General features: G+C 37.5%; 1 protein-coding gene across 5 annotated transcripts; it reads left to right on the top strand.

Moving 5' to 3' along the window:
• The first annotated feature begins 12,851 nt into the window (after nucleotides 1-12,851).
• Nucleotides 12,852-64,327, top strand: SFSWAP (splicing factor SWAP). 5 transcript variants are annotated; one of them, XM_082325220.1, is made up of 19 exons: nucleotides 12,852-13,393; nucleotides 15,856-16,025; nucleotides 16,552-16,689; nucleotides 19,760-19,845; nucleotides 23,907-24,132; nucleotides 24,594-24,709; nucleotides 25,568-25,703; nucleotides 28,478-28,715; nucleotides 29,042-29,173; nucleotides 29,545-29,638; nucleotides 31,938-32,115; nucleotides 34,691-34,924; nucleotides 36,459-36,649; nucleotides 48,958-49,223; nucleotides 55,407-55,562; nucleotides 56,898-57,023; nucleotides 60,754-60,924; nucleotides 61,515-61,587; nucleotides 63,911-64,327. In XM_082325220.1, the coding sequence occupies exons 1-19, from the start codon at nucleotides 13,134-13,136 to the stop codon at nucleotides 63,974-63,976; spliced, it is 3,057 nt and encodes a 1,018-aa protein (XP_082181346.1). In that variant the 5' UTR covers nucleotides 12,852-13,133; the 3' UTR covers nucleotides 63,977-64,327. The 5 variants fall into 5 exon arrangements, 4 of the variants coding, with proteins under 4 accessions (XP_082181346.1, XP_082181347.1, XP_082181349.1 ...); XM_082325223.1 differs by having other exon boundaries at nucleotides 13,261-13,393; nucleotides 15,341-15,978; XM_082325222.1 differs by having other exon boundaries at nucleotides 13,267-15,477; nucleotides 15,856-15,978.
• The last annotated feature ends 7,762 nt before the right edge of the window (nucleotides 64,328-72,089 follow it).

Raw genomic sequence — 72,089 nt, 5'->3', positions numbered from 1 at the left:
TTTCACATGGGGAATGTAGATAATAAATATGAAAGTTTAAACTTTTTTTTTTTTTTATTAGCTAATTACTGAGCAGTTTCCCAGTGAACTTTAAAAAGGACGAGGCATTGCATTGCGCTAAGTACAGTGAAATTTTAAGAAGCATGTTAAAGATTCAAACTAACAGGCCATTTGCTGAGGAGGCATAAATAAAGTCTCAGGAATATTGCAGCCTGCTGTCCAGACGAGCAGAACTTTCTGGGCACAGCATGTGAAAAACAGCAGAGGAGAACTAAATTATATTTTTGAACACATAGGAAACTATGACAGAGGATAATCCCTTTTCCATAGTCTCAGAATACAGATTTTTCCTTCTACCATTACTGCACTGAACATGAAAGCATCAGTGCCATTGATCTTCTCATTAGCCTGTGCTGTTAGCCCTGAATATCGTCCACCATCAAATTATTTTGTAACAGATCTAAATGTGCAATATATTCCAATTACAGGACTTCACTGAGCTTCAGTCCTTCTGAAATCACTGAGCTCCACTGCCCTTTTCTTAAAGTCAGCCGAAAGGAGCATCATGGGGTTTATTTTCCCTTCAGCCTGGAGCGGGGCATTGGCACATGGTAGAGGCTCACAGGATATTCAGGCAATTTTGCAAACAGGTGCTTCTCAAAAGCTTTTAACAGCAAGAATGGATAACACTCACAGCAAAACATTTTATTATTTTCAAACACCACTGCCAAATTCTAAGTTGTACTTCCTCCAAGACCTAGGGGTATTACTACCCCAAAAAAATTTTAATACAAAATAACATTGCCAAAACACACCCCATGCCCTGATCTAAACCACTTTTCTGGTAACAAAGATTCAGGCTGAAAATTTATGCAGGAGTGGAAAATTTCAGGCACAACACCTGAAGCTTGATAGCGTTACAGTTTTCAAAGCTGAAAATTATTTTTCGGGAGAAATTTTTAGGCAGCCTTAAAAGAGCAGCCACAAAGCCAATTTAACAATTTTTTTATTGTTTGGAATTTTGGCCAGATCTGAAGTTATTTATATTCATATTGTACTCAGGCTTCTCTCAGCAATACCTCAATAACATCAGAGATTTTCGCCTAAGGAAGGAACCAGGTAAAAATGCCAGAATAATTGCATAGAAAATAATTAAACCCCACACTGCAGTCTCACACTAAGTAGTTACACTTTTCTAGTTCAGTACACTGAGTCATCTGGGAATTTTATTTTTATTTATTGTGAGTGGGCTTCGTTATATCTGAGTAAGAAATGCTCTTAGGGGACCAAGTGGGTTGTACTGGATTTATAGTAGAACAACACAAAGACCAGCACAGGAAAGATGCATTTTAAGACTTTTTTTTTTTTTTTTTTTTTTTAATAACCTGCTTATAAATACAGACTAAGATCAGATGCAATGTGGAACTGATGTTGGAAGGGGGATGAAAAGATTATCATTTTCTGTGTCTTGTGAAATGATCAGGTCTCAGAGAAACAATGCACTTACCAGACTTCAAAAAAGTGGTTAGAGCAGATTATCACACATGAGAAAGGCACAGAGTGGAGCAATTTCTGGCATTACATTTCTGGCAGCCTGAATTTTAAGACTCGTAATAGAAAAAAGTCTTCCTATGGGATAACAAAACCTATTTTTTTTGCTGAGCATAAACCTTTGAAAAACACTAATAAATTTAGCAATAAAAACACCAAAGAAGTGAACTTTGTGGAAGTTACATCAAGAACAGGCTGCTGTGGGGAGAAAGGAAAGTGCTTCTTCACCAGCCTGCCATGACAGAAGCATCCCAGGAGAAAGTCAGCCTTAAATAATCCTGCTCAGAGCATGCATTTGGGAAAGGTTTGTGTGGTCAGGTCCTGTCTAATGGCAAAACTCTGTGCAGTGGTTCCTTAGATAAAGTATTTCTGCAGACAGTTGTCTCCATTTGAGAACACAATGGTATTTGCTTCTTGCAGTTCTGAAACACTGTCATAGACATTCTCAAGGTTCTTACTGCAGTAAGAGTGCCCACGGAAGACAACAAGGAAAACAACACTGAAGTGCTCCAAGTGAGTATTTCTGACACGGTTGAAAGTCTGAGTTTCTTTTAATAAGCACTGTTTCTTTTTCCAAACAAACCAGCAGTAACTAGATAGGAACAAGAGAGTCACTTATAGATTTTTTTGTAGTTGTGAGAACTAACACTGCAAACAAAGCACTCCATTCCTAGAACACATTCCAAAACCACAGACATTTTGCAGATACAGTTAGGCCAATAATTAATTAAAGTAGCATGATCCAGAAACAAATCTTATAAAGACATCAGGTTGTCAGGAGTCACCCAGATAATAAACTGAAAAAGCAAGAAGTGTCTGTGCCCTGCTGCAGTACAAAGACGATCCCATTCCGTCTGTTAAATCATGTAGCTTTTTCGAGCACAGTCAATTTGGGTTCCTTCAGCTTTGATAAGAAGATGCTAGGTCTGACAGCATTAAGGTCTTTTTCCAGTGTGGGTTCACTGGTGTCTGAGCTCAAAATGCAGATTTTACCTTTGGAGGAGCTCTAGGATTTCTCTAATCCAGATGTCCTGTTTACACAAATTGAGATAAACTTACATTTGAGACCTCTACTCTGCTGTCAAACTTCTCCCACAAAGGCTTTCAAAGCTTTTTAGTCTGCCTCTGTGTTTTAAAAGAAAATATTTTCTAAGTCTTCAGCTTAATGCTTGCACCTTGCTTAAAGTTTGCATCTAGTAGTTCTGTGCTGTGCCTGATTTGTGCCTCTAATCCTCAGTTCAATGATCAAGACCGTCTGACGTTCATTTAGCTCAAACTCGGTCTGTTCCCTGGTCTCCACACTCAAACAGAAGTTCAGTGTTCAATTTTCACAAGTCAGATGCAGGTGATTATTAATACAGTGTAATCCCTGACAGCCTTCCTCTAGCACTCCTTGTCAAGGCCCTTTAAATCTGCTCTCAGCTTATGAGACAAGACCAGAAATTTAAGTAAGTGCTCTTCATGCTCCTGTCACTAGCAAGGCAGTCACACCCTTGTGTACACGCAGGTACACAGCCATACATGCTATTTAAAATTAAAAGCTTTTCATTGATCCACTTCTTGGCAGAAGAGTACAAATGTGATTCACAGAGCTGTATCATTGTCCGTCTTGCTCAATGAAATACCACTAGTCTGTTGAAGATTGTCATCTCATCTGCTGGCAAGCGTGAGTTCCCAGGAAACGCCACAAGGAAAGAGTTACAAACCGCACTGAAAAGGTGGAAAAAAATGAGGACTCCTCAGCAGCAGCAGCTTCCTGCATGACATATAATTTAAGAAGCCTTGATAATGAAGACCAACACAACCCAAGACAAAATGCTGGAGAACAAGTGGAACAGTGGCTACAGAGGAAAACGTAAAAATGAACAAAATTCACATTTTGGCTTTACAGCAGCATAGTCCCCACTACCTACCCATCACTGCTTGCATCCCTAAAGGAGAGACAGACCCCCTTGGAAGTATTGGGATCATGTATTCCTCACACTGAGTACGTGTCAGTGAAAGAGATGTCTGGATTCACAGGATCATTCAGATTAGAAGGGACCTCAGGAGGTCATCAGTCCAACTCCTGTTCGAAACAGGGTTGCTATGAAGTCAGACTAGGTTACTCAAGGCTTAAGCCAAATCCTTGAGCTGGGTATTGTATGTCTTTCAGATTTTTTTATCTGTTACAATTTTCTGAAGATACTTCCCCTTCCAGAGACTGAATTTATGGAAACTGCATGAAGTGAAGCTTGAAAAAATCAACCTGTGAAGTGCCCTGGAAAATAATAAGTTTGCTATGAAATATCAACCCTGAGCCACAGGGGAGAGTTCATTACTCCAGATTTTAGGCATCATTGTGTGTGTCTGATGCTATTTTTTTCTTGCTTTTATCATTAGGACAAAGATATAAAGTAGTTTCACAATATAGTGTGCTATGTGTGTAATTAACATTCTCATTTCAGTTTGCATGTTATTGTCGTCCACCCTAATGTGAGTTCCCGTCACCAAAATATTGCTGTTTATGCCATAAATTAGATCTCTAAGACATTAATTCTATTTCCCAAGACATATCAAAGACCTATATGATGTTATTGCTTTATTTTCCTTTGAAACATGAACCAGCTGTCTGATCCAATATTTCAAACTCTTAAGTTCTTAAACAGAAGCCACCAAGGTATTGAATGTAAATTACTTCTACTGGAAGGAACTTCAGGAATGACTGACTGCTGAGCAGCATTTATTTCCTTTCCATGTTAACGCATTTAGGTGTGCTCTCCTTCAGTCTGACACCTATTTAACAAGATAAGATATGACCAAGATTGTGCAGATCAGAACAGAAGCAATGTAACGATAATTATTGAGTCTTTCTGCCTCAGGTCCATAGCAGTTTCTACTAAACCCTTGGGACTACTGAAGAAGTTAACACAAAGTGCTCTTTAACACACGTATTCCTTGTAAAGTTTTTGTTTGACCCATCAGATTATTCAAGAACCACAATGCCAGTACAATCGAGTTATTCTGAGACATCATTTAATGTCTTCAGCACGAGTGTACTCCCATACAAAATGTGAATGAATAAAGATTTAGGATTGCAAACAGTAGCAAGTAAAGAAAAAAACGTTGCTAGAAGTCTGATCGTACAACTGGATCAGCACAGGCACACAGACATGCCTGAGCAGCTGTACTGATACGCACATCATTTTGGCTGCGTAGATGCAGATACTAGGCTGAGATCTTTGTCTTTGAAGTTCTCCTATATTATAAAGCCTACAAAAATAGGAAAAACATCACAAGGCTTGGATTGCTTGTATGCTGAGACTTCAGCTTATCATGTTGATCAATATTGTCTCCTTACTATGTGTGCCTTCCTTTTATGTCAAAACTGCACACAGTATGGAGACGGCAAATACACCTTGTCTCTGTGTCTTTACTAATCAGAGCAGATTTTATTAACTTACCCAGCACCATAAAGCATTTGTTTTGGCTTCTCCTGTACAGGCAAGTCGTATTAATGGAGATGTCTTACGCAGTTCAGACTTTCAAGCTAAGAAAACCATAACCATTGCATTAGGCAAAGAGGCACCTCTATGAAGCATCAAGAGATATTTGAGCAATTTGCTTCCTGATTCGGTAGCTCAGGTTCTTCCCCTCAGAGCAATAACGTTCTGAGTGTTGCACACAGAATTATGTATTACAAAAAGCAGCATCAAAAAAGAAAGAAGAATGTGGGAATTGACACCAGTAGAGGAAGACAGCATGACAGGCACAACTTTGGAAAAAAGTCAATGAATTTTAGAATAATAAATTCTAATATAGGATATCTCTTACATCACTTAATTAGCAGTTTCCACTCAGATGTGTCTCAGATTGAAGTATCTGAAATAAATCATTGGATCCAACTACATGCCTTTAAGTAGAGGTATCTTTTCCAACTTCATCCACCTTCAGAAATGGATGTTATCTCAATCATATATAGCAGAGGGTAAGGTATTTAATCACACTTCAATGAACAGTGGCAGTGAGCTTTTTTTTTATTTTGGATTCATCTTAGATATTGCCATTATGGAAACACTAACCATTTATACCCAGCAGATTCACCATGAAGGGACAACAGCTCCACTGGCTTCCCATGTCCCTCACTTGATCCCAGCCGATGTGGGAATGGGAAAGACAAGAGTTTTGCAAGGGATGATGGCAACTTGCACTAAAGAAAAAACGCACGAAGTGGCAAATTAGATATGGCTTTACACTGACTGATTTGAAGGCACAGTGTGTAGCACACTCCGAAAGCACCAGCTGTTGAGTATAAAACACTTGACACTGCTGAGACATTTGGAAGCCAAACATCGAACACCAAAAGAGAAACTTAAGGGGTTTTCATCCAAGAAAATCTGAAGCCTTAGAGGGAAGCATTAACTGGATTTGATTACTCAAACTGGAAATATCAACATGAAGGGACTTCGGCCTTCTTATTTGGCATCTCTGCGAATCATGCAGCCTTACAAAAGACAGTGTTGCTGGAGGTCTTTGTGCAATAGTCACCTTCAAGATGCAGAGAGCCATAAGCAATAGCATGCAGTGCCATCTGGCACTGGGTTAATGTGTCTATCAGTGACTGCTTTCACTCCTGACAAGCTATTACTCAGCTACATAACTGACAGGTCAATTGTAGTCTGCTTTGATTTGTAAGCTCTTTACCCAAAAGTTACCATTTTTTAAAGTTATATTCTGACTCAAAGAAATGTTTATTTCAAGAAGCATTTTTCAAATGTTTTAGACTTACAAATTTTGCTGCAGTAAGATCTAACAAAGAAGCATATATGAAATATTACAGTTACAGCAGTTGTTTGTTAAGGACCTCACACAAACAAACTTTTACTGCTAAGTCCATACGATTACCTCATTTCATGCACACTGTCAAGGGCTTGATAGCAACATTTCTGCCTACAGGCTTGGTAGGCAAATTGTCCATGTACCGGTTGTTCTTGCAGCTCTGGCAGACTCCAGCAGCAATTCTGAATGTAAACCTTTCAGAAGACAACTTCTCTTCACCCACACACAAAGGTGGAGAGATGTTGATTTCTGTTTGACAACAATCAACATTACAGCTCAACCTAGTCAAACTTTAAGTTAATTTTCCATCAAACCTAAGCAAATCACAATTATATTCATGGCTCACATCCTACAATATGGGACTGAATGTTCTGCTTTCCATTATGGATCAACAAAACCTCCAGTGACGTGAATGGCAGTCTAGCAAGCAGATGACTCGCTGCACAGATGGATTAAGAGACTTAAGAAATCGCTATTTGCGAACATTCACAGGAATTAAAAAGTAATTGTAAGGCAAACAACTAAAAAATCAAAACTAAAAGAGAGTAAAGCATACGCCAAACTGTTCACAAACAGTATGCCAACAAAGGGGGAAAAATATTTTTTGGTGGCTTATTTTAGCTTTTTATACATCTCTGTGTCTCTTGTTATGGATTAAAGGAACCAATGAACTAAGTTTATTGACATTCAACTACCAGCATTAAAATCAAAACAAGATCACCACCCAGTAGAGTGCCCGCCACGGGAGGCTTAAGAGCTCCTCTGACGTCTCCTACCTATGAAACTTTTCAACATGTTATCTTGAACAACTGATCTTTGGTAAAACATTCAAAAACTAAGTGCAAATGAAATTAAGATCTTCAAAAAGTACTCTGTAGAACAGAAGATCACAGAACATTAAAGAAGCTAATAAACAATACAAACTGCTGCTGCTCCACCTTTTTCCTCTAGGAATGAGTAGTAGTCTACCCAGCCCAAATCTTTAGTAATTACTTCCACACAGGACTGTAGTATTGATTTCTCTAAAGCACACAGAGGGCCAGGATTGCTTTAGCATCATTTGAGAGAGAAGCCTCAAAAAAGCAGTGGCTGCTGAAGAAAAACATTTACTTCCTTTGCAAAAAATCTGAATTGTCAGAACTATGAAGTTCACAAGTAAGCCTTTCCCTAGCTTCTACATTCATTTTATCATATACAATGACAGCCATTAATAATCTGTATTTCCTTGTTGTTAGTAGTAATAAATATGACCTCACAATCCATCAAAGCTAATGAATCTGTCTTGGATTCTTTAAGCATGCTTGGATGCTTTAAGCATTATACATAAATAACAGTGGCTTTAATACAGGGTTACACAAGGGCAGACTTTGACCCTTTGATATCTCTATATTCCCAATGATGTAAAGTACAAAAAGAAAAAAAAAAGCAGAAAGCATTTATTCCTTTATGTATCAAGTGCTGCTTCAAGAAACAGATCAATGATCATCAAGGTTTAGTTAGAAATGCTATCACACTGTTAGACAAATGATACCACTCATAGGAAAAATAAGTTTATTTTCTGTATGCAGTAAACCTGCTCAGCTATGACCTTCTCTTCTTTTGCAGAGAGGATGCCTCTTAATAGCTAAGAGGAGATTAAATACAATTGGCCAGACTGTAACGTAGGGTTGGCTGCACTGTTGCACAAAGAATTTAGTGTAAAACCTCCCTGCCATAAGGCAGATAAACTATCAACTTTGAAGGTTGCTCTTAAACACATCAGTGCTGTCTACAAAGTAGCAGTTCATTTGGATTACTTTATCTGCAAGACAGAACATTACTTAAAAAACAAAAACAAAACACATCCCATGATATTATGCTTGGCAAACAAGACCACAACACATTCCTTGTGGAACTTATGAACTTGTGTCACAGGTTTCCACAGTAACAACAAATGCAAATCTATGATGAAAGCTGAATGTACAGAATTTGGTTAATTATAAACTGATTATATTTTAAGATTATTTCATTTTCTCTATTAATCTGTTGCACAGTAACAAAAATTGCTTGTTGCACACTTTAACTGAAAATGTCTCATACACAAGCACTTTTTTTGGGAAAAAAGCGTAAGAAAACAAAGCTACTGCTATCAGAGAATTCAAGAGCAAACCCAACATTGATTGTTAGTGCTGTTCATAAGCTTTAATTTACCCTTTTCAAGCACACAGTAATAAAATGCCTTATAAAATACAACAGTGAAGATGGTTTTGAATAAAGAAAAGAGAAAGCAAAGGGAAGGGAAAAGGGACAAGCATTGTGTATTTTTTTCTGTTTATATTTAAGTGCATCTTTGCTTCTTACAACCACCCTCAAGAAAGGAGTCCTCTGGCCTAAACAGAGTAACCAAATAAATTAGTCATAGAAATTGGCAGGCTGTGAAATACACACATACACACAAACCCAAAACAAAACAAAAGGAAAAAAAACCTACCAAAGGATACATGGCATATCTGTGTAACTTGCCAGAATAAGAAAGGTGGTCAATGGATAAAAACACTGTGCTAAAAAGAAGAGAAGGGGGTTTACCTCTTTGTTTTAAGAGAGAGAAGTAAATAGAATCTTTATACAATTCATATAAGAGGTAGGTGACCCTCCGGATATAAAGTGAGCAACTAAGCTATGAATTACAGCAAGCTTATAATTAAAAAGAGCTGGAAATCCTTAACCATTACTCTGTGCCCAGTCATTAACGCAGCCAGTTACATACTGCCATCGTTAACATACCCATAAATTGTTTACCTAGCTACTGTTGTACAGCAATTCTGTATTTAAAATGTGATTCCAATTCATTGGATTGGAATTACTGTATGTTTTATATGTGGATGCTACAGTAATGGCAGAAGTAACAATAAAATGTGCTCAAAAAGTCATGATAATTTAGAGGATAACTTCTTTAAGAGAATGATTATGTACAATTTCAGCGTTCAAGGAAACCTCACAGGTTCTGTGCATCCTTCCCTAAAGAACACAGCAGCTCTTTTGTCACGAGACACCACTGAGATAGAATAAAGTCTGACGGCAGCGCAGGTTCATGCCAAGTCCCATAATGAACAAATAATGACCAAGAAAAAAAACCAAAACACTTAGATCTTAGCTCTAGCCTGACTAAGCAGAGCATTTCCTACAAAAATAACAAACCTACTTCAATAGTTTGAGAGTGCTAATATCAAGATTAATATGGCAATATGCAAGCTTTCTATTTTTACTATAAAAACCATTGCGCTTGTGTTGCTCAACAAAATCCTTTATGGTAGCGCTCTCATATAGAGTTTTGTCCCCATATAACCAATACAGAAGACTACAAGCCTGTTCTTTGAATTTATAGCAAATCGACTCCTAAATTATAGCTTCTTAATTACTGAAAAATTGCATGTGTTTCTGTCCCAAGCTGCTTACCCATCCTGTGCTTTGTTTTCTGCAGGGTCTCTAACTCCAGAGCTTCAGATTTTGTATCTCCCATGTGCTTGGAATAACATTTGATGCGTACTTTTGGTATGCTGAAAATTCCTTTATATCGCTGAAATGTGATATAAATTGTATTTTTCTTTAGAATCGGCACAACACACTTTTCTTTCAAACCTACTTCAGAACTGAAAAATAATGTCTTATTCTACGCTTCTAGCTAAAGGTAAACTGCAAAATAATACTTCCATTCAGATAGAGAAAAAAATACTGCTATCAGCCTAGGAAAGAAAGGCTTGTTTCTACTTGCTCTATTCTTCCTTTCCTACCTATAGCAAAATGAAAACAGAAAAAGTGAGAGGGAGAGAGATTAATTTTGTAAATTTTTCCTGTTACAGCTAGCCACTCCTCATCACAGCCAGGACAGCTGGGACTAATCAAGGGCCTGAATGAAATAACACAGGCATCCTACCATATAAAGACTTTAAAACAGAAGCCTATAGTAATTTCAGAGTATTTTTTTCTTATTATTAGATATTAAAGTTGGATGTATCTTTAAACATGGTAAAAAAACATACCCTATATTATGATTAGCACCAAGTTTCCTTCCTGATGATGATGTACACTAAAAAAAACACAAAACAAAACAAGTTTACTTTTTTTTTTACACATAATGGGAAAAAAAGAATATTAACTGTCCAAAGGGAGGGACAGATGCTTTTTCATTACAATACAAATTTGTAATTAACTATGACATGCTTTCTTAAATACATTAAAGATTCCTGTATGTACTCTGCTCATGTTCCTACTTCTTTTCCTCAGGTACTCAATAATCTGAAAATAACTGTTGCGCTGTAGTCCTGTTCTTCCAGAAACCTCTCTTAATCTCTTTTCTGTTTACAGGCTAATTACATGTGAACAAATAGCCTAGAACATCACGTGCTGTAATGAACAGCAAGATGCTGCCACAAGCCTCAGGTTTCATTTTGTCCCCTTTCTCAAAAATAGACATGTGGTTCCCCTTTTCCATTTATTTACGTTATTTTCAATCCACCAAACTAACACAAATTAGTTTTTAAAGTCTTATCCCCTCCTGTTCTTAATAATTCAGTGGGAACATTATCAACACCTGGTGCTTTATTGTTCCTGGGTGTTCTGGTTGCCTCTTGGTTCTTCTACAAATGGCTCAGCTGGCTGGAAAATTGCTGTTTGTTTGCCTTTACCCATTTCACCATTAGAGAGATCATTAAAATACTCCCTCCATCTTTCTGTAATTGCATTCTTTGTAACAAAGTTTTCCATTTTTGTCCTTTATCTGACTCATGCACAGTTCACATCCTTGTCTCAAATGCTGATATCCCAATAAAATGGTCTGAAGTTATCTTATTACGCTGCCACTTCAACTGCAGAGAGCCATTTTTGTGCCATACTATCGTTTTGCTGAATCATTTGCATTACCAGAAAACTTATGGACATCACAAAATCCTTGCCGCATATCAATGTTCAATTGCTTTCTTATACTCCCCATCAAAAACTCTTTATTTTTTTCTTAGAGTTCTTTCTATTGTTTTCTCCTGCTCTTTTATTTACTCCAAATGTTTTCCAGCTGATATAAAATTGTTGCACAATGTTTCCACCTGTCTCCTTGGTGTTCAGGTCTCCATTTTGTTTCTCAAAGGCAAGTGTTACGCTTAGAACTTCTCTCTTCATTAAAACAACTCAGTCATTATTTTTATAAAACACTAAGATACATCTGGATCATCTACCTTTAGCAGATTTGTTCACCGATAGCTTTGAAGTATCACATAATTCCTGGTAAATTCCACATATTCATTGCAAAGGGTACAGGTGTTAACTTTAGTAGATTTTTAACCAACTTTTCTAGGACGTGGAACAGCACGTGGAACTGTGTATGCATCACAAGTACCTAAAAGTAGCATTATAAAGTTTACTCGGATTTTGCAGTTCACTTTGAAAGATACTGTGGAAACCCCACGGTGCTATTGTTTTCAATTTCATGACTCCAGATGAATAAAGAAGTATCCAAGGAAGTTTCTAGATTCCTCCTTCAGTAAGTTTACATGGTAGCAGGTATTTCTAAATGCTGACACAAGCTATCTATCTCTTTTCCAGTGCTTATGCAGTGCTTTTCTCACACTATTTCATTCCTTTGTGTACAAGGATGCCAGTAAGTTGTTCACACAAGAGAACTCCAGCAGTTCTGCCTATAGTCACGGGCATCCAGAATCTCTCCTAACAAAGGCTATGCATTAACTTCCACTGTGAATTGCAAAACACAACGTACTTCACTACAAAATTTTATTGTAACACATGCAAAGCAATGTGTTTCTTCATACTTCTTGAAGAGTGACAAAAATAAGAATCCTGAGGTAAAATACATTGAAAACTTCACGCCAGATCACACGATGTTAGCAAAAATAGTCTAACTTATCGATTTTTTGGAAAAACCTTCCTCAGCGCCAGAGCGTTTCCCGCTCCCGCTGTGGCTGCCAGGCCCACTCTCCCCTCGGACTTCCCACGCGCGGCCTGAGGCGAAGCCCGCTTTCTGCCAGGCTCTCCCCCACTCTCCCTGCGAGAGCCGCCCACCCCGACACCCGTTTCTGCCGAGCCCCGTAACCCTCAGTCTCTCCGCGTCCTTCGGCTCTCTCACTGCCCATCGCACGACGACTGCCCGCCGCCATTCCCCGGCGGGGCTCCTCAGCGGCGCGGCAGGCAGCGGGAGACGCGGCTCCCTACCCCGCCCACAGCCTCCGCGGCCTCCCTCGTTCTCTTTTTAAACTCTGTGTAGGCATTTCAGCCGAGATGTACCACAAAAGCCTCCGCACCCCCCCACAACAGCCTCAGGCAAGACCCGCGCAGCCCCGCTCCAGCCCGCCGAGCACCTCAGAGGAGGAGAAGGAGGAGGAGCCCGAGCCGCCGCCCCGCCCCGGCGCCGCCGCCGCGCCTCCCCGCCCTTGGTTCCGCACTTTCGTCACGCCCGCGACGTCACGGTCCCCGCCTGGCAACCGGCCGTCGTCGCCGAACGCCGGGCTGCCCCGCCGGTACCGCGGAGCCGCGCCGCCTTTTCCTTCCATTTCACCTTCGGGCTGCCAAAACCGACGGCGAATCTGCCTGCCGCCGGAAGCCAGCCCAGCCTCTGCTCTGCCAGCGGAAGCGGAAGCGTCGCCATTTTGTTTCGGGTGATGGCGACTGTGGTGCTCTGGAGCTGGGGAGTTTAGTGCGGGCCCGGCCTTCTGGGGGACTCGCTTCTCGGACAGTCGTTGTTACTGCGAGTTTCCTCCTCCTCGCTGCATCCCCTGGTGATGTACGGAGGGGTCGGAGGTTCTCGACGGACTGCAGAAGAAGCAGGCCCGCCGCCCCTAATGTTGTTGTCAGGCGGGGGAGCGGTCCCCGGGCCCCCCGGAGGAGGTGGAGGAGGAGGTGGAGGTGGGAATAGCCGTGTGGAGCTGCTGGTGTTCGGCTATGCCTGCAAGCTGTTTCGAGATGATGAGAAGGCTCAGTACCAGGAGCAGGGGCGACACCTTATTCCTTGGATGGGAGACCCCAAGATCATGATCGATAGGTCGGTGTAACACAACCCCCAGACTCTGCTGCGAGATCTCCTGTTATAGCCTCTTTCTGTTCCTCCCCTTATGCTGTGGGCAGGTGAGGGCGGGGGATGAGCAAAGGGCTCACTCTGGCAGACGCGTGGGGATCTTCGTCACTGGCAGAGATGGAGGGCAGCCCCTCCTGGCAGGGTGCTTCGAGTGCTGCTTTTGTAACGCTGCAGGGCCGCCCCCCGGCAGCGGGAACTTGGGGTTCCCCGCTCTGGCAGTGCTGGGAGGTTCCCCTCCTTCTGACAGTCAGTGTGCCTGGGGTCTCTCTGCTCCACTTGTTAGGGTAGGGTTTACAGGGTGGAGTGGAGAGGGGGACTTACCTGTTCCTTTTCAATGCAAACCACAAACATCATCTTTTCTCACTTGGAAACCAAGGGAGCCTTATTGCATGGGAATACTTATTAGGCACTTTACGTGTTGTCTAAGCGAGAAGGGCGCAGTGTGGGGAGCAGAAAGGTGTCTATCCCCCTTAGGGGAAATGTGGTTTTCTTATTTCTCCTACATAATCTGGCTGCAGGCTGTTGATGGGATACCCCAAGAGCAATTCTTGGCCTAATTACTTCTTCCTTGTGCCGTGATTCACTGTATTAGGCAGAATGGCTTTGATTTTGGGTGCTTGCTTTTCAAATTTTGTCAGGGATGGCTTGTTTTGGTTGTTCTGCAGTAGGTACAGGTTCATGGCCAGAGAGAGTAATAGAATCTGCTTTGATGTTTCTTCTGGTCTCTAAGTTGTTTCAGCAGTACAGGCTGGGATTTAGAAATAAATTCATTCAGAATGAATTTTCTGAATATTTTCCTGGAGAGAGGGAAAATGGACGGTGAGGTTGGGTATATTTGAGTGGAGCACTGAAAGTACAATCTAAAAGTTGTGGCTGACCCTGAAAACCTCAGTGGGAAAGATGGAAGGATTTTGGTTTGAAAAGGATCACATGACATACTATAGATATTTGTTCCCTCAATTTCATCATTGCTTTGATGCTATACGTCATGTTTCTTGTTTTGATTTAAAAACTGTATTTGGCTTGGAAAAATATCAGTAAGGGAAGGTCTTTTCATTTCCTTGTATAAGACTGGAGAAAAAAGAAATGCCCTTGCACTATTTTGGGGTTTACACCATTAATGATTTTTATGATTTAAATTAATTTCTTGAATTGGAATGAACACAAAGGTGAAAAAACAACCATAAATGTTTGTAGCTATGCATAATTTCTGACTTACATGAGAAGAGAAGTGTTACACTTCTAATCCAAATCACTTTTGTGACAGATTTCATTAGTAGGTAGAGGCCATTTTTGTGGTCCTGTGCAACAGTAACCCAATTTACAGTCGTTACAGAAATTGTTGGGAGCAAAAACTAAGTATGTGCATGTATGTACATGTGATACCAAAAAATCTAAATAACATACATTTGTAAGTTAAGGGAGCTTGCAATTACTAATCTTATAAACTCCTTTGGAAGCTTAGATTCTTTTTATCTCCAGCAGCAGGAAGTCTTCATTTTCACCATTTTGAGAAAAGCACATTGCTATGAGAAGACATGGGTTGAAGTTTGCCTGTGGACAGAGCTTGATTAACCAGACCTACGTGTTTCATTAACTCTTTGCTATAAGAATATTTACTTTCTTTGTTTTTGGTCTAGCAAGTTGGCACAAGTCAAGAGTTGTGTGTGGGAAGACACCTCAGCGGAGTCGAGTTTACTGTCACTTTTCAATCAGTTTCTCTTACTGATGCATAAACATTATCCCAATGCAGTGCTTTTCCTGCAAATAAAATTGTTTCTGCTTAGTGGAAAGGAACTGTACATCATTGATCTTTGCCGTTTTTACGGTGAACATCCTTAAATTGCATGTATATGTTACTGTTCCTATGTATGTGTGTCTCTCTATCACATAACCCAGAACTTATTTCCTCAGCCAAATGGCTAGGGGCCGAGCCTAGCCATGATTTTACCTCCAATGGACGCAAGTTTCTATGGTGAAGATATCTCCTGAGAGTTCGGGACTAGCAGAAAGAAGCGAGGAAATTTCGACCGTTTGGTTCTTACGGATAGGTATTTATGTATTCGGGTTTGTGTGAATGTAAGCTATTTGACTTTCCAGAAAAACGTATTTTGCAAGTGACATTGATTGGTTGGTTGAAGCACGTACGGTAAGAGCTGTTAAGGAAATGGATCCCACTTAAACTATTAAAGGATACCTTTGCCTTTAATTGTAATAATTTATTAGTTTCTTTGAGAGGAATTTAGACTATTAAACAAATTTTCGATAGATGGTGACAAATGATTAGCAAAATTAAACGTAACTTCTAAAAGGAAATATGCTTTAACGTATAAGTATTTTTTTTTTCATTTTTAATGGGTAAGTATTTAAGTAGTCACATAAACCCAAGCCCTAAGTTTTTTGCATTGACCAGCTGTTTCATCTTGCAGGTACGATGGGCGTGGTCACCTGCATGACCTTTCTGAATATGATGCTGAATATTCCACGTGGAACAGAGATTATCAATTGTCCGAAGAGGAAGCTAGAATAGAAGCCCTCTGTGATGAAGAGAGGTATTTAGCCTTGCATACGGACTTGCTTGAGGAGGAGGCGAGGCAAGGTATTGCTCAAGGAAACTTCCTGAGTTTAGCACATGTTTAAATAAATAATTATGAAATTAAATTTACTCCTAATTTTATACTCTCTTTTTCTGATGTTATCTTGACAGTACCCAGTGGATTCGAAAAACGGGAGTCTTTGCGTATGTGAGAGGACCTCAGGATAGTTTAAATATAGATCCACACAGAAATTGCCCAGATTCTGAGGGCAGACTGGGATTTCAGACCCAAAAAACCCCAAAATAAACACATTCTGCTTCTTTTTTAGTGTTGTATAAATGAAATTCTGTGCTCTGGTATGCATAATTACATTAGAATGTTTTAACCTGCAGCCTTTATCTCTTCAGGAAGAAATAAATGGTCAGCGTATGTACATGCTGTGTTTTTCTATTCAATTTTTAATGACAGTTAAAATGATTAGGTGAAAACTTCTCATTTAAAAACTAAAGTAAGAAATTACTTTTTTTTTTTTAAACAAATTAGCTTCTAAGTATGTTCTAATGATGGGTAATTGCATTTTTGTTCAAGAGGAGGAATATAAAAGACTGAGTGAAGCTTTGGCAGAGGATGGTACCTATAACGCAGTGGGATTCCGTTATGGCAGTGATTATTATGACCCTTCAGAACCCACTGAGGAGGAGGAGCATCAGCCTGCAAAACAAAGAGGTAAGGGGTAAAAATAGCAAGGGTTAATTGAGAGGAAGAACATAGCACCTCTGTGTCTCTCACTTGCAGTTGAAGGTTGAATATATGTGCTTCATTAAAATGCAAGTAAAAAATCTCAAAGAATTTCAGCAAAGTCTTTATGGAACTGTGTTGCTGAGTTTTTGCAGACTTCGCTTCTGATGTGCTTAGATGTTTTCCTGCTACAGCACAGTCATGCTACAGTAGTCAGGATAGGAAATTTGGTTCTGCTGTCTTGCAGATTCTTATTCAGAAGAAACCAGTAATTCATCACGTGGCTGGCTGTTAACGCTATGTTTCTTGGTCAAGAAGGAAAAGATCATTACAAACATAGAATAATAATTAACAAGAATATACCTTTTTTTAAGTTTAGATTTTGTCATCTTAATAATTATAAATGAGTCTGTCTTCAAGACAGTGTGCCTCTCTCCGTGATCTTAACAAATGCAGAATTCAGGTTCTCATGTTCCCATCTTTAATTATGATAACTTTGCATTTTTAATGTGAAGTCTTAAGGAAGCTTTCAAGTGTTACTGAACTATGTCTTAGTAAAGTTAGAATTGTTAATAATTAACAATTGGGTTGCCTAACTACATGTTGGTGGGTTACTGTAGTGTGAGACGTGTTTTTTTTTTAACAAGGTGTGTGCTACAATGCAGGATCATTTTAGGTGTTTTTTGCTGCTGTGTGTGAGAGGTTGTGTCAGGGCAGTGTCCGTGCTGCTTGCATTCTACCAAGGGGGGTTTCTTCTGTGCTCTTCAGTACTGATGCTGAATTGCATTGTCTTTTCTGGAGTTTATTTCATTTGTTTTATTCCCATTTGTCTGGTAGATTCCATGACCAAATAGTTTCTAAGTTCTCCTTACGTACAGGTTTTGAGTGTTTCTTGTCATAGGGGTGTTTTTCATGTTGTGTGGATCTGTGTATATATAGGGATAGGCCTACTGAAAAATTGGAGGTGATAGAGAAGAACATGTTTGTAGTTTGGCTCCCCCATCTTTCTCTACTGCATAGAGATTAAAAAGATGAATGCCCTTTCCCTATTGGTCACTAAAAAGGGAATCTGCTGAACCTTATAGGGCATCTGTATTGTAGGAGGCCTTTGCAAAACTGCGTGAAAATGTGCCGTAATGTGACAGAATCTACCTTTGATCAACTGTATAAGGAATAGATAAAAATTCCAGTTTCATTTGGTAAGAGAGCTGTCATGAGTTCAAGTTGTGTCTGGGTTGCTCCGCATTGTTTTTCTTTCCTAGAATGATGAGATATCTAGAATAATGTATTTCAGCCTTAATCAAGTCGTATTTTTAGGAATAATGCTAAAATGTGACGACTTAGTCATTGGCAAAGAGAGAGATAACTACCCAGTCTTCCAGCAAGTTAATATTTAGTTAATTAATATTTGATGCAGCATGAAGTGTCATGCTAAGCTATTACAAAATCTTGCGGTGTAATGTGAGAATTCTCAGTGCTGCTGACGAGAAGTAGAGATCCTCATAGCAGGTCATTGGAACGTCGTCTCAGTTATGAGCTTTCTTACCAAACTCTTTATCTTCTGGAAGATTTTTAGTGATGATAGATAACAAAGGGGCATTTTCTAGTAACACTTGATAGTACTTGGGGCAAAAGTGAGATAGAATCATGAGTATTATATTTTGCTGTAGTTGAACTGTACAGATTTTTAATAGATTGCTATATGGTAACAATTTCCAATAATACAGGACTATAAATTCTTAACATTCAGTTTTTATAAATCATAGTAGAGTAAAATCCAGTATTGGAGGATGCAGATAACAGTAATGTGAATTACAGGCTGTAATTCTGTGAACACTTCAAGTGTTAGCTAGCTAGAGCTGCTGCCAAAAGCAGCAGTCCTATTCTACTTTGCTGCTTCTTCCTAAATTCCTAAAATTTCTGTGTGCCTTTGTGGAGTTAAACTATTTGAGTTAATTTAAAAAAACCAACCTGCCGGACAGCAACAAAAAAGTTAACTCTCTTTCTTGCATGGGTAAGAGCTTGTATGCAGTAATTGCTGTGGCATCTCATGCATGATTAGGCTGCTCTGCTGTCTGTGACCATAGTTCCCATAGTCGGGTTTTCATGCAGTTTGTGCTATCTAATTTGTTAGGATAAAACTGGAATACATTTTCTCTTAAAGCTAGTAGAATAGATAATACTGAAAGTTACTTTAGAAAATAACATTCCACTTCAATTATAAAAATTTGTAAAGCAAAATATTTTCAGAGGAACGTTTCTGGTATACCAAGTAACAGAATGTAATACAAATTGGCCCTTATGAAAGGATAACTGTTTTAGATAAATAGTTCATGTGATAAATCTGTTAAATATTTGGATATGTTAAACTTGATATAAGAGGAACCATACCAACTTTAGACTGAACTCACAGATGAATGGCAACATTTATTTTAATAAATTATTAAGGCAACTACTGGTTTATCTCTGTAGGTGATGAAAGTGGATTTTAGCCTCCTGTACAACTTTCATTAGGGTTAGGAAGCTGATGAAAGTACTTGGATTTGTTTGCATAGGCTGAAATGATTGATTAACAGGGAACTGAATTCAGACAGACCAGCTGTATGGGTCTTAACAGCTTTAGAGATATTGGATATCTGTCGTATTTTAATCCTTGTTAGGAAGGGATTCACCCAGTGCATAGAAAATGGTTCCCCTTAATTTTGCATGGGTTTTCTTGTAAAAAACAAAAAGTAATGTTAATGGAAGCGAACATTTCCGATTTGATTTGACATGTTCGTCTTCAGCACTGTAGTCAGGGGTAAGGTTTATAGGGTATTATTCTTCCTAATACCTCTATTAAGACATAATTTATGCAATCTTAAATAAACTACATATAACACCAGGGAGAGGATCTGTATTTAAATGTCTCCAGTGCAAATGCTGGTTATAGTTTCATTTGATAAATTCCTTGATTGCACATCCTTTTAGGTCTAATTTATTTTAATAATTTTTTGTTAACATTTGGGTACTTTGACGTGTTTTGTCCTATTGTATTTTATTCTGTCATTTCTTATAGAAGCAGCTCAGACAGAAAATGTAGAAGAAAATGAAGAACCTTTTGTTGCCCCTCCGGGACTGAACGTACCTTCTGATGTGGAACTGGTATGTGTGTACATTTAATGCAACCTACATTTCTGTCAATTTTCAATGAGTTTATGGTGCTTTACTGGTTGTTTTTTTTTTTTTTTTTCCATTAACTTTAGTGTGGTACATTTTGAACTATTCTAAAATAGTAGCTTAATTTCAAACGTTCTTTCTTGAATTCTTGAGTTCTATCAACTCTCTTGAATCTTCTTTTTTACACTGAAATTATTGCAGTGCTTATGCTAAGTGCATTTAGTATCACTTGTGATATTATTTTAGATAATGCAGAAAAAAGGCACTTGTTCTTGGAATGGATACTTACTGAGATGTCAAGGTTGACATTCCAAATGTAAAGGACCATTAAAACAAAAGATAGTTTCTGTTCAAGATTTTTTTCTGGATTCTTTTTAATTGACACCCAATCTGAAGGGGGTAGGAAGTGATCAAATATAAAAGCTGTGTTTAAGACTAGCCTATTCAAGGAGAAAAGCAATAGTTTATTTCTAGCAAATTCTGAAATAACTTGAAAGTGTTAGCATATAGAAGCTCTTTCCTTCATGTGATGTTACCAGAATTTGCTGCATAGTAAACTGTAAACTTAATTGCAATTTGTGTATTTTTCCTGAAGGGAGCTGAACAGTTGTCTGCTTGCGTACAGTTGTAACCATGAGGATTTTCAATTTATTTCAGGCTTCATAAAAGATACTGGGAAGTCAGACAATATTCTTTCTCCTATACCGTGGTCATGAAAGTGTTAATTTATATTTGGGCTGCCTTCTCAGCTTGATAACTTTGGCCAGTAAAGATTCAAAGCACTGTTAGAATAACTAATAGTGAACACAGGGTATTCGTGTAAGAGTGTTTTTCTACTTCATTAGCTTTTAATTGAAAAATTTTATCCCAGTCTGTTTTTTTATATGAAATAAGAGCTATTTAACAAATCTAATGTGCAACTTTACTTGTTCTAATTTTACTACTTTCCTTTACAATCTTATAATACATTTCATTAGTGAAGTACTTACAAACCTACTTCCGAGTTCAGGGAAGATTTTTATACGTTACTGCCTTTAAATTATGAGTTATACTTTAGTCTTAGAATAAGAACATTGAGTTCTCAGTAAGAAGCTGCTTATTTAGCATTTGGATGCTGTTTCCAAAAAGTAACTGCTGGTGAAAGAATGTTTCCTCTTTTAGATAGCTGCTTTGCTTGAATTTTATTCTGAAACTTGAAATATATTTTACATGTAAGTTGCAGAATGCAGTGTGAGGCTTACTGAAGTAATTTCTCAGTCAGCTATTGAACTCTAGTAAAATGAACAGAAAGCAAATGTGGGCATATTTGATTTCGACTTAAAAAAAACAAACCAAAATGTCTAGACAGCAGCTCTGAAAACAATGTATACTTGACCTTGGATTGGGAATTGTGAGAGTATTTTTCGTAAGCCTTGGTTTGTTGTTGTTCTAGTCAAGTCATTCAGTTTTACCATTGAATGTATTTATTCTGTATTTTTTAATTCAGTTGCTGTGAAGGTTAGAAGCCTAGTAAATTATTGGTGGGGTTTTTCAGGCATGTTTAAAAAAATATTTCTCACTCTACCCTGTTCCCCTTTTTAAAAAAAGAGAGAGAGAGAGAGAGAGAGAAATACATAGTAAATTCCATTGCCATTGTGTCGATCCACAAGTGATTGGAAAAGGTGTACAGATACATTGCTGATTTGTGGAAATGACGGAGTGGTGTTAAAAGACATGGCACTTGTTGATGGTCATGGCGGGGGGAGGGCACTTGTAAACTTTGAATCATTTGGGGGAGGAAGCTCTAGTGCTTGGAAATAAAATTTGAGAATCAGCTTGCTAAGTTGGAGACTTTGTTCACAAGCTGCAAGGTGCAGTTCAATAGAGACGGATATAAAATAGTTCCTGTAATACAGAGCAATCCAAAGTGCAAATGTTAAATGAAGACTAAGTAGTTAGGCAGCACTGTTGCAAAAAAGATCCAGAGGCCGTAGCGAACTCTTGAATGTTCAGCGTATGGCAACTCCACCTGCAGCAGTAATGTCATTCTGGAACTTAAAACAGAAGAGTTGTCTCAAGGATGCAGGAGGTCTTCCACTGCATAAAACTGTTGATGTCAGGGTTATGGGCAGAGATGACTGTTCTTGGCCACTGCATTTTAAGAAGTGTGTGGATGCTATGGAAGTGGGCCTTGAGAGGAAATTCTCAGTTAAACTTACGAGGAGAGATTGAAAATTGCTTTGTTTTCTCCAGATGCGACTATTGAGAGGCAGCATAAGACTTAAAATTATTTTTCAGGCTTACTGAAGATTGAAGGATAGTTGCTCAACTTGCAGTAAGGGAGACTCACTCATTAAGAACTTCTAATTACAATACTAATTAAAAATTGGTACAGAATATCTGACTAGATGATAGCACTTTTATCATTGGAGTATTTTTCACAAGGGTTTTTGCTTTGGCAAGTACTCTTTTGGAATTTTTAACAGTTCTTCTCAGTTTAAATGTTTAGCGTTTTTATTAAATGTAATAGCAAACTAGAACATGCCTATGGTATCTGCATCTCTGTTTGCCATTTAACATTTTTCACTTTGTAAAGTTTCTAAAGTTTTGTAGATCAATGGTGTTAGTAAACTTACAAGTCAATTAAAAGCATGTTAATATTCATAGTGCCTGTTTTCCAGAGCTTATATTGGTATCAGTTTCAAATTCAAGACCAGGTAGTGATTTCAGATACAATCTTTTTTGAGCTTCCGTGCTGATTTGCAGCTTTGTTTGTGTATCTCTCGGCCTTAAGTGTATTTTGTATTTCTGCGCAAGAACTGCAGAAACGGAGACACTTGATGTATGATGAAATAGTGAAACTGGCAATGCACAAAATGTTACCAGTTTGTTGAGAACTTCATTGCCTCTAATCCAAATAATCTGTGGTAGTGTTTTAGAGGGACAAGTAAACTTGAAAAAACTCATTGTTTTCCATATTGAACATGTTGTTCTAGTGAAGGATCCAATTGGCTGAAAAGAATTTCTAAAAATGTGCTGTTTGATCACATTCAGACTTTTTTCCCTAAATAGAGCACCACTGTCACGTGTGCTTCCAGTCTTCTGAAAAAGATTTTCTGAGGTTTGCAACATACTTTGTATCCAGATCAATAAAAATGCAAAGCTAAAACAAATCATTAATGTGACACTTCGGTCTTTATAGGCACACAGAGTATGTGTTTCTACAGTTTATTGAGCAGAAGACAAAACAGAGCTATCTGAGTATGAAATTAAAGACCGCGAATGGTGAAGTTCATTCATTCTTTAACTATATTCTTCTTTTTACTTCTTGGTTTTGATATGGCAGTGCTCCTTAGATGGGATTTCACGAATGGAAATGCATGGATGCTGCTTAACTTTATTAATTTTCTTTTTTCTTTTATTGCTAAAGTGCTCAGTGACTCTTTATGGGAATATGACAGCACATAGGAATTGCAATTCTTGTGTTGGTTTTAAGATGCGACATGTTCCTTCCAAGCGAATGCATAGTAACAAGGTTTTCTAGTTAGGTAACAATATTTGCACATTCAGTGATAACAGAATAAAGGACAGCTGTTGGGAAGGAGACTGTACATGTTGAGTTTTCAGAGCACCTTGGGGTATTGTAAGGAAGGGCCACTTTAATTTGGCACTGCTGTGTCAAGAAGCACATCTGTCTCCTGTCTTGTGCCAGCACAAGTGTCTCTATGGCTATGGAATGTACCTGGCTTAAAAGAACTTTTTTGCTACATCAAACTCAACCAGGACTCGTTCCCCTCTCCAGTTTGGTGTGCAGTGGCAAAATAGTTGTGCTGATGGAAGGAGAGGATCTTGCAAAAGGAAATGAATGAGCAGCTTGGGAAGATTGGGGCTGGCTTTTTTAGGGCTGATATGCTTTCTCTAGTTGAAAGTGATTATGAAACTGGGTTGCTAGAGAAAGCTGAGAAGAGGGGCAGGGAACTACTGCTGTTTCTAGTTCCCTCTCAAGTTCTAACGCACTTTACAAGCTACTTATGAAAATACAAATATGTGTTATTTTACTCCCACAGCCACCAACAGCAAAAATGCACGCGATTATAGAACGAACTGCAAACTTTGTCTGCAAGCAGGGAGCACAGTTTGAGATTATGCTAAAAGCCAAGCAAGCACGCAACTCCCAGTTTGACTTCTTGCGATTTGATCACTACCTCAATCCCTACTACAAATTCATTCAGAAGGCTATGAAAGAGGGACGATATGCTGCTCCTTCTGAAAACAAAGCAGATGAGAAAAAACGTAAGTTGTTGGTTGTCAAATGGATAGCTTCAGGAGGTGAATCATTGAAACATCCACTGGTCTTTTTTGGAAAAATAGCCACATCTTTTTGGTGCATTGCAATGGCAATGCTGTTATCCTGCAGCTGAGATAGATGTGACGATTCAAAATTTTGCTTAAACTGGAGGAGATTTTTAAAAGGAAAGATTGTTTTCAGAAACTTCCAGATACAAGAGCTTCTATGATCTTGGAGCTTTTAGAAATGCTTGTATAGCTCTAGTCCAACAGAAAGTTGGTCTGTGCACTTACGTTTTAGTTTTATTGATGGCTAGCAGTATCTTCTTGTATCTATGTTTTTGTGAATAAGCAGATTTATGAAAACGGTAGTTTCTTAAGAATACATGCTTGTCCTGTATCATCTTTCTCTCCCAATACACATCCATAGCAAACCCAAATAAAATTCAGACATTGCTTTTGTTTAGACTCGAGAGTCAAATCTGAGGAAGACGACGATGATGATGACGATGATGATGGAAATTATCTGCATCCGAGTCTCTTTGCATCTAAAAAATGCAGTAGGCTTGAAGAGCTCATGAAGGTACTTGACACTATTAAAATTACTTTCTACTTTGTAAAACATCTGATTCGTAGGCACAAAAATTCTAATATGCAGGTGTTCAGATCTTTTGTTAACAAAGATTTTTTTTTTTTCCTGTGTCTTAGTAATTTAAGTCTGTTTTGGTAGAATTTCAAGTTACCTTTTCTCTAGTACATAAATTGTTAATTTTCCATTTGTAAGGAATTATATTTCTATTTTTGATGCCCTCTGGTATTGAGGGCATCACTCAAGGATTTATCCCACAGAACCTGTATTGAAGCTGAAAAGATTAAGATATTTAATGCCTTCTGGATATAAGCTGAGAGAGGATGTTTTCTTTTTAGATTTTCGTAGATAAAATGTTGACATAAAGTAATAGTTTCAGTGAATAATATTTCAGCAGAATGTACTACTCATTAAATGTAAATTTTGCTGGATGTGTTAGTTATTTTTATTTTCTGAATTTGATCAGTGATGCAATAATGGGAATGACAGATGGTTGTACACATTTGAGGCTTTCAGAGGAATGGCAGTGATGCTGTCTGATATTTAGACAAGTCAAGTTCTGTGTCCTGTCCCAGCCTTGGCAGTAAACGAGGAAGAGTAATACCCAGTTATTTTTTTAATGTCATGGATTTTTTTTCACATTAAAGTATTTTTTTGTTTTGTTTTCCACTAATTTTCAAAAAAGAAGTTGATTCTGATGCGAGAGCTACAAAAACAGTAACTTCGGTGTTTGGACAATATTGATGTCTATTAACTTAGATATATTTGCTTTCCAAATTAGGTTGATGCTATCATGCGTTAAATATGTACTTCAAATTTTAATCTTTTTTTCTATTCTCAAAATTTTTTCAGCCTTTGAAGGTAGTAGATCCTGATCATCCACTTGCAGCACTGGTGCGCAAAGCGCAATCAGATAATAACTCATCTACAACACAGTCAACAGATGGGGCAGCTGTACAGACATCACAAGCAGAATATTCTTCTGATTGTAAGTGCATTGTGATTAGGCAGCTGGTGGTGTGTCTTGATGAATTGTATGTGGATGCTGGTGGGAAGAAAATACGTTAGCTTCATACTTGATCATTCATAACTGATATTTATTCTTTTTCAATCTCCTGAATCTTTGAAGGTGCATTCTTCCACTGAGTATCTGTCAAATTGTTAGCTGCTTAGGAAAAACAGCAATGGGGTGAAGGGGGTGGGCAGGTGGGACGCCAAGTCTCCAGTCTGTGAGTATGGTTAGCACAATGCCTTGAATGTTTTTTGGTAACTTCCATCAAGTTCTATTAATGAAGCCTAATGAATGCCTTCACTGTTGAGTATGAAACTGTTCTATAAAGTAATTCATGCAATTCCTATTAAGAATAGCTTACTGTATTAAGCAAAATGTAGATGGTCAATCTACTTTGAACAGTTTTTCTGGAGTGTCTAACACTAAGGAAAATCTGCAAAGGTAAAATCATGTAAATTGAAGGATCCCACTGAAGTGATAAAACCAGGTCTTAGTATAATATTCCGTTCTAAAGTTGGAAGTAGTTTTACGGTAAATAAATAAATCTTTTTATTATACAGTCAATTCCTATAATTTTTCATTATTTTACCTCTTATTCTGTGCACTGGTGCAGTGTTATATGTCGAAAATAAAATTAGGGAATGTGCAAAATTAAAAATTAAAACCTGATCTTTTAAATTATATTTGTCATTACAATATTTGAGAGGGAGTACTGACTTCTAAGTTCCGTCACTACAGAGGGCCTTTTTTTAATAAAGGAGTAGATATTCTACTTTTTTTTCTCAAAAGAACAAGAAAAGCAATGATATATTTAAATTATAAGCAAGTAATGTGGAAAGTTGTGTGCTCAACTGCTTTTTCTGTGCCTGATATTGAAATACCAAGACTTTCTCCTATCTCCAAATTACTATTAAATCTTTAATCTTAGATTTTTCTTGAACCATTCCAGATAAATGTAAATACTGTCCTGTCTATAACCTCTTTTAAGAATCAACTTTGCTATGAAATTTTTAGCAACATTATCTTAACTTCTCTGGATGTGTCTGGTTTCCATTATCTTTGAAGCTGCTTAATGCAGGCCTTTTATAAAGCTCCTGCAAATTTGGTAAATTCTGATACTCAAAAAGGTGAAGTCAAACTTAATTGGGTTTGTGTGCCTCTCATTCTTTTCAAATTTCAGAATTCTGAAAGTCCTTGATTCCTTAAATATAGAAATGAAACTTACCCTTTCATTTATGGGACTTAGCATTTCACACTACTGAGATATAAGAAAATTTATATTGCAGGCTTCACTACAGCAGGGTTTCATATTATAAATTTGTAGGTAATGAGTAGTGCTACTTGAAGGTGGTGGTGGTGATGATGGAGTTCTTGTTTTTTGGTGTGGTTTTTTTTTTTTTTTAGTAACGTTGCAAATAAGTATCACCGTAATGATCTGAGTTGATTTTGATGCATTATAGGTTCATAACCAGACAAAGGATTACAGGTGTTGTCAGCATGTAATATATGGAGAGGAATTTGCATGGAAGAAATTTTTATTTAAAACTGTACCTTAAGAGAATCTTAATAAAACCGAAATAAGATTGCTGCAGAGAAATTGAAAATTACTGGTTATTTCAAGAAAGAATGAAATCAGAATAACTATCTCCGTAGAATAATGCTCATCAGTTTTCTGATTACTTTCATGTCAGGCTTGAATCTGAATGTATATGATGCAAACTGGGAGGTTATAATTTAGTAGCAATACAAGTTAAGTTTGCAACTCCTCTCCCTGCCTTTAAAACTTAACAGATCTTTATTCTGCTTTCCTTATAGATAACTTATTCTTTGAAGAAAGTAAATACTGCCATGCAGGAATGTTTATGAAACTTTTAAGAGGATAATTCATTATAATTTAATGCATTGATTAAACTTTGCCTCCAGAAATGTAAACACTTACTGTAAATCCTTTGAAATATTTCACCTGAATACTTTCTGTTTATACATCCTTCTGCAGAAAATCTTTAGATTTACAAGAAGTAATTGCCATTTAAAAGTGTTAAGCTAATTAAAGCATTATAAAATATTGTCCTTAAAGAAAGCAAGCAAGCCATAAGCCTTTGCACTCAAGAAGTAAATATTTAGAATCTGAGAAGCCTCTAGTGCGGAAAACTTGCTCAAATCGGTTGTTCATTGTATTGGTGTTAAATTGCAAAAGCTGTCTACTTTTTTGAGGTTTCAGTAATAGGTGTGCGCCTGTATATAACGATATAGTGGTTTAATATATATATAGTGATGCTAGTGGTTTAATTTCTCGATCTTAGTTTTGAATATATGTGCGTTTGTTTCTTAATGCATACATAGTTTTAACTGAGTTAAACTGCCAGAGGTGAATTAGATTAGGAAGAATGATTTCGTATTAGGTCACTTTTTAATAGACCTTCTCTGATTCACTTCTTTATTCATACCTATTTGGCTTTCAGCTGACCTTCAGTACATTCTGATTCTGTCCCTTAATCTATATATTTCTTATTCATCCTAAGTGTGTTAATATGAGCATTCTTTTTTTCCTTTGTGGTTTTTTGGGTTTTTTTTTTTTTGTTTTGTTTTGTTTTTTTACACAAGAAATTAGATACCATCTCTTAGTGTGTTGTGTGAATCTGGATTCTCAGTGTGTTTGTGCTGATGCAATAATGTTTCGGGTTTTTTTTTTTTTAATTGGGTGTTTTTCTTCTAATTAGAACACTGTTCTTAAATATGTCTTTTTATAGCAACTGTGGCAGCCATGTATTATAGTTACTATATGCTACCTGATGGAACCTATTGCCTCGCGCCTCCACCTCCAGGAATAGATGTTGCCACCTACTACAACGCGTTGCCTGCAGGGGTGACTGTATCAAGCACTACAGGGGTAGCAACAGTACCTCCACCCCCCGGTACTACACCCCCACCTCCCCCAGACACAAGCGATAGCAGCAGTGGGTTGACTTCTACCACAACATCTACAAGGTACCACATATAGATTTGCTTGTTGGTTGGAGGGGTCTCTTTCCTGCACTTCAGTATGAAGTAATTAGAAGGGTTCAATTATTGGTGATTCCTCAGTAACGTTCGCCAGTGTTTGTACACCTTTGATTACCTCCACTTTGGTCTTTGATATTATACATGGTTATTATTACTCAGCTACTATGAATTTTTGGCGTAATGGAAAATCAAGTTATTTTAACTGCATAATGAAGAGAGCAAACCTCTGTGTAATGTTTTTTTGTTAAAGCAAGAGTCTGAAAGATATTTATGTCCTATTTATAAAAACTATGTACTTTTGATGTTTTCAGCACAATTGCTCCAGTGGTTGCCATTATACCTCCACCCCCAGATATCCAACCTGTTATTGATAAGCTAGCTGAGTATGTTGCTAGGAATGGGATAAAATTTGAAACCAGTGTTCGTGCCAAGAATGATCTCAGGTAAGAGAAAACGTTACTTTAACTTCTATTTTAAAAGTTGATGTTTTCATTTTTAAATATATTACCAGGACATGTGGATCTCAGGAAGAGAAGTACTTTTTTTTTTTTTTTTTTTTTTTAATTGAAGTTCAGGGACCTACTTCAAGGTAATGCCAAAGCATTATTGCCCAAATCCTCAAAACAACCAACCTAACAAAACTGTCTCTAGAAAGCATGCTGTGAATGTGTATCCTCTGGAAGTTTAGGCATAAGTTACAGCACTTCCAAACATCAAAGAGCGTTGTAGTTCCTAGAGGAAATTAGATGGCAAAGGATTGTTGGTATTTACTATGTTCATGTGCATTTTCACATACTCAGTTTTCTTTTAACAGATTTGAGTTCCTGCAACCATGGCACCAGTATAATGCTTATTATGAATTTAAAAAACAGTTCTTCCTTCAAAAAGAGAGCAGTGACAACTGTCAGGTACATGTGTGTTTGTATATACATATATTAAAAATGCAATGTAAGTGAGAAGAGGACTTGCTTATCTGTTGTGTTTATGAGATGAGACATTTTAAAAATGGAACACTGAATTATGGAGAAATTGTTCAGCAAAGGATCTGAATGCGCTTTTTTTTGTTGCTTATTAGTTTTGTATAGCATTTGAATAAAGATATATGAGGTGTTGTGATATTTAGTTCTTGCTTTTCAGTATAAGCAGCCACTCAGTGGGGTTGTAATATAAAATGGCAACCTGAAAATCTTTCTGCTTTCTATACAAGGGAATATATGCTTTGTGGAGGTTTAGAGCTTTGTAGGATTGGGATTAGTGTTCTGTGGTCAGAAAGGTTAGGTATAGCCTTTTAACAACCATACCTTCTCGTATGCCTCGTGGTTCTTTGTAGAACAGCAGCACAGTAGCTAGACTACTTTTCTGACATGCTTTTTTCTGAGGGAGGTTTTGTTAAAGAAGAGTTCTGTCATTATTGACTGAAACAATATTGGAGCTTCAAAATCTCACATCAGTTTCCTCCTCGCTTTGCTTCTTCTACTCCATGTTATTAGAAGATGATACCCAGACTTGGCATCCTTGTTTTTAACTATTCTAATGTTAGTTGGTCTCATTAGATTGTTCTCTTACTGAAAAGAAAATTGCAAATAGTATCAGAAATATATTATCTGATGTTAACTTTTCATGGGAAAGAGCTATTTTTTTTTTAGGCCCTATGTCATTTGTCATCTCAAGGCTTAGATTGGGGAGCCTTAAACTGAAGAAGGTAGGCCTGTGGGTAAACTCCTCAAAATCGCTTTGTGGAAAATGAAGAAATTCAATACTAGTTGCTGTTTGAAACACTTGTGTCTAATATTGTGTTTTGTTTTTTTTGAAAACACTGTTTTTAAAGATAAGCTGTTGTAAATATGATCTTATTCAGTTGATAAATTACATGCAAAATTGTCCTGTACCACAATGCTGAGTATTATTCTAGAATTTCTTATTTGTAAACCAGTGGGTTGAATTCATAATTCTTACATAATTAATAAGGACTTGTTAACATTTATTTTGGGGGGCAATTGTACAGTAACCAAAGTGTAATAATAAAGGATTCATTTTAAGTGTTCAAATGAGTACAGCTAAGAAGCAAGCAGAAACTGGTTTAAGTCCCTTGAGGTCATGTGTAGCAATACATATTTTCCTACTGCATAGTTTTGAAGATAATGTCATTCTCTTTAATTTTTTAGAATAATGATTTCAATATTATCTTTACGCTTTAGTAATGTACGTATAGGCAACTAATGCAATTGATTGTTCTCCTTTTGGCCATTAAAGTTAATAAGAAATTGTACTACTGGCTTCAGTAAATACAGGATGAAGTCCTTGATTTCCTTGGTTTTTTTCCCCTTCGAGGATTTTCAGAAATTAGTTCTGTTGGTCAGGGAGTGGCTACAGGGAGCAATGATACCAATACCTGGTATTTCAACATTAAGTATACTTAACAGCAGCCAGTGGAGAGCAACCAAACTATTTATTGAGAGAGTCTCATTTAAATGTTAAATTACTTAATGTCATCACCTGACTCACCATGTAAATATTTTTCATGTTCTACAATATCCATCTTAAAATTTTTATACTGTGAGTTTAGAGGTCATCTTGAATGATTCAGTGATTCACTTGAATGATTTAATGATTTACTCTTTTGAAAATCTCAGCACATCTGTACTGTATCCATTTAATGCCACAAAAACACTGATAGGCCCAATGTTCTTCAGCAAAATGTTGGAACAAGTCAAACACGTTAACCTGTGTTGATCCCTGTAAAACTTGATTTTTGTAAAGAAGGTATCATGCAATTGTACATTAGGAAAAAGTGTCATAAGCTTTCGTTCTGCCACTGTGAATTAACTTGAATGGATTTTGTCCTGGACCCTGGAGATCAAGACCTAAAAGAATATACTTTGGGGAAAAAAAGTATATGCTTTTAGGGTCTAATTTTAAAACCACAATTTTTAAAACAGTTGTTGGCAAAAGTGTACCAGCTGAAGAACACTTTCTTTGCTGTAAAATAACAACACATTCTTACTGTAGGTCTGTACATGAAGCAGTGCATTATTTATAAGAAGCAGACTTCTGGTCATGAGTGGTTATTGATGCAAAATTAGCTGTTATGTGGTTAGTTGATAATGTGATTTTTGAAATGGCTGGCAAAATTGCAGCTCCACAGACACTGCATTAATTCTTTCATGAACTACCAAGTTAGTAAGCTTGCACATTTCTTTTGAAAAGGGAGTATCTTCATCTGAAGATGTTCCAGCAGATACTGCCGGTGATACACCAAGTGAGACTCAATTTGCAGATGAACATGCACCTGAAGATGCATCTGAGCCAAGTGCTAAGGGAGTTCCAGGAACTAAAAAGGATGTTCCTCCTTCTAAAACTGTCAGTGATGGTAAATTGGTGAAAGGTATGTTAACATGATTTGTTGGGTGTGAAAATATTTGTTAGCATATACTTGAGGAAAAAAAAAAAAAAAAGACGGGGGAGAGGCAGGAGCAAAGTAGGGAAAAGAATTTCATCATGCGGAAGATATTTTCACTGGAAGCATCAAAAAAGGACTGAAATAAGTAATTTGATTGCTTTCATATTTCTTTCTTATCAGACTATCAGGTATTTATGGTCTGACAGAATAAATCGTTTTGTTTCAGTTTTGTGCTAAGTTGAAGGCTTTCATCAGTGACCCTGGTAGAATCTTATTTTTGTCATTTTAAACTTGACAGTTACAAGCTCTGTGCAAGAAAGAAGTTATTCCTTATGAATAAAAGCAGTAGTCTTATTTGAAACCATACATATGGAGGAAGTATGCTAGGCTTATTACTCAGTTGCTCAGTCTTTCTGCGTTGGATGTTAGTCATGCTGGAAAAAAAGACCCTTTTCACGTCTGAGTGGAATGTTTTTCCTTTTGCAGTCATAGCAGCAGAGGGACAAAATGGCAGGATCTTTTGGAAGCCAGTCAAACAAAGTCAGCTAACACACTGTTAGTGTCCTGAGTTGGAGAAGTGATTATTTTTACCTGGGAACTGATTTCCTGGCCTATTGGGGAAAGATATCTTAAAATTTCTTCTTTTTAGTATAGACTAGAAACTGAAATCTTTTAACTAGAACTGAAAGGCACTGGAAAAAAAACGAAACAGGAAAAACATTCTTGGTGTGTGTTCCCATGGATGGGTACTGCCTTCCTGCCACTTCAGTGGCCTTCTTAATTGCTGATAAGTTTATCTGCTCCCTGTGGTCCCTTGGAATTCTTCTCTCTTCCTGCTCCTCTCTGCAATTTCTTTCCCTCCATGGGCTGCAAGCTCCAAGCTCCTTGCCATGGTTGTCTGGCTGTCCATACTCTGCAGTTTCTTCTCTGGGCAGGTTGAGTAGTTTCCCCAGGGAAGGAGCATTCTTCCCGGACTTCAAAGATGCCCTATTAAGAGAATGTAATATACAACAGAAAATGATACTGTTTCTTGTTGTGTTATTAATAAATGGCAAACTGGAGCCCATGTTTTAAGAATACTAATCTGCTCAAATTTAGATGATGGAGTGTAACCAGTGAGTCATTTCATGACAACCCTATTCCTATAAACTTTCTTTCATTTCCTCTAATATGGTACAAATCCCACTTTCTTGTAACCTAAATACAGTACTTGGCTGCAAGACAGACATAACATCCGCACTAGATTTTTTCTTCTGCCTCTGAGGGAGTAAAATCCCATTTTAGGATTTGTTTTGTCATGTGAAAAAGGTGGAAAATCACTATTATAATATCTCTTCTCTTGGAATTCTTGAGTTCTTTATTTCTGAGCCTATTTCCTTACCCCAGAATTACAAGATGCAAAGCTTATATTTTATAAATTATAGTATGTAATTTAATTATTGTATTTAAATTTCCCTAATTGAAATCCTATAGGGTATATATGCAAAAGGCATCCTGAGAAAGATAAATATTGCAGCAGACCATATGGTAGTAGGTTGCTTTGCTTGAGATGTGTGAGAAATTCCATTTCTTTATTCTTAGAAGTTGCATTTTGGATAAATCGTTTAGAGATGAATTCTGTATTTTTTCAGAAAAGGGTTCTCAAAAAAATGTTCCAAGGAAAATTCTGTGAGGCAAAAGGATTAGTTCAGATTTAAATATAATTATATATTAGCTATGCTTAATATTTTTTGAAGCTCTATTAATACAACCTAGCTTGAAATGATCCAAAATTTCCTTTTTATTGTGGTGTTCCATGTTTTTTATGGGCAGTCTTTTTCCTATGAGTGTGTTGTGCTGTTCTTTTGTGTTGGAGTAGTAGGGGCTGCTTGAAAGGAATAGTTGACCACCAATCTTGCTACAGCAAGACGAGCTAAGACATTTGGGGAAAAGTACGTAGCCTTTGTGTTTATATCTCCTGTAATGAAATGTTGTTAACTCTCCAAAGTAATTAATTTTCATATAGATGGAAATAAGTCTTTAAATACTGTTCTGTGAGCCTGCCAAATGCTATTGTTGTGCAAACCATCGATTTAGTGTGAAGGAAACATAAGGGACCACATCATACTGTAGTGTGTTAGATAGGAGCCTGAGCACAGAGCGTTTTCATCTTAAGCCTGGAAGAGCAGATTGTTCATTTGGGAGAAGTACTGAAACCAAAATTTATTTGGGACAGAATATGAAATTATTTATCTCATCTCAGGAAATGTAATTCCTGAGATGGTTTAGAGTACCTTTCTTTTTCCCAGCTGCTACTGAAGTATTAGAAAAAGACTTTGAGATAGATCTTTCTTTACAGGGGAAATGAAGTTTCAAACATTTGTTTAAAAAAAAACCCAAAAGAACAAAAAAGATTTTGTTGTCCTTTTCCCCAAAATAATTAGCATAACTTAAGGATGATACAAGTTTCTTTTTTTTTTTTTGTGCTGTAGTCCGCATGAATAATGGATAAAGTCAAGAAATTAAACCTGCTTTCTACCGTACTCTAATGATGTGTAAAATCTTACCCATTCATTCACAGCGTCATTTGCTCCAATAAGTTTTGCAATCAAGGCCAAAGAAAATGACCTTCTTCCTTTGGAGAAAAACCGTGTTAAATTGGATGATGACAGTGATGAGGAGGAAGAAGAGGGCAAGGAAGGTCAAGAGAATGCTAACAGTGCTTCGAACCATACTCCAGCTGTTACCACTCCTTGTACTGCTGCTGAAGAGAAAAAACCTCAACTTACACAGGAGGAGCTGGAAGCTAAACAAGGTATCCCATGTTACACTGAAAACAAAATGAAAGATTGAGTCTTCCAGGCAAACTACAAAACTGTCACGTGAATAAGTATGGCATTTTAGGTATCTTGAATCTTCACTGTGTTATATTAACAGGAATCAGAATTCTTTTCTTTTCCCACAGTTTCCTGCTTATTGTTAAGAATGAAATCTTCATTGGTTGCTCAGCTAAAATCAAACTTGTAACACACTGGAGTTGAGTACTTTGCCGTAATGCATGATCTTTCTGAATTTTATTTTGTTTTTCCATTACAACCTCCAAGTAAAACACTAAACTTCTAGTTTCCAGATTGCATTAACAGAGCCCAGAAAAAGGCATGTCCATTTCTCATTTTCTTTAGAGAACAACGAAATGCTTCAAGCTATTTTTCAGTTATATAGCACTCCCATATAGACTAATATCACCTTGTTGATGTTTTGTTACTCTTATAAAGCAATGCCATTAAGTCTTTGTATGGGTTTTTCCTGTTACTGTGTTTATGTATGTAAGGGCAGAAGGGTATGCTGTGTGAATTTAAATGAAATGATCTTTTAAAGGGATCAAATTTCCCCCTTTCCTCCCCAAGGCTGTTTCACAGCAGAGATTGTTTAATAACGAGGAGATGCTGTCAGTGCTTACCAGCTTAAAAACTTAATATTTCTCTTACAACTATGAGTATGCCACAGAAATTTGATTTTTCATTTTCAAAATGGGTGTTTTGCTCCTAAGAAGCAGTTCCTTTCTAAACTTTAATACCACAGAGTATGCTATGATGATACATATCTAAAGCAAATATGAAATATTTTGTATGATAATAAAAATGAAGCGTAAAGCATGTTTGGAAAAAGTTGTGTGGTGGAAAAACTGTGCAATTAAACAAAAAAAGCAGTTGTCTTGTGCATGCACAGAACACAAAAGTGGAAGTGTAAGATGAAAAAGGTTAGACAAAATATCCATTAGGTGCATAGTTAAATAAACTGGCTTATTCTCTTTCTGTAATCACATAACAATAACTGTTGCTTGTAACAATGGTGAAACAGTTTCTGAAAATTTCTGGAGCAGCCCTTTGTGTAAACATCTTAAGATGTATGTAGATAGGGCTGGAAAATGTAAAGATCCTATCTGTGGAAAGAGCATAATGGAGAGTTTGCATCGCTTTAACAAGGAGAAGAAAAAGCTTCTGGATTTATAGTGCTACTTTTAGATACCTTTTGTAAATAGAAAAGGACAAGTATCCTGAATTTTCAGGATTGGATTTTCATGTCATTTTCTTTAAGCTTAAAAATTTTTACTTCACCTGTGCTGCTTTTCATCAAGCAAATGATAGATCTATGAATTGAGATGCTTGGAATTTCATAATTTCAAGGTGATATGTTCTTATTATGTCTTTGAATGGATATATTAGGTTTGAGAATGGTTGGAGAGGCTGTTTGGTTGTTTGTGTTGGCGTGTGTGTGTTTGTTTCAAGGAAACCTAAGTTCCCCAAGCGTGACTCACTCTAAACTCTTTGCTTAATTGTCTTTCTTAGCAAAGCAGAAACTAGAGGATAGATTAGCAGCTGCAGCAAGAGAGAAGCTTGCACAGGCCTCCAAAGAATCAAAAGAAAAACAGTTACAAGCAGAGCGCAAAAGGAAAGCTGCGCTGTTCTTGCAGACCCTGAAAAACCCTCTGGCAGAGGCAGAAACTGAGAAAATTGAAGAAAATTCCTTCAATAATGAGGTAAGCAGGAAATAAATTCCTCTATACCATAAAGCTAGCAGAAAACTTACCTATAGAGTGTGAGTCTGACAGTATGTTATGGAGTTGACAGAAGAGAGAGAAGCTTTTCTAAATGGGGACAAATTTGAATTTTAAACACTGTTAATCTTTCTCGGTTATCTTACATATGTCTCTCATCTGTCGTTAAAGAACTGGTAGAGAAATGTGATGCATAATGCAGAGGTCAGTTAGCCAGTTACAGAAAGGAAAATGAACTTGCAAGTTTAACTCTGTACTACTAGTGGTCCATGAATTCGAATGCTTACCTTTTAAGAGTATTTGGATATCTGTTGTGGTATTTACTTATTTAATGTGTATTTTGGCGTGAGTAGACATCTTCAAGTTCAGAAATGACTCACAGGCAACTGAGCTTACTTTAAGACTTACTTTGCACCTGTTCTGCTGGGGTTTGTTGTTTGATTTTTATTATTTAACTGGCACGAAGCTGATATGAATAGTTAGTGAGCTGATCTATGTGACTTAAGGTTTCTAGCTGGGTCATCGTTAATCAAGAAAACAAATACATAGGTAGGAGAAAACTAGGCTATATAATGATTGCTATTGATCGTTTTTGTGTTAGTTGAGTATTTCATGTAAACTCCTTAAAAGCTTAGAATGCTAGGATGTTTTTCTCTCTCTTTTAGGCTCAAGTTTAGTATGGGAGTTTTAAAATATTTTGTTTTATTATAAAGATATGATTTTTAAAATAAAGCTAAATTTACAGATAGCGGCACAAAATTCGGACAAATATACGTATATATGTTATTCACTGGTCATAGTCAATGAAGAGTCAAACCAAAAAACTCACAGTGAAAAAATTGAGGGGGCTAATTATTCTGCTAGCTGTCTTCCAGAGAACTGGAAGTGGGCGCACTGCCTGTGCCTACTTGATAATGAAATGACCTAATCCATCGGGTTTGTTCAGCAGAATCTCTTATTTTGGAGAGTAGAAGCAAGTGTCTTTCTGTAGCAAATCAATTTGGAGTGTTAATATTCCCGCACTTCTTTCAAAGAACAATTTTTGATAGTTGTGTTAGAAATTCGAGCCCTCTGCTTCTTTCTAGAAAACTACTAAGAAATAGTCAGGTGGCAGAGGCAGACTGCTTTCCATCGTTCTTCTGCCTTGTAATTCTCTTGTCCATTTGCACCCATTTTCACTGTTTGGATAGTCCACCACAATACATAATACTAGGGTAATGTCAGTTTGAGGGCTTTCAGAAGCTCTGTTTTGAATAGGTTGTCATGAGATTGCAATCTTAGGCCAAATCTAAGAGTAACCTGGATGTTGATGCTGACTTATTATTAGGATTTAGGAACACAGTAGAATTGCTAGTAAGTTCCCTTGCCATTTGGCTGTTTAGACTATTGTTTCTAAAGGAAATTAAAACCTAATTTCTCATAGCCATACATTGGATTACTAGAATTTATCACAAAGGGGAAAAAGAGGATTTATCATGCAGAAGTAACTGCTAATCAGTTAGTTGGCATTACCTTCTGCAGTGAACAGAACTATTACTAGTTAGATGAGTAGTGATAATAGAAATATCTTTTTGGGTAGAGCCTCTAGAAATCTTATAAGACTTAGAATTTTTGAGTAGGCAAGGTTAAAGAGGAATCTTGGGCCAAAAGACTTCAGTAATGAAATATAAAACCAAACTCTAAAACCTGTGTTCATCAAAGCCATACATTTGCTTTTTTCCCTACTAATAAACAGAAAATGCTCTTTTAAATAGGTAAGAAATAATGTGTTTCACATAAACCCTTTCTGATTTCAATAAAGTAACTACAATTTTAAAAGCCTAAATGAGGGATTTGAATTTATAATATAGGGAAATCCTTCAAGTATTGATTTGTTCATGCATGCTGTCCTGAAGATTCTCTCCATCTGCAGGTTTTGGCAGCAGAGCTATGCACTCTATCCAAGAGTCACTTTCCCATTTACATTGTATATTTTCCATTTAAGTTCCTAATTGCTTAACTTCATCCACAGAGGAGAACAGGGTTTTTTCCTGCTTGGTTTCTGTTCTTTCTTTTCTCTTTTCCCCTTGTTCCAGCTTTTTCACTGAGTGACTCTCTGTTTTTGCCAGTGTAGCGCTTGTCCTAGATTAAGAAGTGATTATTTTACTTCCAGGAGTGTCACTCATTTTTATTCAGCCTAAGCGTCATTTTTTCATAAGCACATCCCAATCCAGTGTGATCTGATGCATGCTTGCTAAAAGATGGGGGAGTCTGTGTTTCCAGCACCTGTATAGAAACCTCCAAGTCCAGAAAATCTCTTTTCTTAATGGAAGAAAAACTGTCAAAATCCATTTTCAGCAAAGTCACCTTAAACTTAAGTCTTCATTGCAATAGCTGTAAACAGCTGTGGGGAAAATGTAGGAATGGGATTTGGTGTAGACTATGTAGTTTCCTGAAACTTAACCTAAATAAGGCTGGAAATTCATGCAGCTTGGGGCATTGTTGCAGGATCCTTCACACGCCCGACTGAAATTCCTGTGTTTGTCTGTATATGCTGCAGTCAGACCTTCCATGTGCATTGCAAATACAAATACTCTTGGGGGGCAGAACCTTAGTTTCCTGGGTTTGGAATTATATTGCTTCCAGAAAAGCCAGTAAATCACTCTTGGTTGCACTAACCAAGCAAAACTTCATGTCTGGATACTGATAGAAAATTTCAGATATTGATTGTGAGAGGCTGGTTACAAGAACGAATGACATGGCTTTCCATCGTTTCCTTTCCCACAGAAAGAATTCCAGTGCCTAACAAGTAGTTCATTGCCCAGTTCCTGATTTTTTCCATGTAAATCATGGATTACACCTCAAAATGCTTTCAAGAAACAGACAATTGAAAGAGACATACCTGCAGTTTAGGTGATCCATATCAGCATAGAGCAGCAGATACATAAATTGAGTGTGGTCACATCCCAAAAGAGATCCTGTTTGGGATTCTCAGTGCTACTGCAACAGATTTTCCCTGACTGGCACAAGTGTTCAGCACTTTTTTCCAGTTGTATATTGAAGAGTGAATGCAAAGAGACAATGACAATGCAAAGGTCCCCAGACTTGCAGTTCTGCTCTCCTTCTCAAGGGGATTTGTCAAGGACATAGATATTTCTAAGCTAAGGCTCTTTTGATATTTTTCTTTAAGAGAATGCCTGAAATAACCAGTAACTCTTCAGTAGCAGCTGACTCTTTTTCAGAAAAGCAGATGAGTGTCCTCACTCACATCTGAACTTGCTGAAGTTCTAAGCTGGACTTAGTAAAAAGCAAGTGAACTTTTCAACAAAAACCGCACCCTAATCCCACTTCTCAGTAAATGGAATTGCTAAAATCTTCTTTTTCCTTCTCCCACATATGTACAGTTTCAGAGAAGGCATCTCTTTATCTCACACAAAAAAAATCCAGTGTATTTAAGAATTTTAAAGTAACCAGTTTCACTGCTTCTTACCAATAGAAATGGTTTGGAGATGCTTTCTTTATAAAAGGGTTTATTTAGAATTTCAAATATATATTTAAATGTTACTAATGTGGCCTTGCTTTTCGAAATAAAATTGGGAATACTAGTACTGTGTTAATGAACAGTCTAAAATGCCATAATGTCTTTGGAAGTAGTATTCCTCCTAAGTGTAGTTTGCTTATTGACATGCTTATATATGTTTCTATAGATATATGCATATAGATTTTTGCATATAAAAGTTTATTTTGAAACAGGAATGTTTTTCAAGCTGTTGTCTTTCCATTTGCCATGTTTGAAAAAGCTTCCATCTACATTCGTTCCAATGCGTAATCTGCCTTTTGCTCTACTTGCCTGGTTTGCCTATTCGTAACAGCCCATTTGATTCAAGAAATTTTATTGGAAAAAGAGTAGTGAAATAATACTGTGGATTTGTTAACCTCTGTTGTATATACACTGAAAATCCAGTAAGCTGCATCATGATGTCTAAATCAGTTTATAAATAAATAGGTAGCACAGGGGATTTTTAAGCTTTATCAGTCATGTTTCAGAAACAAAAAGATGCATTTAAAAACATTGATTGCAAAAGTAACAAGAAGTAACTACAGTGGCTGTAATTTAAAAAAATAAATATGTATATAAAAAAAGTCGAGAGAGAGAGAGATGTAAAATTAGTTTTGTAGTTTGGTCAATGGAACTAATTGGGGAAATTTCAGAAAACAAAGGAAAAAAATTAAATATTTAAGTCCACCAAAAACGTCGCTTAACATCTCTCGTTTTGGGGGAAGGAGCATCCAATGAGAAGTCCAGGAAACGAAGATTGATATGCAATGGTCATAGAGTTAATGTAGGGGAATGATTTTTGTAGCTTAAAATGTGTCTCAAAAAATGGAGTAATGACAGAGATGTATATTAAAGCATGAAGAGGAATTGAGAATGTCCATGGGAGGTGCATAATTCCTGTGAGATGGCCCCTGCCTAATAACTGTATAAAAACTAGTAATGCTATTTATGTGTATACACAGTGTACCTTTGTGCTGAAAACCTGCTTATCACACTGTGTAGAAATGCATTAAATGAGCAAAGCTTTTTTGACCTCCGTCAGATTTTCCTGATACCTAGTATTTCTTGAAAGAAATGCTGGTACTGAGTACGTTATACCTTTCAACAAAATTGATTCTACTAACCGCAGGTAAGGACAGCTGATGCCACAGAACATAGCGCTTTTAGGCTTTTTTGGCTTCACCTGAATCTTAAAAATAGTCAGATCTACTTTTTCCATAGCCGAATTATTTCTTTCGTATGGTTTCCTGTTTTTCCTTAAAGTGAAATCAAGCAAGAAGAACAAAAGGCTGAAAAATTAGCTTGAGCAGTGAAGCAGCACAGCTTTTCACAAATGGCTCCCCGCCATCCTTGCATGCATTACAACAATACAGTTATGCATAATATTTCCTCGAACCAGTACTTGGGAAACATGTAGCTTAGCTCAGTTTCCAAAACTGATCAGCTTCCAGTAACGTAGCTAGTGAAGTCTTTGCCCTTTTTCAGGATGGGGTAAACAGTAAGTGGGTGGCATCTCACTTCTTGTGTTTACATATATAATTCACATAGATGCTTTTGTACCAAGAAAATCAGGCCAACTGGCACAGCTGTCAGGTCGTGTCAGTAAAGAGAAGTTGCAATCATTCTGCAATGAGCATAGGTTCTTTGTTCTACAACAGCAACCAACCTGTAGTTTAACAACTGAAGTTCTAGATCTGCAGAGCTGGAGTACACCAGGGTAGCTGGAGTGCTGCATTGAAGTGCTTTTTTATTTTTAAACAAATAAAGTAAGGTGTTTCCTAATCTGAAATGCAAACCTTATTCCAAAAATATTAAAATTAATTTTAAAATTTAAATTTAAATTAATTAAAGTTAAATTTTAAAAATCAAGATAACATTTATATTTAGCTATATATTTATATATAAGTAGAATAAAGGCTAGTTGTGCACGTTCCTATATACATCTACTAAAACCTGAATTAAGTAGATTAGACATTTGGAGAGCTCACGTTAAGATGGTATGTTTGTTTTGTTTTACCTTTTTTTTTTCTTTTTTTCTTTCTTTTTTTTTTTTTAATTTTTCAATTAATTAATCCCCCCCCCCCCCCCCTATTTTTTTATGTCTATTGGCATGAGTTGGATTCTGAATACAAGTGTCACCCTTGGTAACAGGCCTTGGTACGGTACACTTGGTATAGTAGGCCTGTAACATTTTTGTCACCTTTTTCAGGGGTTAGAATGTTGTTTGTCTGGATATGTGACAATTCAAAACTTTTGATGATCCCTAACCCTGTCCATCTGAGCAGCGTTGTTCTTAGGCGCATCTGAGAGCAAAAGTTTGAAAAAGAGAAAGGAAAAGAATCTGTTACGGAGCCGTGGTTCTCCGTCTGCGTGCAGCCAAGCCTCACAGAAGAAAATTGGCATGGTTCAGTTTCTTGCTTGTGAACACTTGCTTAATGTTTTTGTTAACAGTGGTTGATAATGGTAGCAGGTTATAGGAGTCTTGCAGAGGGAAAATCTAAGCAGCCAAATCATTGCTTCCAGCAAAAAGTTTTGGTAAATATAATTTGTGTAGGTAAAGTCCCCTCCCTGCTGTCCCTGTCAAAGGAAGACCTGCAGACCTGCGTTCTTTGTCAAAGACATTGGTCTTAAGTGACCATTAAAGTAATTTGATTGATAAAGTGTCTCCCAGAATCTTCTGGTGCTGGTAATACCTGACAGAAATAGGAGAAGGAGCCAGCACTGGTGGCTGGCTAGACAAGGCACGGTGCATTTACCTTCTTCAGAGAAGTTACTTGATGTAGTGTCAGGTGTTCTGCAAGTGTAGTACAGGCTGATTTTTGTCTACAGGGCATGATTTAACTAACAGTGTGTCTGATGGGTTTCGAATGCGGATTATTCTGCTAATCTCTCGTGTTTTATCCTATGTCAGAAATGCTTTAGGGGTGATGGTATTTGGATATGCATGTAAAAGACAGTTGGTTATACCCTGTTACCTGTATAAACCTTAGTATCTGATTTAAACAAGGAGAGAGATCCACAATCATAATGCTGCAAAAACAGACAAGCACATGATTTGAAAGTACTCTGTTTTAATGGCTTGTCCCAAATGTCATCTGCCGTTGTGCCTCTGACTATAAAGATTCTATAGCACAAAGCAAAACTTAACAACTTTTGGCTCTTTCATCTTCCCTGTTTTGAAGCCCTGTTTTATCATTTGTTTCTTTAGATGGCTTGTCCTTCCTTTTGTCCTGTATGTAATGATTATTTTTCTTTTTCTGTGGAAAGTAGTCTGTTTACGAGTGAAATAGAAGTGTGTGCCATGTTTAAAAATAAGATGCTATTCAAGTTTTACCAAGCATAACAGGGTTATCAGCAACTCTAGACAGTGTATGTCTTTCACACTTACTGCTGTAGTTGATCCTACTTTTTTTAGCAATGGACTGTAAACATTACTGCATGCCTGTTTGAAATAATAACGTATAACATAATTTCATGTTTGCATATTTTCCTAATGTTGATTTGTGAGCAAAATGTAATTGCCTAATGAAAGCCAGCCAATAAGTATTTAAAGAAAAAAATGCTTTAGAATATTTCAGGGCCATTCATTTCTTACTTTACTTTGTTTTTCAGAATATAGATATCTGTATCTTCTGTTTAGCATGGGGGGTGTTTGTTTGTAAATTTCCCTTATCTTCCTTTTTCAAAAGGACAGATGAAAACGTAAAACAAAATGTCACATACTAATGGGGCATTTGGGGGGTGGGTAGCTTGCTGGCATTTGGAACTTTTTTTATTGCAAGAACCCTACCATCAAAAACTACACAACAGTTGTAATTCCTCATACTGTAAATACTTGAATTAATATTTAATGGGGGGAGGGAGGTAAATATCAGGAACTGCCATCTTAATTAAGATAGGTAAGGGAGCTAAGAATGTTTTATGCCTTGATTTTTAGTGTTCCAGGTACTCAAGATACAAAGGCATATTGATCCAAACAGCAGAGTCACAGCCACTAACTTCTTTACAGTTGGCCCTTCAAAATTGAGAATGCAAAATTTTGTCTCTTTTTGAAGAACTTATCCTGGTCAGCGTGCTGTTAATAGCTGTGTTTCAGTGCAGCAGCTAAACCCTGATGAAACTGTTGAGTCTTTGAGTATTGAGTATTTAATTTGTTCTGTAGGAACTTATTCTATAGGAAATATTTTTATCACTTCTATTTAATCATTTTGGGCCAATTTATTGAGACTAGGGCAGACAAACTCTTCTAAAAGCAGTAACTGCTCCCTTTGATGCACAGAGCAATTGTACACTTCCGTTATGGGTAGACAGTCCCTTATTAATTCTCAGTCAGGGAATGCTTCACCATAAGCTTTGGGGAACCTGCGGTAGAAAAGGTACAGTGGTAGAAAAGAATCTGAAGTATTTTCAGATTTTAATGAAGAAAAATAACTGTTGATAAACTCTTCACCGTTCTGACATTCTTCACTCTTTCCAATTTTGATCTAACTGCAAAATGCAGCTGTTCAGAACAGAAGAAATATTAGCCAGTTGTAAAAGTCTTAGTAACATTATTGATAATGTTCTTTACCAGTTGATTTTGTTTGTACCAGGAACAATTCTAGTGTTTTGTTCTGTTGCAATAAGCACCTCTTGGTTCACTTCTAATGTTGCCTTTGTGTATTGATTAAGTAGTGTAACCCCAGAATAACTAATGTGTGTTCTGGTCTTATGAATACTGCAGATATGCAAATGTCTCGTAATGAACTGAAGTGCTCGTTTCTGTTCTCATACAGCTACAAATTCTTCCTGATACACAGCTCTTTCCTAACCCATTCCTGCTAAACAAGATTTGTTGAATCATCTTTGTTTTCCAAAAGGCCCTAGCCAACAACTAAGCCCCACCCAGCCACTTGCTCGCTCCCCTCTGGTGGGATGGGGCAGAGAATCGGAAGAGTAAGAGTGAGAAAACTCATGGGTTGAGATAAGAACACTTTAATAGGTAAAGCAAAAACTGCCCACACAAGCAAAGCAAGACAAGGAATTCACTCTTTCCTTCCCATCGGCAGGCGGGTGTTCAGCCATCCCCAGGAAAGCAGGGCTCCATCACGCGTAACGGTTCCTTGGGAAGACAAACGCCATCACTCCGAACGTCCCCCCCCTTCCTCCTCCTTCCCCCAGCTTTAGGTGCTGAGCATGACGCCATGCGGCATGGAACAGCCCTTTGGGCAGCGGGGGTCAGCTGTCCCGGCCGTGTCCCCTCCCCGCTCCTGGTGCCCCCAGCCTGCTCGCTGCTGGGGTGGGGGGAGCAGCAGCAAAGGCCTTGACTCTGTGTCAGCCCTGCTCAGCAACAGCGAAACCATCCCTGCGTTAGCAATGCTGCTTCCAGCACAAATCCAAAACACGGCCCCACACCAGCCACTGTGAGGAAAATTAACTCTACCCCAGCCAAAACCACTGAAACATTTTTTTATACCAAGTGTTCACTGTAGGAAGCATTATTTTAGTCAGATTTGCTTCAGTCATGCAAATAAAACGCTGAAGAACAACTGCCAGTGAAATTGAGTGCCACTGTAGCGTTTAATAAGGGCCAAAAAAATGTGCTATTACCCCAAATGGACAAAGAATCATAGAATCACAGAATGCTTTGGGATGGATGGGACCTTTAAAGGCCATCTAGTCCAACCCCCCTGCAATTGGCAGGGACATCTACAACTCTACCAGGTTGCTCAGAGCCCCATCCAGCCTGGCCTTGAATGTTTCCAAGGATGGGGCATCCACCACCTCTCTGGGCAACCTGTGCCAGTGTTTCACCGCCCTCATTGTAAAAAATTTCTTCCTTATATCCAGTCTGAATCTACCCTCTTTTAGTTTAAAACCATTACCCCTTGTCCTATCACTACTGGCCCTGCTAAAAAGTCTGTCCCCATCTTTCTTATAAGCCCCCTTTAAGTATTGAAAGGCTGCAAGTAGTGAGATTCAGTGAATGCTATCTGAACGTTTGCAGTGTAACTTCTTAGAAGAGCTCTCAAAAAAATTTAAATCTCTCATCCCTTGAGATGCATAATAAAATTCATCAGGTAACCAGTTTGTTGCCATACTTTCCAAAACTGTGTTCTACTGGCCTGCAGATTTGTGGACCCTGGTCAGTAAAACAGTGGTTTTTTGCCTTTTGGAAATGCTTAATAATCTCCCAGTATCTGTGCTTGCTTTGGGGGGTTTTGTTTGTTTGTTTTTGTTTTTTTCCCCTGCATTTGTGCCTCCAATTTTAGTTCCCATTACCTTAGTTTGTCTGGATCAGCTTTCACTAGTCAAAACACAAACCACTGACAGCTGCTTCTATTTGCCAGAAACTAAGTATCTTTTTTCCCCAAATATTTTTATTCAGCAGCATTATTTATACACCTAGAAATTTTCTTTGTGGCCTGGCAACTTGCTGATGTTAAGTTCTTTCACTGAGCTCTATGTTCTGCTCTGATGGTGAATCAGGTCATTTTGCTGGTGATTTTTTTTTTTTTTTTTTTCTTGAGGGCAACCAGAGTTGCCACTGAGGGACTGGGCACGTTTGTTCACAGCTGATCGTGCTGTTGTGACCCGACAGCTATCACCGGGTTGCAGCGGTGCGTTGTGTAGGTTTGGATGGGTAGGTGACTTCTCCCTGTGTGTTAGCTGTTGTCTTGCACTCCAGAACCTACATATTCACCTGGGGGTAGCTGAAGTTACTTCTGTATGGCTTTTCAAACATGATTCATTAGCAACCTGAAGCAGTGGTGTCTGAATCTGCAGCCAGCCACCCTGCAGCTGTGCTTTTCTCAGCAATAGCTGGACAACGCTGTCAGTCTTCACGGTAAGCATCCTGAAGGTCAAGGAGAGCCCACGGCTTCAGCATCCCATGCTTTTGGTGGATACATAGGGGTGCTTAGCGTTGTGAGGTTCTTCGTTCTGATTGCTGAGAGCATCTCTACATGTGAGCTAGAAGTAAATGTGTCGTTCGTTTATTAACTTCCTTTGTGGCAGTGGTATGAGAGCTTGTGTTTTATGCGGCCAAATGAACTTGGGTGCTGAAACCCTTGTTTTTTTCTTCCCTCCGTTGTTTTCCTCTTAACTCTACTTTGCCTACAGCTATTTCGTTTCAAGCTATTAGAGGTGTCTACTTCAAGGCAAACTGGTCTATTACATATTCAGGAGTGTTCAAAGCGAAGACTAAGATACTGTATAAAGAGAGGAATAACATTGTCAAGGAACAAAAGTCGGCTGCGGTGGTCTCTTAGGAAACTGAAGTTTGGAGATGAGGTGTCTGCAATTACATGTGGATTGTGCAGTTAGTGAAATTGGAAATGGGCCTCTGGTAAACCAGTAACTCAAATGATAATGCTATAAAATGTTTATAATCCTTGAAGCAAACTACTTTAGTACTGCTTTATTGCTATTTTTGTAAATATTGTGATAGCAGTTACCAGTTTAAGCTCAGAAAAGTGTCATGGCTCTCTAACTTGCAGCAAAGCTGGATTTCCAGTTATTCAAATGTGGTCAGTTATAGCCTTGACACATTCACAGTAGGAGAAGGGTAAAAAGAAAGGAAAAGATCACCTGTTTCTAATTTGGTTATTTCAGGGTTTAATGTATTACTTTTTATTCCGATCACGGTAAGCATCCTTGTATCAGACAGTGAAAGTGTCAGACCAGGTGGAGCAGAAATTATGACAGAGGGAAACTGATTTCTCCAGTTGCCTTGAAATGGCAGCTGGGGGAATGACAGGCTTTGAGATGAGGAGCATATCTATAGTGCCTGACTTGAATTGTTCTAAACAAGGTATTGAGCAGAATTCTCTCAAGTACAAGCTGATAATTTGAAAATTTCTTGGAGTATGGTATGTTTTGCTTAACTGACTGCAGTCAGAATTACTCACTGAGCATGAATTGTGCATGGACCTGTTCTGTCTTTGAGATTAATAATTTTTGTGATCTTCCTAACCCTTTACATGCAAAACATTTATTTCGCAAAGTACAGAAATAACTTGTATTGGCATTAATTCATTTTGCTGTTTTCCTTGAGGTTGTAATCTAAACAGCACAGTTCAGGGATGAAAGCGACACTAAAACTTAACTTTGAACGTCAGTAGCTCCTGATTGTATTTTCAGGTTTATCCTTTTTTAAATAGAAGGGATAAATAGATGAAAAGATATCTGATAGTACCCATTTCTTCTAAAAACTAAAGATGAAAACTTCAGAACTATGTCCTAGTTAAGCTGACAGTCTAAGCATGCATATCCCAACTTGCATATGGGATTTGTGGAACTGTATAGGCTTCCATTAACTACTACTAGATGCATGTTTTTGAAGATGTGAGCCTTATGTACGTGCACTTTACATAATACTGATGCAGCACTGTGAGGTTTTAAAGCATTCGTGAGAGGTTAGATTGTTGTTGATTTAACAACTAGTTTCTTAAGGTGGATGTATTTCTCACACATTTCTATGAGTCAAAAAATGTAAGGCGATTGTTAGTTATTATTTTCCTTGCTGTTGTACTCGTCATCCAGCGTTTCTGCAAAAAAAAGTATCGTATATCGGCCAGACTACCGAGCAGGATATCTTCTTTGCCAGAAGGTGCACGTATGTGGCATGCACAGGAGTAGATGCAGCCCTCTGTTTAGTGTAAAGGACTAGAGATGCTTATGTGTTGTCCACACTTATAGGGCTTTCTCAAATTAAAAATTTGCATGGAACTTTGAAAACTGAACACTTTTCTTTGTTTACCTTTGATTTCAGAGTGTCAATAGTATACCATGTCCTGTGACTGCAGTCAGAACTTTACCCACCTTAGAAGTTAAACAAGCAGAAAGGCCTTCAAGCAAAAGCAGAGATCCTCCTAGGGATGAAGAAAAAGAAAAGAAAAGAAAAAAACACAAGAAAAGATCTCGGACAAGATCTCGGTCACCATTCAAGTATCATTCATCATCTAAGTCCAGATCTAGATCACATTCAAAAGCAAAGCACTCACTTCCCACTGCCTATAGAACTGTCAGGCATTCAAGGTGGGTTTGGAAACCAAACATATTCTTTAGAGTTCTGTGTGGGCTAACACTTAAAACAGTTTTGCACTTCTTCCATTATATAAGTGTCTTCGTACCCATTACAAAGGGTATAGTCACCTTGAAGACAGTAAATAAATATCATCGAATGTGGAAGGTCTTTGAAAATAGTTTTAATGAAATAATGAGTCATTAATTTCTGATTACATAGTGCAAAATTTGTACCGGTAAATGCTTTTTCACTCTGATCTGTGAAATACCTGGCGGTAGTATGTAGGAATGTTTTTATAGCAGGAAGAGAACTTGCTAATAAGTCTGTGGCTGTTCCTGGAGTAAAGTAACCTGACAATATTAAGATAAGAAATAGAGGTTGAGAACTAGGTGGTTGAACAGCAAAGCTCAGAAGGAAAGAAAGCAGCTGGGTAGCATGTGAAAAAATATGATGGATGAATGGCAGGAGAGATACGACAGGAATCCAAGAAGGGTGAAAACAGAGTTGATGAGGAAGGGAGATCATAGAATAAAGTAGCCCAGTGCAGTTAACTCTATATGTAATCTTTAAGGAGATTAAATTCACCGTATTAGTTATCCAACTATAAGATGATATATATTGTGTTATATTAATACTGTTAATTACATCTAAGACATTCGGGTCTAGGCACCTTTAAAGTTTACTGTCTGTAAAATTTGTCATATCTGCAGGCCCTGCCACATAGCAGTTATTGGGGTCAGTAGGAAGGCCTTATTCTTGAGGTTGCATTTTGTGGATCATGCTACAGAAGAGTGTTGAAGTAACTTGAAGTTCAAACAAATTGTGCACATAAATACTACTACAGTCATATACATGTATGATGCATGCAAAATCGTACATGCCTTTATCTTTGTGGCCATGCCTACGACATATGCTTCTTCCTGAAAAACAGCTTCTAGCCCTTCATGGTGGTGTGACAAAAGTTGTATTTTCCTTGTGCATTTTTTTGTTCGTGTCTAACTACACTAATATGAGTAAGCGTTAACACGTTACAACTTGTTATTTTATACTAGATTTTTAAGGTTAAATACAATACTTTGCTGAAGACATCTCTGCTATTCAGAGATGCAAGGAATTAAATGAACATAACTTGGGCTGAAACGATCAGTCTGACATGCTGCTTATTTGAGTGCCTTTGACAATAGGTGGTCACGATGCTTTCTGTTATAAGGCACATTCCAAAATACTGTGTGCCATTCCTTTTCTGTATTACAAGTGTGTAAAGGGAATGATGGTGAATGCAGCTTTCCTTGTTTAAGAAGTGAATGCAAGTCCTCCTAGAGTTAAGGATATCTTGGGGAAAAGTCTCCTCAGGTGAATCACTCATCTTTTCAACTCCCTGTCAAGCCATATCTTCACTTGAACTTCCTATGTCACTTCATCCAAGCTATGTTGCATATATTTATCCACGATTTTACTGATATATGGTAAAAACAAGGAGAAACATCATAATAATGTTAAAAAAAAATTAAATCATCTTGAAAAGGACAAAGAATCATCTGAGAAGATCCTTACCAGTACTTCGGTATGCTACTAAATAGGATAAAGATAATTCTGCATGTTGCATGAGCTTGCATCGGGCAGTAGCCAGATTAATGGGAACTTGCAAGTTCAGTTTGGTATATACTGAGATATGTCTTCAGTGACTTCAGGGAGATAAGTTATCTGGTCCTTTACAGAGGCTTGAATACTTCCACCAACTGGTCTACGTTTGGTTCTGCTGGTGAAAGGACAGTCTACTGAAGTCTACCACGTACATAGTGGATAGTCTCAATATGTTTTGGGTTTTTTTAGTGGTCATAGTTCAGCTGGTGGAGAAATTACACAAAAATCACCAAGAATAGTTAATCTACCGGAGCTAATCTTTGTGTGCCATCTTGAGCGTGCCTCCTGGCACAAATCAAATAACAGACATATAAAAGCCTTAACATCACGAATCAACACAACACCTGATTAAATCTGGTTGGATATTTCCTAGGTCAGCTGTTGAATTCTACAACCCGAGAAGTCCAATAAGCTTGATGCTGGCTAGCTGAATTTTTAAATTGTTTCAGAACAACTGTGCCACATCTTGCACTGCAAACATTTTACATGTTGTAAAACTTGACAGAAGTTAGAGCTGAACGGGAAGGGCTTTCCATTCAGCCTGTCTGTCTGTTCTGCAAGTACCAGTTTAGACAAAGGTCTCTGGAGGGTCTCTCTTCCGTTCAGAAATGCATTGTTTCTGGGAGCTTAAGGCAGTATCGTCAGTGCTGAGTGGGTGCCTGTTCCCTTTGGGCTTTTTGCAGGCCCTATGAAATGCTTTTAGTGGCAATTATATCAGGCAGGAGACCTGTTAGAAATCTGAATGTACCTTCCTATCCATAGCATTTCACAGGAACATGGCTAAATCTAAACTTCTGCCCAAGGACCTCTTGTAATTCAGCTGTAATGAATATCTTTCTCCTGCATCTGATACGTAATATGACGACTGTATTGGTTTACTTCAATGTAAGTCAGGGAAGACAAGCATGTCTTAAGCAGGATGCATTGTCTCTGCATCTGGAAAATGTTGTTCTGTTTGGCCTCAGCTAGAGTGCTGTGTCCAGTTTTCTGCATCCTTTAGAAGGAATTAGACCAGCTGGAGGAAGTTTAGAAGGAATCATCAAAAGTTTTCAGAATTAAAAAAAAAAAAAAAGAGAGAGAGAGTTGGAATGACTGTTTGGGAAGACTGAAGGAAGAAGAAATGAGTCTTCATGTACATCAAAAAAGAGAAAATAGAACATTCTTCTTCAGTCCTTGGGGTTTGGACAATAAGTAATGGATTTAAATTGATAACAGAGAGACTAGAAAGCTTTTCATAGTGTCTCAGTGGTAAAGGTAGTTAATACAGCTTGTGAACACTCCGTTGTGGGAAATTTCTCTATCAAGGATTATATTTTGGAGAATATTGAATAGTCTTATTTCTTGAAGTCTTTTCTAGCTCTGCCTTTCTAATTCAGGTCCACGTGGTCTCACATTGTACAAGAAATGGTAATGATTGGAGGTTTGCTTTAGTGAAGGTGTTTGCTATGCCTTAACTTGCTTGCTGTATTTCCAAAATTAAAGCTCTTTCTCCTGAAACCAGAAAATTTGTAATCAAGAGTGGGAGGCTGATTCATAACCCAGTCAGATACTGATGTGTTTTGTCTCTCAAATGTTTAGGCAAAAATAATGCCATGTCTTAGTAATTGACAAAAAAAGGCAAATGTTGTTGCCTAGCTAAAAGATATGACTGTTTTTCTTTTATTTATTTATATATTTAGTGTTGATTCAGAGAAAATTATTTCCATGCATTGTCTTGTCTCATGCAAAATGTGGCACCTTTCACATCTCTTTGCTCTTCAGTTTTCCCAGTGCTTCACCTAGAACAGTATTTTTTCCTAGATTCCCAAAACATTGGATGTTACAGCTTACTGCTGAATGAATAGTTATGTAAAGAGTCATACCCTCCTGGGATAAAGTGTAAACTATTTGTAGAGGTTAGTGTGTTTGTCTTGTATTAAGTGGATGATGCTTACCGATAGTCTTTATTGTGTGGACATTGATGCTAAATTATACTGGAACATCCCTATTTTGAGTAACTGCTTTATTTGAATGTCTTGGTCTAATGTATGTTTGAGATTTTGTTGCCTTTTTTTATTCTGTTCAAAATATATATATTCTAACCTACAAATCTCAACATAAAGTGATTATTGATGTTTATTTTACCTCAAGAGTGGACTGAAAAAAGCTGGAATTTTCCCTTTCTGTAGTAATTACTGCTCCAGTTCCTGTTAATCAAATAATTTAGAATAACAAACAAGATCTTTTTCTTAATAAACAAACTTATAACTTTCTTAAAGAGTAGCTTATTAGGTTTGAAGTATCTGCACAGTGAAAATAAGTATTTTGGATTTGAAGTTATTTGAACTACTGTATTTAAATTGTGACAGCCAAAAGAGGAGCTATGCTTATTTCATAATTTTTCGTTAGACTATATTGCATTCAAATGATAATGAATTGTGATCTCTGAATTGTAATAATGACCACTCAACACATGCCCTGTATCTGGGGAACAGTCTTAAAGCCTCAGATTTTGTGAGGTTTCCATGTAGACATTAGTTGAGCTTCTGTTTAAAAACACTTTGAGTAGTTACTATTTAATGGTATAAGTTGTTTCAAAAAGTAAGATTAAAAATCACCTTTACCATATAACTTAGTGTGACAAGTTAATAAGGAACGAGATGTGGGAAGTGAAGCTAAACATAGAAATTTGCAGTAACTTTTTCTGCTCTTTGTTCAAGTGATGTTCAGTATGCTTTTCAAGCTCTTCCTTTTTGGTTTGTGTATCTTAAGGTTTTTTTTCCAAAACACATGTTGTGCTTAGAAATCCTACAGATGAACTCTGCAATATGCTTCTCTATATACCATTTCATATCACTAGTTTATCATTTATTTTTGCATTGTTAGTGGTCTAGAGGCTCTGCTTAATTTAAAAACAGTCTTTGGTGGTAAGATACAATTTTTGTACGGTGTCACTTTTTTATATTTTCTAATGCATCTTCAGCAGTATTAAAGTTGAAAAATTCTGTTCAAATAATATGAAGTTGATTGAAAGCATGTTTTGAATATTCATTTTTCTGGGTAGCACAACCAAACCTGTTTTACAGAAACAAGTTTAAAAATTGTAGCTACGTAAGGAACCCAGGTATATTGACTTAATTGTGGCATGTGGTGTGCTAACAGCAATTCTCTGTATAAATGCACATTACTTTCTGGAACAAAGTTTCTGTACCAAAATTAGTCCCATAAAGCTGCTGGTATCAGTTTTAATTCTTGACCAACATGACAGATTAAAGTGAAACAAAAGTCATGGAAGCAGTAAACCATGCCCAAAAGTGCTGTAAGGTATTGCAGCATGGGTTGCTTTGGAGCTGTTAGTCCCAAAGAGATAATTAGTTATTAGAAATAAGTACTTAATGTCAAAGATGGGGCACATTTGTTAAATCTATCTTGGAAAACAAACAGCCTTTGGTACCTTTTGGTCATCTGTAGTAAATGCTTCATCAGTGTCTTTTTTTTCTAATCGACTTCAAAGCACCATTAAAAAGTTTGATGTGCAACGTACCTGACAGGGGTGCTCTATAAAGAAGCATAGGTTGTCAGTCACTGGAGTTCCCAGCGTGCTGCTCTGGCTGAGAAGGGGGGTTTCACAGCTGGCTGGCAGTAAGTGTAAATAACGACGCTGTTCATCTGCTCTTCCTAGTACATGAGCTGAGCTAAGGATGTATTTGTATGTGTGAGTGTGGTTTGTGTGTGTGTGTGAGAGGAGAGGAAGGGAAGCAGAGGCACTGGTTACATACTGAATGATTTAGTGATTTGGTTAGATGAAATTTGGATATTCGTTTTGAACCAGTGTAGAGATGGCAAGTCAAAACTTCTCTTTGATATTGATAACTTTTTCTTTATACTGTCTAGTAATAGAGTAGTATTAAGCCACATGATTTATCCAGTTAATGAATTATAAACAGTGATTAGTAGTGGCATACTTTATTAACAGGTTGCTTTTCAATAAGTTTGGATAGAATACACCTGTGTGTGTGTCTGTGTGAGACTTTTTGCCTCAATGTTAGGAATTTAAGACTTGGAAGTAGTTGTTCTTTGTAAAAATTTACGCCTTCCAAACTGATTTTCTTATTGCTGAGGCAGCGTTTATTCACTTAGTTTTAGTTCCTATATTGTAGTGAGACATGCCAAGCTTCGTAACCCTTTGAACTTTTGGGACCCTACTAAACACAAGTGATACTGACTTTAAAGGAGTAGAGTGCCTTTTGAAATAACAGTCTAATGAAAGTAATAATTGATGTATTGCAGTAAAACTGTTACGCTGTTTTTAATTGTTTGAAGCTAATGGCCAAAGTTCTTAACATTTGGTGACTGGAAGAATGTTGTAGAACCACAAACGTCAGTTCATAAAAATGAAGCTAATGCCTTTTTCTTTCTGATTGTTTGGACTTTTTTTAGGCTGGTCCATATAGGCATGTTTCACTAAGGTTCAGCTTTTGGTTAAGGGACTGAGCCTTTTCAGGATTCTAGTTAATACCAAAACTAGCACATTTTATTCTGAATGTGAAGTGTGTGCCTCCGTATCACAGACTCACAGCATCCACAGGGACACTGAGCATGGAGCCGAGTCTGAGCAGCTCATCAATGGCAGCAGCAACAGAGCGGGAAAATTATCAGGCAACTTCGACAACGAAAAGATTTGACTGCTGGAGCTCTTTTGAGGGAAATCCTGGTAAAATGTCAAGGTGTCTGACTGACCCCAAACTTTATAATCTGTTGGGTTTTTTCCTTTTTTAATCCTTCTGAATGGCCTGGTAAAGATCAGATTTCTAAGTGACAAAGCAGTTAATTTGCAACACTTAACTGCCATTATGATTACTTTTTTTTTTCATTTTCAGTTGATCTCTGTTGTAGGTGTAAGAGAAATGGCTCAGGAGTGTGTGTGTGTATATATTATAATATGGTGTGAGTCTGCAGAAGATCAGTGATTTCACAAACGGCTTGTCTTTTAGTCACTGGAAGTTAGGTATTTTCAACAACGTGAATGTTTGGCATACATAGAATGACATACCTATAGTAAATAAATAAGAAAGGCTTTAAAATAAATAAGCAAATAAAAGTAAAATTATTAGAACTATATATTTTAGTGAGAACAAAACTAACTGTTACTATCAAGAATTTTGGGTGGATTTGGGGTTTGGTTTTTTGTTTTTTTTTTTTTTCTTTTTTCCAAGCTGGGTCCTTGAATTGCCCCCTTCTCCATCTTCCCCCCTCCCCTCCATCTCTCAGGACTTTTCTCATTCCATTTATTTTGTTATTAAGAAATACTCAGGTTTTACTTGCACGTCGACTTAATTCACAATCATAGAGAAGAAGAGTTAAGCTTTTCAGTTGATCTCTGATCTTAACTGGGCATGGTTTCTTTTTTCCCTCTTGGATCTCTTTCTCTCTCTCACTTTTCTAGGAAAAATATCTCAAGTCGAAGTGCTAGTGCCAAACAACACCAATCATGGGTTGTTGGTCACTTGCACAGGTGAAAATATTGCCTATGCTAGGATTATTCTGCAGCATTAGGGACAAAATTTCCTGGACTTGTCAGTGTTGGAGATGTGCTGAACACAAAAACTTGTATTTATCTCTGTGATGCAGCCGCTCTAAAAACATACCACTAATTTGAGCCGACAAGGTCAGGCCTGACAATCCCAGGCTTCCAGCCAAATTGGACTTCTGCATACCAATGTTAGTAAACTGTTGCCACAAAAGGTGACTGATCTAAAGTAAAACTTTCCCGCCCACTAATACAGAGGTTGACATTAGCACACAATACCAAAAAATAATTGCTTTTTCCACCCCCCCTGCTGGGAGTGAAAAGCAATGGATAACTGCATCCTAAATGTCTTGGATGGGTAAGAAATTTTTATGCAGCTGACAAGTCTTGGAGACTAAATACCCCATGTTGGTATAAAATAGGCATTTGAGAGGTGTTATGTTTGCGTTTGGTGACAGCACAATTCCACTGAAATAAAAGTAATGAAATAAGTAACAAAAAGCAAACTTTTGGATGTTTTTTTCCTGCTCAGGTCACGATCAAGGTCACCTAGGAGAAGGGCTCACACACCAGAAAGGCGGAGAGATGAAAGAAGTGTTCCAACAGCTTATCGCATTAGTAATAGTCCTGGAAATAGTAGGAAACGCCCGCGTTCCAAGTAAGTATACCCGGTCCCGGAGAAGGTTATGTCCTGGCATCGTAAGAGACTTCGAACATTCCCTGATGTGTTGCATACTCCCTAGGTAGAACTTACGGGTTTTTTTTGTGTCCTGGAGCTTTATTTGAATAGACAAATACTTCTGTGGAGAAAAAAAAAAAATAATAGAAGCACTCATTATTCTTCCCCCATTCTTGCATATGTTTGAACACTAAATGTACAGCCAAATCAGTGGATATTAATGTGCTACTATCTCTTAGCCGTGAGAGTTCAGATTTTATTTGGACTTTCATATTTCCTTCTTGTTGGGTCATTTTTCTCATGCTTTGCTTGTGCAAGCTGTGTGACCTCTGCACGTATGTTATACACATATGCACCTCTGCATATTATGTTATTCCTACTGGTATTACTTGCCATCTCGTCGTGTCTGCACAAATAAGGGAGAACTCCAGTTTAGCAAATGGTATGCTTTACATTTAGCAATTATTTTACTGGCAGAGTGGAACGTGAAATATGAATCAAGAGGTGCCTTTTTTGAGAGCACCTTGCATATAGTCTCTGAAAGCATTATAATCAAAATGGCATACTAACCATTATTTCAGCTCACCAATTGCAGAAGAAAAACATCTGCAAAACGTGTGCCCAGGAGGCTTTGAAATGTTTTGTGTCTCTGATGTTTTGTGGCATGTTGTGTCTTCAACGTGCAAGGAAGGGAAAATTTTTCATGCTTGTATATGTACACCTAAAGTGTACACAAAACCCAACACATTAGAGTTACTAAACTGCGCATACAGAATTTTTATCCTCCATGGTGAAGATTTAGTCTTTAACCTGTTTCTCCATATCTCTTGTGGAATAAGAAGCAAAGAGATCACTTTCAACTTTGACTATTAAAAAATTTTTATTTTTTTCTTAAGATAACTTTCCATCTCTTGACAGCCTGTAATTAATTGATATGTGGTATGTATAATTGAGAACTTCATCAGTATACTTCAACTGATTCAGTTTTTCGCATTCATCAACTCGAGATAATAGAGGCTTCTGTGGCATTCAGCATGCAAATTTGGTTAAGCAGAAAAGATGTGGAAGCCTAAAATGTTTTTCTTCCTGTAAACACATAACAAGAATTTTTTCACAGCCCTGTGCTGTTTTTAAAGCAGGGTTGGTGGGTCTGCTGCTTGACCATTCAGCATTTTAAGCTATAAATTATTTTTAGAGTTATGCCACTCCAAGTGGTAAATTATGATGACAGTCGTGAAACAAACTAGATTCCTCTTGAAACAATTTTGATTATGTAGATGGAAATTGTAAACTTTTGTTAGGCCTCACACAGGAGAATGGAACACTACACAATAAAATATGGCAGTAAGTGCAAAAAATGTAGACTGAAAAAAGAATATTGTAGTTAAACATAGATGAGGATATTTTGCAGCTCTGCAGAAAGGCTACTGTTTCAGCTCTGTTAGGACTGACACGTTAAATTTTCGAGTGAAAATGTAGTTGCTGTGGTGGACCGGTTTTCATCTTCAGTTATCGAGTAGATTCTTCACAGTGGTGTAATGGAAGCAAGGTTTGGGCTCAAGGTCTGTTAAAAGCTAATTAGTTTACTTAGGCTTTCCATGAGTGAGTAACATATATTTTGCCTGATAGCTGAGAGCAGCTTTCAATCTTACATGGCAGCAGTCAGCCGAGTGGTTTTTATTAACCATAGTTCTACTAAGAAGTAGGCAAGCTTTAGAATCCAGTCAGAAGACTGAAAATTAGCATTAATAAATACTGCAGTGTTTTAAACTTGCTCGGGGCATTAATCTGATATCAGTTGTGGTGCTGAATAGCTAGCATTGCTTATAAATTTTTAGGTATATGTCCAGAAGAAAATGTGTAACAACTAGGAAGCTATGCTTTCCTTTGTCTTGTTTGGGAATTACTGGCTCACTGCTTGTAGAACGAGGTGTACTTCAGAATACATAAAACAGTTGCTTTTTCTTCTGCGTATCCTGTACCTCCGTTGCCATCATAGTCACTTTAAAAAGAAGTCTAATGTAAATTAGTGTTTTAATCTGATTGCAGTGAATTACTTTCCACAGAGAATATGCATAGTTCTTTAATGCTAGCCTTTGGACCTAGAAAAATATTTTAAAAATAAGCCTAGTTTTAGCAAATGGGCTGTTCTAAAAATAGAAAATTGATAGACACATTGATTCAGCTGTTATGGTGTTTGTTCATCATAATCTGAGATGAAAAATACTGAAAAAGCTTACTGTAAAATATTATTCTTGCGTGATGAATGTTTGCTGAGGTTTTCAAGTTAAGTATGAAATATGTTCACAGCTTGATTACATTATGATGTTTTAAGAAACTGAGCAATTACAGTCCCTAATTAGCTAATCAAGGAATAACTGACTTTGTAGCTGATGTTTTTTGTATAGTTGTGAAAATGTTAGAGGCCAGTAGAGCTGTGGGGTTTTTCTTCTGCCACTTAATGATTATTTATGCAAGAAAAACATAAGGAGGTTTTTCAATTTTAAGTCTTGAATGTTAAATTCTATATAAAAATCAAATATTTGTATGATAAATTCTAAGCATCAGAGGTGTACAGTATTTATATGGGAATTTAATATGTTATAGTGTAGGTGCTTTTAAAGTAGCAAGTTTCCAAGAAAATCAAAATAAAGGAACTGATAATGTGATATTTAAAAGATGGCTCAAAGTTGTACAGTGCTTTAAGATGTTCTAGAAGCATCAACAACATTCTTCTGAATTGACTTGTAGCAGTGCATGCTAGAGAGAGATGCCTATGATGAGGTATTGCCTAACTCTAATTAAGGCATTGCTCTAGTAATTCTAATTACAGTAACATCAATACTGGTATGTAAATCATACAGACATAAATTCATAACCATGTATAAAGATTTTGATAGTTCCGTCTCTAGTGTATTACTAATTGAATTCTCTTTGAGCTTAATATTGCATATGAGGAGGCTACCTCTGTTTTCCCCTTCTGTCAATAGTGAACACAGCAGGTACCCACAAGTCCTTTGTTCCAGCTCTCATAGTGACACATTTGTGTATCGAATTTCCAAGTCATAAACAGTTTGCACTTAAAACATGTTGCTAGGTCTAGGTTTGTTTGAGTGGCATACGAGAGCTTGTTTACAATTTTGAGCCTGCAGTTTGTTGTGTTATAGATTGGATCACAAGGAAAGGGGTAATTTCTTTTAAAAGCAAACAAACAAACCATGGATTTGCCTTGTAGATCTTTTGCGTAGCTATGATTCCATGGTTTGTTCATTTGTGAGCTAGGAAAATTGTAAGGGATATAAACTCCTACATTTCTCATTATATTCTCAGCGTCTGATGTTGTTTGGGAAGGAACTTTCCTCTAGCAAAGTTATTCTGCAAATCTCCAGTGAAAGACTTTTTATTGTCATCCTTCAAACTGTGAGATACTGGCCAGTAATTCCTGTGTACCCATAATGCAGCATTCCAAGTGAGAACCTCAGGAACTCATAGTTGCCTAATGTAATGTGTTAAAAAGAGCTTCTGAGAAAGTATTTTGCACGGCCATAGAAGTGCAGTATTGGGGTAAGATGCTAATGCTTGCTGAATGCATGAGAGGTGTCCAGTGGAAGAGGGCTACATAAGCTTTTAGAAGTGTGAAAAGTAGCTTCAACTGAGCTAGTGTAATATTGCTTTAAATATCCTTCAATAAAATATTTTCTTCTCGCAGAAGTCCCCATGAAAAGAAGAAGAAGAGGAGGTCTAGATCACGTACCAAGTCCAAAGCTAGGTCTCCTTCACCATCCATGTCACCAGGCAAACCATCCACACACAAAAATTCTGTACATTCAACTAGCGTCTCTCCTGTGGAGAGCAGGGAATCCAGCCAGGAACGCTCCAGGTAACGTGCTCTTTTACTGTAGTACTGCAGTGCTGATGTCTCTTGACTGTGAGTGTGTCGTTTGACCTAACTTGTATGGTGAGGAGCTCTGTGTGTGTGTCATGTGTGCGTATTAAAAGTAGAAGATACTGGGAGGACAGCACTACGCGCATCAGTCTAATGAAGACGTTGGACCTCTGTTGCCTACTGGAGTAAACATCTCGACATACTCTTACAGTAAAACTGGTGCAGAAAATTCTGCAGCCTAATTCTAAGTTAGAAATTGGAAACTCGCTGAATGGGATAACCCTTTGAGGCAGAAATTTAAGAGTGGTTTGAATTGTAATGTGTGTGCAGGATTCATAATTAAATTATTTCTACAGAATATAGAACAGTCCTGTTAAAAATTCCTAGGCTGTTGTTCATATTTCACTGTATCAGTTGTACAAGTGACTCTTCTGACTGTGACTTATCATGGATTCTAGTTGAACGAGAGAAATGTTGACTAACATATGAGAGACTTGCACAGTAAAACCCAAAATCGTGATGGTGTGTGAAATGCATTTTTAAAACATTTACTATATATTTCTGATTCTAATTTTACTTTTTAGGGGAGTTTCTCAGGAAAAAGATGGCCAAATCTCTTCAGCAATTGTGTCTTCAGTGCAGAGTAAAATCACTCAGGTACAAATAAACAAATTCAGAGTATGTTGCCTAATTAAGTGTATCCATCCTATAGTTTTCTTCTCTTACTACCTTGTACAATTCTGAGCTTTGTATATGATGTGGAGACATGCTCATTGTCATTCTTAATCTGTTTGCTTATGAGAAAAACAATTTTGTTGCTTGTCTAGCTACTGTCCTTTCAAGTTTAATCAAGCCTCTAAAGAGGAAGCTAAATTTATTATGCTGCAGTATATCCGCTGTTAAGATACAAAAGTCCACATTATGCCACAACACCCCAGTTACCAATAGCAGATATTACTGAGAGCCCATCTTACCATGTAGTGCTCTTAACAAGTTCCGTGGAAGAAAGAAGGAAGGAGAAATACCTTGGCAAAGGCTAAGTTTGTAGTGTTGGCAGTAGAGGAAAAATATGTCCTCTTGCAAACTGAAGTCAGTGTGTGCTTTGCATTAAGCAGTATCTTCTACTCACCCTTGTTGCTGTTTATGCCTCTGAACTATTGTTGTTATGATTTTGTTGATATATTCAAGTTTGCTGTGAATCATGGCATATCAGGTATGTGCCTCTATATGCTGTGCAATAATCTAAATGCATCCAACTTCCCTAACGCAGTTTTAAGATACCGAACCTTCATCAAAATAATTCCATCCCTTTTTTAAAAGCTACTGCATGGTATCACTCTTTAAAATTTTTAATTTCACTCATCCTCTTAGAGTCTTCATGCATATTTAACTTTCTTTCAATTGAATATGCCAAGTTTAGAGAAGGAAAGCTCTTAGTTATACTTTGGAAAATTTACAATATGAAATCAGAGTTGCTTTTTATATTCTCTTTTTTTTTTTTTCAATGAATAGATTATTCTTTCAATAAATTAATAACGTTCAAAGATTTAGTTCTGCTAGGGAAATAGTGGTAGTTGGGGATTAATATTAGTAGACTAGTACTTTACATACCATATTTGACCCGTTTTCGATGAGAAACCCAAACCAAGAATATTCAGGAAAATAGAAAATAGCAAGTATAGGCCCCAGAGAAAGAAAATGGAGTATTAATGCCATAGCACTTCTTAGGCTACCAAACAAATGCATGGAAATTACTGGTATGAGAAAAAGATATGAACTACGTCATGGGCTTCAAAGTAGAGTAAACATCCCACCCTTTAAAAACATACTCCCTTCAGACAAAGGTAATTGTTTAATGCATTTCTTGGGTTAAATATTGCTTATGGCATAGCATTTTCTAGTTTAATATGAGTCTGCTTGCTTGAAGTGCAGCTGTAAAAGGGCGAAAGATTGCTATATTAAAATACAGTTCTTAGTTACTATTTGCAAAAAGTAAAAAAGAGGAATGAAACTTCTGTGAATGTGCAAGATATTTCCCAACATAGATTAGTTTAGCATCTTTTTATCTTTAAGGGCCCAAAGAAATGTAATTTACCTAATTATTAGCAAGATTATTTTGCTGCCAGTGTGCTGGCTGACCCTGACCAATTCAGTATCTTTTCTCATTCAGTTCCTTCCATCTGTAAAGTGCAATAATGATGCTGAATTCCCCTATGAAGTGTTTTGAGAGTTTCAGATTTAAAATGCTTTAAAAGAACTAAGGATTTTAATTCATTTATATTGCATTTGTGAAGAAATGTTTTAAGTAATTTAATTCATTCTGATACACACTTATTATTTTGTGATCATTTTTTACGACCCAATTATTCGATGCTGTTTACATGAAATTTCATTTCCTTTTGTAATGCTGTTCCCACTGGATACTCAGACAAGACTCAGAGTTGCTATTTGGTTTCAGAACAGTCTTAATGTTTCCGTCATCCTGTCATATATGAAAATGCCGCTGCTATGTAAATTTTTGGTTCAGGTTTACAAAGCAAACCAAAAAAGCTTTCTGTTATAGAGTAATCGTAAGCACTCTCTTCTTACCAGCTCTCTCTCTCTTTTTTCTCCCCCCCCCCCCCCCCCCCCCAAACCTTCGGTGCTTAGTAGTTTTGTGTTTATTACAGTTTTTGTGAAGATACGGTCACAGTTTCTTTCCATTTCAGTTGACGTGATTCGTGTGCTTTGTTGTATGGAAACTGCTCTACATGTTGCAGAGCACTTTGTAGCATTGTGACTTCAGTCACTGTCATAGGAACTTTCTCCGAATTATTTCACTCATTTAGCCTAGGGACTGTTAATATCTGATGATCATGAATCTAAGTATTCTATACGACTGGAGCACAAGCTAACGCTTCATGCAGGTTTTTGCAATCACATGCTTTAGCTCTGTTCAAAGCCCAGACACATCTGATCATTTTCCTTTTATTTTCTACAGGATCTTATGGCCAAAGTGAGAGCAATGCTTGCAGCTTCCAAAAACATACAAACCAGTGCCTCCTGAGACCTGTTGAACTGACCATCAAGAAATTGTGTGAAAAAGAACAATATAAAAAAAACTGCCTCATCTCAAATGTACAGCTGAGCTTAGCTCACTTGGTTCACAACTCGTCTAATATTGCCAGAACTTGAGGAGCTAAAACCTATCTTTCTGTACAGAAGCGTCTCCTTGAAATTTCATTAAACTTTTTCAGCCAGAATATCTTTGGGAAGTTTTTGGTTTTTGTAAATTGATTTTTTGACTAATTCTTCAGTAACATTTTATGATCAGCAGTCTATATGTGTATATTTGTAAATACCATGTTTCTGTGAAAGAAGTATTACACAATAATAAAGAAGGAAACATCTTTCATTAGCTAGAGTTTTTGTGGAGTCCTTAATTGTTTGCGGTTGACTTTTGTTACAAATTTAATTTTCTTTAGTACTTTCTGCTTTTTAAAATAACAACTGTCTAGCCTGCCTGACCACCATAAGATGAGAAATACTTTTTATCTTCCTTCATGCACAGAACGATCTAAGAAGAATGCTTGTTTGCTTGGATGTTAGTAGTGAACGGGTTTTGGACAAGGGATGTGATTTGCTGTCCATCATTTAGAAAGGTCTCTGAGCCTCCATTTGAGGAGTTGACCCTTTGAAGTCAATAACTAATGGTCAGTAGCCCCTTTGTCTTAATGTGCCTTGTTCTCTCCAGTTAGCTACAGAAGAGAGAGTATATTTTTGTGGTCATTCAACGGGCATACTTTACAGAAATCCAGCACTCTTCTGATTTAACAACTTTTGTACGGTTGAGAAGGATGCTTACTGACTTATGTTTTACTGACATATACCAGTTAACACTTTTCAGAAAGCTTGTGGCCTCAGTATAATTGCACGTTTGTTTATTATACATTCTTGTACACTGAGATTGTTTAATTTTTTAATTTAAATATTCTTAAAATGAGTACAAAAAGGCATGTGTGAATTTTTTCCCCAAGGCTGCTTTAACTATGAGGTTTTGTAAGAGTTGGTGTATTCAAAAGGTGCCCTTATTGGCAGTTATCTGATTCTATAACAAGCGGAAGCAGGGCTTTTAATGACCCCTGAAAAACTCTGTGATCTATAATCAGAAAGACTGTGGTTGTAGTGACTCATGTCCTAATTTTCTCAAATTTTATAGAGAGTAGGTGGAGGTTGGAGATGGATTAGAGAAATTAATGTGGTAAAGTTTACACTTACTCACAGACTAGCTGGTAAGTTAACTACATAGAACTACACAGATTAATAACTCCAATGCAAAATCTTTTTGTTCAAAGCAAGGGGAGGAGAAGCAATGCGTTGATATAACTCAAGCTTTGAGTAACGTGGTGGTCAAAATGGTAGTTGGTATGTCACTTGCTGGTGCTCACTTGGAATGACAGAACAATATTAAAATTATTGGAATCCACTGGAAACAATAATCAATCAGGTTTCTTTTCAATTTTGGGCCAGTAATAATTAGCAGAGTTTACACCCCTACAAACAATATAAAATGCTGTGTCTGATACAGAGAAATTTCATTGTGCACATAAATTGTGATGAAACAGAGCCATCTGAATGGTAGTGTAGAATCACGTTATCCACCATTTACTTAATTATTTCAAAGTTATTTGTAACGGTTTGACTAGGACAAAAATAACTTTCAACCAGTGCGAGAGAGAACTTTTTCTCTGTACGTGTTGATGAAACAGTACTAGTAGAGACAGATAAAAAAGGACATAAAGTAAATTTCCTAGGCAGCTGTTGTAGATTGTTGTGCAGTGTTAAATTTACAGCAGCTTTATTTTTTTTCCTCTGAAATGGAGTTAAAAGTCTCACCATGGTTAAATAATTGGCAGCTTGGATGCCAGTTGTTTGTCATGTAATAGGAAAAAAGCCCAACTCTGATAAAATAGACTGGGCAGCTTGTTTTGCTGCTGCTTTGCAGATTTATTCTCTTTGGGAAGGTTGTTGCTTTAATGACTTCTTAAAATATTTTCCCTCCCTGTGAGCAAGTCTTTTTTTTTTTTTTTTCCTCCTTTTTTTTTTTTCTTTCTTATTCCCTTTTGTGGTATGAAGTGAGATGGAGCGTTTAGCTCCAGGAAAATTTAGATTAAACTGCATTTTTATACACTCTTTATTGTTTACTGAGGCTTGTTTGCATTTAGCACTCTCTCATGGGTAGTTGTATTCTCCAGAATTTAAAAAGTAGTAGTGTTTTTATTGTGTTATTTTTTCTCTTTCCAACCAGAATGGACATTTTCACCATATTAAAGGGGCTTGAACTGCTTTACCAGAATAATTCCTTTGTATGTATTCACATTTAGAACTTGATGCTGTTTTTTTGGTCTGTCTTAACGGGCACTAGCTGTATTGTAACTGCTTGTAAATACAGCACTGAGCTTGCGATACATTCAGAACAATTTCTGGTGTCCTGATATATCAGGAGAATGTGTAACCAGTATCAGGAAAGCGTCTGAAGATCTTCAAACTGGAAAATTTTCAAATTTCTATTTTCCAGCTACGGATTTTCAGTGCAACCCCTGGAAGAGACCTCTCTGTGGACCCAGTTGTAGGACCCTGCTGAAGCACCTGGGACCACAGGCAGCAGGTCTGGGATGTGCAGAAAAGGGGAACCAGACTGCATCTCCCACCCCACCTCCCGTCCACGAAAACGGTACGTACTCCATTCCTTGTGATGTGGCCACGCACCAAGGGGCCTAAAGAGGCCCCGTATCACCTGGCTCTATTGCCAAAATCTTGTTTCTGTTGGGAAATACATGAGGTTGCTACAACGGGGAGTTAAGAAACTGGGAGAGCTTCAGTTGTTAGAAGGTGGGCTTTGAGGAGTCATGAGGAAGGCACGGTGGTAGCTCTGGGTTGTCAGCAGCTAGTTTTAGTTTTTCAAATTTCTCAGTTTTGTGGAAACTATAACGTGAGATTGCTTTGCTTTAAATTTGGTCAAATACAGTAATTTAAGCAACTCTTTAGCTGTAGGTACTTTGAATTATTTCCTCTGCGTGTGTGTAACAAACCAGAAGGACTTGGAATATTAACGCTAGCTTCCCAAAGCGTTTTGAAAGGGCCTTTTTGTCTGGAATGTGCTAGCCAGTCTTCCCTTGTTGTCTTAGGAGTTCCAGATAGTAGTTTTGAAGATAATTTTTTTTTAATTGTCAGTTTATACAACACAATTTTATTCTCTCTGTATTCGTGCAGAGTAGCCTTCTCTCAAAAAAAAAAAATTTCCACTGACAGAAAGGCAGTAGGAGCTGCTCAAGAGGCATCAGTTTTTTCTCTGTGGAGATTCAGGTTCAACTCAGATATCAAACAAATGCTTAATTAAATACTGAAAATACTTTGTTAAGTTTTGAACCACTAAATCATTTGCAGACTTGGGTATTTGTAGGTGTTATAGACATACTTCCTCGGTGATGGATAGCTTTATGAAACAAAGCTAATAGGACAAAGGCATTGCTACAGTAAAGGTAGTGTGTAGCCTTAAGTTCTCCACCTTTCTTTGTCAAAGGGAAGTGAAATAGGTAAGTGTTAGGTGCTTGTATACATCTATCCTCCAATCTCTGTTACCGGTTTCCTTCAGAGCGTATTTCTCAGTACAGACTTCATCAGCTTTGCTCGGTCTGCCCATCTAGGTATCATCTTCATATTCCAAGAGGTGGGTTTGTAATAACTTGTATTAAAGATGCTCTAATTTGAATTAATTAGATGTGTTGAACAGCTTCCTGCTTGGCTCTGCAGTCAGCTGGTGGGTAGCCTGTTAATTATAAAAAAGTTAAAAACATTTGGTCATCTCAGTATATACTTTTTGGTTTTCTACAGGTGAAGAGACCTTGCTTCCACTTGCAGGGCAGCCTGTATCGAACAGAGTTAATGGTTTGGCATTGAACAATTTGGCTCTGTCAAGAAGCTGATGGCCATTGAGATGTATCTGTGCTCTCTTGGCATTGATCGTGATTTCACATCTGTTGTCACTTGTAACTCTTTGTATCATAACATTTTGTTTGACACCAATTACTTCAGAACGTACGCTTTCTCGCTTGTAAACTTCATGCATTACAGACAATCAAAACCATACTCTCCATTTTTCAATGAGGCAACAAATGATAACATTTAGAATGCATGTTTTCGTGGATTTAAGGCAATGTCTATTATCTTTTGTGAAGAAATTTCGTTGGGAAATACTATTTAATTAAATTTCTATTTAATTAAATTGCATTTATCATCTATTCCTCTTCTCCCATCCCTACCCAGTAACTAATTATATGAAGCAAAGAAGTAAAAGACCTGTTGATTGAGGTTAGTAAAATGCTAAAGCATCTTCTTTACTAATTTTTCTTTTGCTTCATGATCTGAAAGCATAACATCCTTATTTTCATCTCATAAATTAACTTGGCTATAACTTTATGAGAATTTGTTTTAAATTCTCCTAAATGCAGCTCTTAAAAGTTGAAAGCTCAGTGTTTGAATTTTTTTCTGTTGTGATTTAAATGTGAACATGTTCTGAATATTTTGTTTTGCTTTTAGACAGATCCTTTCAGCACCAAAAGTGTAGTTCGGTTGAGTATTACATATAAGAGGAAAGGCTTTATTGGAGCAGTTGGTTGGAAACTAATACCTGCCTGCATGCTGATTAGGTTTCAGTCTTTCTGGTGGCCAGCTGGTGTAGTATTGCTTTTGTTATTCTGTTTGAACCATCGAAGGATTCTTGATAATTCTTGATGCAAAGCATGTCTTTGATTTTTACCTTAATTTTCCCTGCTCTGGATTACACAGGAGGTGAATATAGGTACAGAAATACCCTACTGGATTTTGTATAATCTTAAAGCAAGTCCTGACTGTTTATAACAAATCAACTTTTACCTTCCAGTGAACTTGAACCTTCCATGGCATTAATTTAATATCTTTAATTTGAATGAAGATGATAATCTCTTGGCAACAATTAATCCTGAACATGCAGCATGACAAACATTATAAAAAGCTCTGCCAGACTATTTAAAAAGCGATGGTGATAATCTGCCATTTCTGGACCACTGCCATACTCTCCTCGGGCGACGTGCTATGACTTGGTTTTTCTGATAAGGACAAAATGGCTGCGCATCTAGATGCATGCTGACAAACTCATTTTTCTCTTTAGACTGAGCATTAAACTGTTGATCTCTAAATAGAAAGTGTGATGACTTCTTGATGATATTTGACAGTGTTATAAATACAGCTGCCTGGTAGGGCAAGAGAAATCCCAGTATGCAAGACTGGACAAGGGCAGATGCCGACTTCCCCAGACAACATAAAGTGGCAGATACGATACGTTACTTCAGTGAAACTGGCGTAATTTGGGGATCCAAGCTTTTCCTTGTCCTTTTTCTTGTAAAATAAATGCTAAGGATGTGTTCTTCCAGGGAGAAGTCCCGTATGTGCTCATATTTCCTCTGTTAAAAAGTAGGAAAATTTGCTTGTTAAAATGCAATCCAAAGATGTTTATCTGCAACTTTATTTATTAGGATATGGTAGCCTTGGTGATTGTAGGACTGTTTGTTAAATTATTGCTCTTGCTTCTTATAACAGCTTTTTTCCTTCAGAAATGCCAAAGCTTGAAAACAACTAACCTTAACTCTGATCAAGAAAGAGGTCAGAGGGTTTGGCATCACAAGGAAGGAAACAAAAGTAATCTGTAATCTCTGCTCCTCCTTTCTGAAGCTCTAATAATCTAATTCATTTTCCAAGGAAAAATGGAAAGGAAAAATTCATTTCATAAGGACTGGTGAAAAGATGAGTATTTTTCCACCTTGAGTTGAGTAAGTGTGAGAAGATATCTCAGCCTTAAGCTATTGAGACAATCAAAAGTACACTGTATACAGGTCTTTCAGTGTCCCAGCTTATGCACAGTGAAGATCATAAATCACCAAGTACAGCGATTAAAAAAAGTGGTGGGATGGGTGAAGCCTGTGTTAAAATGGCATGTTACAGTCCATTTTCAGTAAGCTGTCTATGCTGCAAGTTAGAAAGTTATATGACCTTGACCTCCCCTAGAAACCTTCTCCCAGTGAATACTCAACACAGAGTGAAAAGGCAACTACTCCAGGGGTGTGTTTCTGGCAGGAAACCTCTTATTCCCTTGGATTCTTATGGTAAAATATGTGGGATTTAAGTGTGATGGTATAATAATGACAGACAGAGGAATAAAGGTTCTTTAGATGCCCCAATCTATTGTTTTATATTCCCAGAACAAAACATTTCATGTATTTGCATAATAAGAAGCCACCAGTTTTCTCAGTTGAATCATGAATTGTGAAAGCCTTTGAGTTTGTAAGTTAATAGTTTTCTCAGAATTGCCATTGCAAAGAGAGAATAGACGATCATTATTCTTTTGTGCGGGTCCCTTATCTGTTTGGGTTCACACTGTCCCTGTGAGTTGTACTGCAATTTATCAGTGGGAAGATATTTCCAGCTCATTTGTGTTCTCTCTGTCAGGGCCCTGAATGCAGTAATAGACCTTAATGGTCCTGACGAGCCTCGCATGGGACCTTCACCCACAGCCTCTGACCGAGGACTACGTTTCAGCTCGGCGCCTTCGCTCTCTGCTAAGCTGGTTGTAGGTACGTCCATCTCCAGGTCCATCACAGCTATGCCCGCGCCTGACTACGGACCCTGTTGACCTGGACCTTGACCCACAGGCTGACTTCCCGGCTTGACCTCGGAGCTGCCGTGCCTGGGCCTGCCCTGCTCACTTGGGTACCGTGGGGCTGTGCCCGGGCTGGTGAGGTCCCTGCCCTGCCATCTGCGTTATCATGCTGAGCTCCCAGCTCCTGTCCTTTGGGGAGCAGTTGGCCCTCACTGCTCCCTGGCTCGCATTGCTCAAGTCAAACTCACTGGCTGTTGTCGTTGTCCAGGGAGGTTGTGGAGTCTCCATTGCTGGAGACGGTCAAAACCTGACTGCACATGATCCTAGGCACCCTGTTCATCTTCCAGATGAGAGGAACTCTGGAGGTCTCTGCCAACCTCAGCTATTCTGTGGTTCACGTTTGCTAACACTCCAAGACTGGCTATCTTAATCAGGATGGAAACGACCAGTTTTGCCTCCACTCTGCATAGTCTAGGTGAAGCTGTGTCTCTGGAACAGCTTTGCAGAGGTATATTAAGTCCAAAGGTGAATGCTCTCCGTCTTACTACAACAGGCAATAGAAATTGTCTCAAAGACTGAAAGAAGCCAGTATACTAAAGTACCTTTTATTGAACTCCTTCCCCTTCATAAAAGATACATTTAAAAGTATGGTAATATGCTATGCGATCTGGGAAACCTCATAGCTGAACATTGGCAGCTTCATGATACAATTAAAACACTCTCTGAACCCGCCATCCCATTGCCAAAAACTTCCTCTGCTTTAAACCTTTGTACATCACATAACGATTTGTCTTCAGCTGCATCTTCTGTTCGTGCTTCTTGAATGGGCGTAAGCTTGTCTGATGTTTTTTAATCAGGAAATGGGAGAAATTGACAGCCTCAAGCTGTCATTGCGCACAAAAACATTATGAGACGTATATCCTATTAATCCTGCAGAAGGAGGACGTTAAATTCCTGCTGTTCGTAATCTCCTGTTGGAACCAATATTGGCTAATGACTTTAATGGTATCGCACTTGGCAAAAATTAAACACATCTTTCATCCTCTCCTAAAGCTATTTCTATTTTAAGGCATTGTAGATAAGGAGACAAAGTGGACAAAGAGTGATATTATATGTGGAATTTAAGAGAATACTGTAAAAATGAGTGAGCTATGCTGGCAAATCTGATGGCATTTGTCCAGTGTTTCTTATCTGGCAAAGAGACATTCACTCAGTTCTGACAACCTAATGATTTTGATGACACTGTGATAGTTTTTTGAGCATGGGTACAATAAGTGGTGTTCAAAAGCTGTTGTTCTCATACTGTGACAGTGAAAATTTGCTGGATTTTAAGGCCAATGCAACTTTGCCAACGAATGAAGTCTCAAATCTTTACAGGCAGAAGCAATTCTGTGTTTCCTTCCCAGGATAATGACTCCTTTACATGGAGCTGAGGATAACAGGCAGTCTGCAATCAGACTGCTTGCTTTACAGAAATGATTGAGCT

Source organism: Platalea leucorodia (assembly GCF_965183815.1).
Source record: "Platalea leucorodia genome assembly, chromosome: 12".
Lineage (NCBI taxonomy): Eukaryota > Metazoa > Chordata > Aves > Pelecaniformes > Threskiornithidae > Platalea > Platalea leucorodia.
This window is presented reverse-complemented; position numbering and strand designations above follow the sequence as displayed.

Coding starts and splice junctions, on each gene's coding strand:
- SFSWAP (XM_082325220.1), top strand. CDS start 13,134: ATGTACGGAGGGGTCGGAGGTTCTCGACGGACTGCAGAAGAAGCAGGC. Junction 28,716..29,041: donor TCTACCACAACATCTACAAG/GTACCACATATA, acceptor TGATGTTTTCAG/CACAATTGCTCCAGTGGTTG. Junction 61,588..63,910: donor TGCAGAGTAAAATCACTCAG/GTACAAATAAAC, acceptor TATTTTCTACAG/GATCTTATGGCCAAAGTGAG.